Raw genomic sequence first — 71,204 nt, forward strand, 5'->3', positions numbered from 1 at the left:
ACATTTGAGACCGCATCAAACAAAAAGCTGCTTAGCCACCATTTGTTTTTTTCGAGAAAAACGACTTTAAAGATTGGCCAAGCAAAATCGCACTTAACAGTGATTTCCCAGGAGAGGCGATTTTCCAAAAGTCTAAATTTAGAGCAGGTGTATCGCCCATTACGTTTTCACCCCGAAGGATTAATGACCACCGCTGCGACCAGCGAGCACCATGAGCCCACCAGCGCCATTCCTGGCAGCAAGCACCATGCCAGCGGCACTGCAACTGGAGCCTGCGGCACTGCAGCTGGAGTCTGGGGGCCAGAAGCCCCAGAGGTGCAGGAGACAGACCATGCGCCTGTGGGCAGTCCATCAGCGAGCAACCATGCCAGCCCCAAGCCAAGACGACTCCTGGGACCTCTGTGCAACGCGCCAGACGACATTGTGGACGCTGATTCTGACGACAGCGAGTGGGAGCCGTCGTCTCATTGTGGAAGCGAACTGTTTTCCGTGGGAGTGACTGCGTGGACGGCGTCGGTGGGCCTTCTTCAAGTGATACATACAGCTCGGATGAAAGCATCATTTTGTTCGACGGACACCTTCACGAGCGAGTTACGTCTTTGATTCGTGAAGACGGATGCAACGAAGGTTGCCTTCGCGGAAAAGCAGCCGAACTTGAAAACTTTCTTCGCTCTATCGACCACATGAGCTCCAAGGAGAAGAAGCAGAGCATCATCACTGCACTGGCGCTATTGACGAAGATGGACACGGCAGCTCGTCGTCGAGGAACTGGTGAGCGGCAAACCTACTCGTACTACCTACCGCTGGTTGGCTGTGTTTGTCGTGATGCGTGGTGTCAAGTGTATGATGTATCTACTGCAAGTATCACGCGTTATAGACGCCAGATTCAGGCAGGTGCCTTCTCCATCCAGCCGCACAGGAGCAAGATGAACTTGAACGCTAACAAAATCCAGATTCGCTGGCTCGTACAATGGTTCCGCGATTTTGCGGCCATACTCAGAGATGTGGTTCCTGTTCGTGTGCACACTCAACAGACGGTCAGCGGAGTTGTGAAGAAGCGCTACTCGGCAGAGGAGTACAGGCTGCTTCCAGCGTTCTTCACTTGGGACCAACTGTACACCGAGATGGAAAACTACGTTGTTGAAAACGAGATGGACGTTCGAACGCCCCAGCCATTTACATTTCGGAAGCTACTGCAGAAGTGTTGCCCTACGATTCGCATACGCTCGCCTCGGAGCAACGTCTGCGACGTGTGCTCCATCCTCTACTCTCGCATGAAGTCTGGGGTCACTGCAGTGCTCACTGAGGAACTCGGTGTTCACACCACAGCAGCCAAAAAGATGAGGTACGACGTTTGGGACACAAGAATTATTTGGTTTTGGCGTGGGTAGTAAGATCATTTTGTTTTATTCTGAACATTTTTCTAACAGAAAAGAGTACAAATGCGACCTGGAAGCTACCTCGGACGACCACGCCGTGATCGTGAGGGATTTTAGCCAGAATCTCACGCTACCCAGCGTGACGGCGACTCCTTCCCAGTGGTATTTTCTGTCGCTGGTGAATGTGTTTCTCTGTTTCTCTTTGGCATCTACTACGCGAACAAGAACATCCAGTACAACTACGTGTACGAAGAGTCGGTTGCTAGCAAAGGAACAGACGAGGTAAACAGTCTGCTTTACCACTTCATCCAGAAGATCGTCGTTGGCAATGGACAGAAGAAACTCACTATATACGCCGACAACTGTGGGGGATAGAACAAGAACAACTTCGGGGCGAAAATGCTGCAGGGGCTCGCGAGCCCAAATTGGTGGACTGGAGACTATCGACCTGAAATTTTTGTTAAGGGTCACATAAGAATGCGGTAGACCGAGGATTTGGCCATATCCGAAACAAGTTTGCGCGCGAGGACGTGTGGACGATGGACCAGCAGCTGCTGGAGGTAGTGAACGCTGCTTCCAACTCCGCGTTAATCCATGTACCGAAGGAGGTCTCCGTGATGAAGCTGTTCCGGACGGTCGTCCAGGAGGCCTACCAGGACATGAACGGCATGCAGAGCTATCAGCTCTTCGGAATGGCAACCTCAAACCGAGGAGTCGTGTCGTGTCGTGCAAGCCCAGCCAGTGCGGTGATGCAAAATAAGGTTTACGGCGGTCCTACGACGGTATTCCTACATCTGATGCAAAGATACGTGGTCTCTTTGAGAGCCACTTGGAACTACTACTGCCGCCATGCCCAATTTCGAAAAGAAGCAGCAAATGCACAGCAAGGTGCTGACCTACGTCCCAGAAGAGTACTGATCAGACCCAAGCTACGATGCGCCTAATGATGAAGAAGAGCAGAAGGTAAATGAAGCAAAACAGGCGCGCCGTAAGGCCGCAGCGAAAAGGAAGAGATCAATCAACACCTCTGCTGAAGCAAAAAAATCGACCGATATGACTGACGAAGGAGGTAAAGATGCGATGACGCCGGGGTGGAAGAGCAGGATAAGGAAGCTGCGGCGCCGCAGTCAGGGAAACAGCGTCGAAGCGCGCGAGGAAGGAGAAGTAAGTGTAGCCAGTCCCGGAATGTCAGCAGTAAACAGAATGATCCTTCCGTGCATTTTCCAAAAATAGACACTTCGGACAAAACATTACCCTTGGTATTTTGAGATCGTGATACGAACGCTCACATTTGAACAGGAAGCAGGATGAATTAGAGTACCGGAGGTTGCCCATTCGATTCAGAATAGAAAACAGTACTGGAGCAAACCAAAAGTTTTTTTTTGATGAAGTTAGTTTTTGAGGGCATCCCTTTTTTAGACGACCACAGCTCGTTCAGTTTTCAACTTCTTTGAGCACTGAAGACACCACGAGAAAGGGGAGATGCACCGCTTTCCAATGGTGTGATTAAATCGCGATTCGTACGTAGGTTCGTAAGCATTTTTTTCGTTTGACGCGGTCTCATTTTGATCGGAGACGACGACAAGGCAAAGTTGGCGAATTTTGGGTTGAGTCGATCGAGCTGGTCAAGATCGGATTCCTCTCGTGTTGTCGAGTCAATGCGCTGGCAATCGCCGGAGGTTGCGAAAAGGGAGCCACCATCGTGCGCGTCGGACGTCTATTCACTGGGAATGTGCGTTTTGGAAGCCACAATTGGTAAAATGCCATGGAGCGATCAAGACGAAACTTGGGCGTGGTTTCGCAAAATGCGGTGGCCTCCCGAGACAGGCATACACGAAGATTATCATCCCAACTGCCCTCCTGGCGAGACCAGCGAGTTACTGTGGCGTATGTGTTGCCAAGACCCTCACAAGCGTGCCGTGTTATCGTCTCTTGTTTACGAGCTTGAGCAACGAGCTCTTAAGGAACGTTCAAGCTCCAATGAACCGGAGAGCGAACCTTTGATCGCCTTCGATGAATACGGAGGTGGGAAACTGAGAGAATCGTGGCTAAAATTGCAAACACACATGGAGAAGTGCGATGATACTCAGTATTGCCGGATTTTCGATGACCTCAAGAGGGCCCGCAAGCATTTGCAAGCTTCATCTCACAACTTCACACAATTATCACAGTTTCACGGGTTTGTGGCCGACTTTTATCGGATGATTAAGATGCCACCTGAACAAGCGCGAATCTTGCGGCTTTCGTCAACGCGTGCCACGACCAACAGCGTGTACGCATTTGAGTGGCGTATAAAGTCGTTGGTGACATCACTTGGACTCACTACAAGCGAAAAAGAAACTCAAGCGCAACGGCTGCAGCAGCGTAAGGAGCAAATCGAGTTCTTCGTCTCGGGAGCATCGGATATTTTTCTGCTGCTGAAGGATTTAAAGTCGCCGGAAGAGCGATCAGTACTTTTGAAGAGATTGAGAGCCGAGATAGAAAATCCCCCAGAGACATACACGTCCGAAGAATTGGAATTGGTAAAGACAGCGTACGAGGAGATTGCCAGCAAACTGGAACGCGACGATTTGTTGGAGCTCATATCTGAGTGGTTTGTAGCATGGTACGAGCTGGTAGTTGACGAGTGGGATTGTTTGGGCGAAGGTGGATTTGGGAGCGTGCACCGAGCCAAGTGGCTGGACTCGGACGTGGTGGTGAAGCGTGTGACCTTTTAACGGATCGGGCGAAAACTGGAATGCTTCGGGTTCCCTGCTTATCCGCGGCATTACTTTCGTCTTCTACTTACACGAAAACTCAGTCGGACAATACCAATAAAGTACAGTAGAAGCCCAGGCGATGTTCCGTCGTGAAGTCGATATTTGGTTTGGCTTTAGCCACCCTCACGTTGTCCGGCTGTTCGGCGCCTGCCATGTTGGGAAACCATTCTTTGTCTGTGAATTCGCCACCAACGGGACCTTGGTTAGCTACTTGCCGGAGTATCCCGATGAATTGTGGTCGAAGCTGCATGAGGCAGCGATGGGAGTTCAATATCTCCACGCTCGAGGTGTCATACATGGAGATTTAAAGGGGAACAATATTGTGATTGGGAGCGACTTGAAGCGACGGACTTTGGGCTCAGCTCGCTCGCCAGTATTGAAGACAATCCCTTGATTTCAGGAGCGTGGCAGTGGATAGCCCCAGAGTGTGTCCAAGATGACAGTCAACGGCCAACGTTTGCATCGGACGTGTATTCCTTGGGCATGCGCATTGTGGAGGCGCTGCGTGTTGTTGAGGCAGTCAAGTCTGGCAAAGACTCGCGCTCTTGTCTACCATGGCGACTTGCTGACAGAGCTGCCGTGAGATATCATGCTACCCGCGGCACGCTGCCGTCTCGGCCAAAAAGGTGCGAGGACAGAGTTTGGGAGTTGGTTACGCGGATGTGTGTTTTGGAGTCTAAAAATCGGATCAAGATCTCGACTGTTGTTGACGAGCTGATGAGGCTTGCAAGTCACCACTACACAAGCGAAGCAAGCCAAGTTGTCGACACGTTGCTATCGAATTCTTTGGTTTGGGAATCCGCCCCCCAAGTAATTGCAGCGGGGCTTCAGCTGCTGATTGGACTTCAAAACGACGCGAGGCAACCGGAAGCGGTTCTCTCGCTGTACATTTCGTTGCGGAACCGGATCAGGCAAGTCTACAAACGGATCAACGAAAAGCAGGACGAGTTATGTCGTGCTCCATTCTGCTTACTACTGATTGCTACTAATGAGGCCACGTTGGATCTACGAGATACAGATGACAGTCTTATCTCGGTTGCTGTGATGACAATGCGATGTTATGCACTGGATCGAGCATTGGCCAAGTTCTGCGAAGCACACTTTCTTGTTTGTGAGAGCGAATGATTGCAGTATAAATGTTCAAACACTGACCGGAAATATTTTCATAAAACCACTGCAGTCGGATAGTTCTTCTTGATCGGGAAACTACGGACAATACAAATAAATAGGCAGAATCTTTGTCCAGCATGCACGATCATAGCTAATCTCGGCAGTGAAACTCCTATACACTTGCTTCCTGACCCCTGTATGAGATGCGGTCTCGGTGTCCCTCAATCTCCCACGTATGGGAATCTATGCAAGTGGAACTTCACGGGATTTACTCCGTGGATCGAGTACTAGATCTCGCAAAATATGCCCGCAACACAAACTGGGTTCGCACTTTGTTTGTCCTGTTGGCAACCCCACTACCATGTTTACTAGTGACGCTGACGATTGACGTGATGCCGCTCTCTTCACCATATTCTGGTATTGCTACCAATAAACTTTTCTTCGTGCGGGAACACTATGCCTACCTCGTGATGACTTCCCTCGCCCTCCACCAGTTTCGTACAGGTGTGTCGGTACTCCCATATCCGACTGGGAGGCTCATCAGGGACACATTTCGTGGTGGCTGCGCTCACAGTTGGCATCATCTACGGACTTACCAATGCTATCGGCTTCCCACTGCCATTCACTGCCATTCACTATCTTAACGGTAATGGGGCCGTGGGCTACTTTAACTTTGATAGCGATGGCAATTCAGTGGGCAAAGACGATTTGGCAGACACCAAACGCGGGGTCAATGCTCTATGGTATGTTTAAGTTGTGGTTATGCGATATATTGCTGGTCTTCATCTACCCACCGTATTTCCATATCTTCACGACACAATCGGATAAGGCTCAGATGGTTTACACGGTGCTCTTGCCCGTGATCAAACTATTCATGCGAAATCTCTTTGTGCGAGCGGTTGGACGCGTGGGAGATGAGACTCCGGAGCTGGTTGTTTTCAACGCCGATGTGTTCGGCTCACTTTTCATCTCGTACTGCATGCAGAGCTCGCCATTCTTCTGGACAACTTTGGAGATTATGGTTGCCGACGTTGTGCTAATGGGGTTAACACTACGTGATATTGAAAGGGCCCGCGCAGGTTTAAGAGCGTTGGAGCGTCAAGTTGACGACAACCGAGTTTGGAAAAGTTGTCACGGCGCTGCTATACAAATCAATTTGAGCAGCTGTTTGCCAACGAGTCTGGATAGAGCGAGTATACTTCTGGAGATGGAAACGAGCCTCGAAGCCACAAAAGCTTCTGGGGTTTCTGTTGTGGGGCGAACTCAGAATGACAGCCCAAACTTGACATCACTGGAAGGAGAGGAAGATGCAGGACCGGCCGTGGTGACAACGAAGGAGGCTTGGTCTCCCCAAAAACGTTGGAACTCAACGTCTCTAGCTGCTCATTTTCTGTTGAAATTGAAGGAACGCATGAATAGGATCCGAATCCACCCCAAAATTGACATTCAACAAGTTTTGCAGGTGGTTCCTACAGGAAAGCGATCTCCACTATCTTCAATTGAGCTGTACACACGCAAAGTCCGGCGCTTGTTACTCATGGCAGAGTTTCTCCTTCTTATCAACTATGTTGAGGTCATCATCCCGCTAGTCTTCTGTACGTTCACGGAGTTGTAAGGTAGTTCTCTACGTTTCTAACTTTCTTGTATTTGATCATCAACAGCAATCTACCTGTTTGCTACATATCACTTGCCCAATCGCGAGTACTACGCGGTGTACAATGGCATGGACCAGCTTCGACTTGCCAACACTTTGAAGAACGTTCTGTTCTACTGTTTGCTTCAGCTCGTGTCATTGCTGGTGTTGATCGTCATACTTCAGCGCATGTTGGGGCACTCTCCTGCCAAACGCATCGCGTTCGTCTTGGAGAAACAGGTCGATTTTGAACAAATAAGCCTAGTCTTCTGGATGTTCTACAACGTTCAGACTTCGCTGAAGCATTTTGGTTAGTAGCCCATTTAGAACACCTAACGTGTGCGAGGAAGACTCAACTGTTTTTGCTGTAATTTCCAGGATACGACTACACCTTCCAGTTCGCGTGGCTATCCAGCCAAAGTGAGGCAACATAAGAGAGTTACCAACGCGATAATTCCCCCGCGAACAGAAACTCGGTGGTGATCTGGGCATGATCCTCACCAAAAAGGAAAAAAAAAGGCATGTATCCTAGAATCGCACTAGGGTTCGCCGCTATCTTCAATAAAAATCTACGCAAGCTGAATGTCAAAGCTGAATATATTAATCTAGGCTGTTGCAATGAATCGTCCTACTCCTCTTCTGCCGTTAGGGTGCCGCTGACGCCCAATGCCGTAGGCACTAAGGCTGTTGCGCTACATTCTACGCGATTCTTCGATATTTGAGTGTTCTCTGCGCTAGCCGTGTGTTGTTGCTTTTCGATTCGGTTGCTGCAGCCGAGGTCTTCAGCTCGGCGACACGTCGTCTCACCTCTTGGACGAAAGCCAGGTCCGTGAATTGAACGCCCTCGTCGCTCAGCACAAACCCGAGGCCAGTCCGTTGAACCGCTTGCTTCAGTGGTGCTTCAACGGCGACTGCCTTGTTTGCTGAATAGCTGTAGCAAAGCGGCGACAGTGCTTGAAAGTCAGCGAGTATGCCAGGCGGGGGCATGGACAGCATGGCTGAGGTATCAACGGTGCGACACATGCGGATGGTTCGGGCTATAGTACTTCGGCGCTGCCTAGAATTTACTCGAATGGCTAGAGTTGGCCAAACGCAACCGAGGCAGCACTGTCCCCTAGGCTGTAACGGATGGGGGGCATCATCAGGACGTGCGATGCAGTAGTTTCAGCTGAAATTACCGGCCTTCAGAACCGCTGAGGAATGCGATTGCAGCGAAAGCCGGTGGAAGCACGCTCTATTATGTTACTATTAACACCCAACAATGGCGTACCAGCGCGCCCAACCGTCCTAAGGCGCAGATTGCCGGTCACCTCATCTACTGCCCGACACTGGATCGGTCACCTTGAACTGTCACGGTCACTATTCAGGGCCTCGTGCTCCAGCACCTGGGCAACCGTCAGGCGCTTCTCGGGGTCCGTCTCAAGCATCCCGGCCAAAAGCTGCAACGCGCTGTCCGACACATGTGTCATGCCCCATGCCTGCATGAGAACCTTAATGCCGGCCTGTTTCAGTGTGCGGAACGCCTTCACCGACGTCGACGCAAGTGACACGAGCGGCGACCCAGTGAGCATGATGAAGAGCACGATGCCCAACGACCAGACGTCCGCCGCCTTGGGGTCGTACGTTTCACCGGCGACGATCTCGGGTGCCATGTAGTACTCCTTGCCCACACGACGACCACTGACTCGGCGAGCACGTGTGGCCAGCCCGAAGTCTCCGATCTTGCAGCGACCGCGGTGCAGCATGATGTTCTCGAGTGAGATGTCTCGGTGCGCGATCCCATGCTTGTGCAGGAATTCCAGACCCGTTGCCACCTGCGACAGCACGCTGAGTGCGTTCATGCACGACATGGTGCGTTGCTTCCGTCTGCTCAGGTAGTCGTACAGGTCTCCGTCGGCGCAGTGCTCCATGACGAGGTGCAGAGTCTGCTGCTCCACGAACGAGTCTTTGTACTGCACGACGTTCGGGTGGCCCCCGGCGGCGCGAAGGAGGTCGCCCACCTCCTTCTCGACCATAGGGTTGTCGGGGATGTGGCCGTCGGTAGGGAGGTCTCGGATGACGTTCGCCATTCGCTTGAGGCAAACCTGCTTCATGACGACGGACGGCGTGGTGAAAGCCGCGAGCGAAGACTTGTGCTTGTCTTGTGGGGTTTCGCAGACTACGACACGGCCGTAGAGTGTCGAGCTGAGCTCTCGAGCGACTCGGTAGCGATCCTGCGTGGTCATTGCTTTAGACCGCTTGGCAGGAGGAGCTTCTTCGATCAGCAGGCAAAACCTGGAATGAGGCTACGTGACGACCGCTGTCATGCAAGAAAATTGCACTACGAGTGAACTAGATGCAGCGGTTTTCTCGCGTGCGTTGATACGTTCAGCGCCGCGAAGATGCTTGTGAGCTCGCGTCGTTAGGTCTTACCCGAATAAATGTGGACCGTAGCACAAAACTATTGGACTCCGCCCAACGGCTTGTGCGCGATCGCATGGAGAGTCTTTTCCATGAAGTGACCAAAACTGGACCGTTCCAGTACTTGGCGTTGCTGCTGGAACAGCACATCTCAAACCGTTCGTGGATGGTCTCATTGCACTGCTACGTGTTCTTATCGATCGATGCTGCTACAGCTGGAGCAGCATCCTCATCTAGTCGGTAGCAATGGTGTACGGGGTCGGCAAAATCTTCTTCTTGTTAATCTTGTGCTGTCAAGTCTATCGAAATTTTCGGCTGCGACCGTCTGTCACCGACTGTCGCCGTTTTCCGCCGTTTGTCACCGTCTTGTTTCCTGCCGACTTGTCCTAACCCCTGGGTATTCTTGGCCAATAAAAATAGCCGTTAGGACAGACCCAGATTATCAGACAAATACCAGCGGCAAAGGAAGGCATGGGCCGAGGCATCCAAAGCGTGTATGCACGCTTAGCGAGCATCGATCTCTGTTTAATGGAGCTTAGTATTACATGATACTATCTTCTTCTAGGCTGCTCCATAGTGAAATGGCCGCGATAATTCGCACAAACTATTCAAATGCGAAGTTGCCCACCGCCCCCAATAGTCGACTTTCTCCAACACCTACGTAATGAGAAGGATACTGGCCCGCTGGGTGCTGCTATATTGCCCCGATAAATATTTTGCCCATGAATCACGGTTGATGACGGTGCCAGTCTTCGGTTCATTTGTGCTGTCGAATTCAGATGCTTATCGTCCCTTCGCTTCGACGTTGCTCGCCACCGCTGTGGCTTATCTCGTAGTCTGCGTAGATTCGGTTGAGGTTAAGGTTGTTGTCACGAATACTGCGGGATACGAGATCATGGCGGACTTCGCGGCCACAGGCGGCCCTAGGATGGTGAAGAACTTGGACACAGTCTGAGACGGCATCTCCTCGATGAACACTTCTTTTGCGTCTACGACTCCATGCAGCTCATGAACGTGCCGACCTTCAGAGCCGACAGACCAGTGAGCCCGGCAGCGCAGCGCATGGTGAAAGTGTTCTGGGCGTATAGCGTGCCGTCGAGCTGTAGGCACAGTGTCATCGACATACGCCGATGAGATCGAACATGTGTGTTTCATCTCGAAATCGGCCACCATGTCGTTGTACGAGTAGATGCTCGTGGAGAGCTACGTGGGTGGCAGGCACGTCGTCCGCAACAACAGTTCGTTGATGGCGTACGAGTGGTAGCTCACTATGTTAAGTCGATACTTGTCACCTTGTAAACGAAGCAGTCGCCGGTCTTGAAAGTATACAGACGCCAGCTTGGGCCAGACTTAAGATTTTTGTACTGTAGGTGGTGGTGGTGTCACTTCGGGTAGAATTGCGAACGCGGACGCCACCCGGGTTGAACTGAGAGCGAGCCCGTTGTTGGAGACGGTCGAGGTTTCTTCTGGTGCGAGTTCGTGCAGTTGTCAGGTACGGATGGGCTCAGCATGATGCAGCTTTGATTTGGTGGTGACTCGAGCATTTTGAAATTACGTGAGCATCAGAAGTTAATCTCTGTGTGGGTGCGGCCTGAAAGTAGTAAAAAGTCAAACTTTTGGTTGAACATGTTCAATGGTACATAAAGCGTAGTGCTTTTAGGCTTACCTGTGCACGCGTATACAATACGGATTTGCATGTAGTCATTAAAGCCGGGATGCCTTCACAGCACACGAACAATTGCGTTGAGCACTCAGACCATGTAAGCGTAGCGTAGGATAGCGATGTCAACAACCAACGAACCATCTTTGTAGACATCGGGCAGTTTTGAACGCGTTGACTTGGGGGGGGGCTTAAGACTGCAACCTCCCTCAGCGTAGCATTCATCATCACAACGTCGGCAAACTGAAAATAGCGGGCGAGTGGCGGCTGCGGTGACACCTAGGGTCTTGCGGCTCGAGAATATCGGTCAAGCCGGGGGACATTACCACTTCACGCCAGGCTTATCAGCTAAGCTAACAACCATTCCCCCCCCAGTCAACGCGTGTCAAGTGTGCTTTTGTTATTTTGTCGTATTTTATTTTACCTACGCACTCATCCTCATTTTATTGTGCTATTTTTGCTTTTCGTTTGTCAACCTTGTCGAACCGATGCTATAGGGGCAAACGAAAAACTATGGCGCGTGTGAAAGTAGGCCCGGACAACCGTGTTTACAATGCCCTGTCATCATCGACGCGGAGCAAAACACGAAGCGCCAGTCGTTCATGAGTATGTCATATCAACAAGGAAGATTGTGTTTGCTGGGACTTCACCATAGCTCCATGGCAATCAACTTGCGTTCGTGCCGTGCGTGTACACGTTGTTGTCTTGAAAAACGCAGTGATCTGTATTGCCATTGCCTGGCTTACTGGAACCTGCTACTCACTTGGAAACATTTTCTCCGGCAAGTCTTTACGTGTTCAGTCGCGAGACGAGCTGATTGTCACCAATTCGGTGTGGGCCGGAGTTGCGTTTTGTACGGTCGTGCTTCTATCGTTTCTGTCCTTGATGATTTCGCTACGGTTTATCAAACTGTCCGACCACGTTCCGACGGCGTGGTTCTGCTTGAAAAGGCTTGTACGTGCTTCAATCGCGACTTTTTTGTGGGTTATACTGTCCAATCTCGGATTTGGTTATCTTGTAGCGTACTTTGCAAACTCGCAACCTTCTACATTTAAGTACAAAATGGAGTGCTACCTAGATAATGTATCGCTTTTGGGCTTTTTCGCAAGTATTCCCGCGCCGTAAAGAAGATCTATTATGAAGAAACATGTCAGAGGCAGGCTCGACTCGCGGCAAAAGTGCACGGCTTGAAAACTACTCTGATGCCGTCCTCAGCAAGGACTTCAGCGGTGTCACCCGAGCCAGTATTAACCTCGAAAGCTGTTTGTTACCGCTCCCCAAGTTTCTGGAGAGCATACATCAGGAAGATTTCCTCAGCAGTACCAGCGCTTTTAGCTACAGGCTTCGTTCGTGGCTTAAGCCGACAGCGGATAGTTGACCGTGGCACTGGAGTAGTTACTGGCTTTGTAGTCGGTAGCATCGTTTTCAAACTTATCATCCAAGAGCTCACCAAGTCTTACATCATGAGAAATCACGTACTCAGTACGCGTACTCTGTGCATTATTGTGGGTATTCCAACAGTTTTGATCGATACACAGGCCAGAATTATTGTGTTGGGATTAGCAACAGGCAGATTGCTGCAATGGGCTCGTTGGCAATGGCATTAATTGAAGTTTCACTACGTGTTGGGAAAGCTAAGTTAGTAAGGTGGAGTATCTCCCGACGAGAGAAAAAGATCTGGCGTAAGACGGCAGCAAGCTTACGGCAAAGCTCTACGCCGAGAAATGGCTGGCCGGCGTTGTTGCAATGCATGTGGAGTTTGAGGTGTGGCACCGACAGGCGCAGATCTTCCACACTGCCGAGCTTACAGCAGATATGTATGCCGAATATATAGCTACTGGCTGTTCAGCATCTATTCTCTTTTTCTACTGTGGCAATCCGCGCTATGAACTGTTGAGGCGATCCAACACGGTGGAAAGGGGGATGGAAGTGGTGCATTGGCGCACAAGTCAATTATATTTGCTGGCATTTCAAGTGGGAGTGGAGGTTGTTGTCTCCTATGTGTCCATCGTGCTAGAGTTAACGACTGGCATCGAGTTCGATCATATTCAAAGCTTGATTCGTTTCTTGCAGCTTTATTCATGGTGACAGCCGTGATAAATACGGTCATTTCAATTGGCGTTTACCTAAATTAATCTAAGCTACAGTACTCACCACAGTACTTAGTATGAGTGAAAATGAGATCGCAACGACGGAGTTTTCCGTCCGAGCCGTATTCCAAGCCCTCAGATGTCGCTCTGGAATCTGACACCGTGAGATTGCATCCGGGTTGGCAGGAAATGATGTTGCTTGGATGGTCTTACACTTGCCCAGGAATATCAATGACCAACACTCGACGTTCTAGTGGAGACAAAGCATTCGTAAATGTCTGCACCAACGATGAAAAAAAGTAGATTATATTCGATAAGAAACTTGGCGAAAAATAGTATCGCAGATCTCGCTTGCAAACGACATGCATTTACCTCGTATTAGTATTTTCTCTGACAACGCTGCAAACAAGAAACTTGCGACAAAATATCACGACTAATTGTACAAATGAAAAGGCGATAGGTGTTCCGACTTAGCACACAACCTTTGCATCACATGGAAAGTGGTTGTATTGTTGACGTTGCAACAACGCTATCATACACGAAAAGGAATTCGCTGCTCTTTGAGTAGCCATCCGGATCATTCCTTCGTTAGGTGAATGTTATCGGTACTACGCGTGAGGGTGAGTGGGGGTGTAGCCACCCGGTAGGGGACCATTCATCATCGATCGTGGCAGAAATAATAGCGACTTCTGTCGACAAGGAACCGATCAGGTTAGCTTGACACAATATATGGCCGTGATTAGCATGGCACGTACTAGGGTGTCGTCTGGATAGTTCAGCGTAACCACGAGACGAACAACCAACCATAACGAGAGAAATCCTACTCTCCTCAACACCGATTCTTTGCAGTGCCTGGACATTATAAACCGAGAAAATGAGAATTCAGCATCAGACAGTAGATTAGAAGCAATGTTTGCCCACCTCGATTGCCTTGGACTCTGCCCCGCCGTTTCCAGAAGTAGAGAACAACAAGACCTCGACATGAGTTATGTTGTCGGGCACATCTAGGTAGTGCAGCTTCCAACTCGTCGAGCCATTGACCTGAACCGCGTTCACGTGTATTTGACCTATCAAAAATATCCTTGTGAGCTGAAACCCAACATCAACGATGTTGTAGCTGTTGTACCTGTCGGAGCGTCGGGGTCAACCTGTCCGAATGCTGTTAGGAATGACGCACTTTCGTCACCCAACGTTATCGCACAAAACTCGACGTGTTGTACGCCAGGGCCATCTCTCCCAGCAGAACCCCTCTCCGGTGAATCATAACTCGCGAGGGCCGCTTCAATCAAAATACTAGGCATCATAACCCAAAAAATACCGTTAGTTCGTGAAATACAACGAAAACCACGCTCCACCCACGTACAATGTTAGCCGGGCTGCCGTACGCCTAAAAGCAGTCGGGCTTGTCCTCGGATCTCTTAAAGTCGTCACCAGGAGTTTCACTTTCTTGGAATGGCCCTGTATAGTTAGTGGTGCATCTGTGAGTTTTCCAGCACCTGGAGCGCGCTTGACGTCGGGTTTCCGGGCTGCGTCAGCTTGAGGAGCAACAGTTGGTGCTCGAGGTCCTTGTATAGTGCGGGAGCCACCACTACGCGCGAGGATCTTCTCTCGCTTCTTGTACATCTGGCAGACTGCCGCGCGGGTGACGCCGAACTCCCGAGCCAAAGCTGCCTGCGGTTCTCCACGAGCGACGCGCTCGATGATGATGCGCCGGTCGTCGTGCTGAAGGTAGTTGGGGCGCTTACGAGGCTTCTTCTCCTCCACGAACGGGGAGGAATTGCGTGTCTCCATTGCGTCTTCAAGTCCGGTGGCTGGTCGTTTCGTGTCCGTCTCCGAGTCGAAAAAGTCCCCAGGGACGCTGCGCTTCCGATGGGCTGGAGAAGTCTCCTCGCTGCCCCTCCCTTCCATTTCGTATCGAAGCGCAGCGCGCGCTTGCATCGGCGACACCGCCCGGGTATACATGGCCGACTGGACGAGCACCGAGAGTTGGGGGGAGTAAATCCGCAAATGGGTCCCTCCATCCCATGCGACCGTTCGCTAGGATTTCAGATCTTCCACCCGGACAGAGAAATAAAATTAGCCTCGTCCTGTCCAACAGCAGCTTATTTTCTATTGAAGTTGCGCTAGCGCTGTAGGAGTGATTTAATTGGTAGAAAAGACACGCCTTCCTTTCCATTGGTGAATCTTCAGAAGTCGCTCTTAAAAGATTGGATGCCTTCTAAACGTTAAACTGCGGCATTACGGTACGAGTATAACCGCTGGATAGCACAGGCAGCCCAAGTGGCTGCCAACGGCCAAGGAACCACGAATGAGAGAGCAAAGCAACCTAGTACAAGTGGGTTAGTTGTCTGAGATAGGATCCCCGCTGTGCGACGCACTAACGCGCATGCTGTTGGACTGCAGGAGATTTAAGCCAAGAAATCTGTTGACCTGCCAGCGCCTCTGACTCGACGGAGTTAAGAGATGCATTCACCCATTGGGTTTAGTTGCTGCGTGCTTAACAAAGAGACTCCAGGAGCTCGTTGTGAAGTTGCAGAAGAAGTGTGTGTGTGTGGGTGGGGGGGGGGGGGTTGCGAACCTCGTGTCTCCCAAACTTTTCAAGCTGTGCGCCGAGCGTAGAAGCAGCGTCACCAAGATTATCAACTACCACGCTGCACCTGGCGGATACCTCGTGATCGATGCCGCTTGGGCCACTATCGAAGCCAGGAACAACCAAACCCTCCAGTGCGCAATGTATCGCGCTCCATTGAGACTCAATTACCAGTTTGCAATGGCTCCCCAGCCTCGCACTTGGGTGAATCATGCCGATCGCGACGACGTTGCCACACCATTGACGGAGCTACCGCACTGGTGGGAAAATGCCACGTGGTGGTTCGCTGGTGTTTATCTGTGCAGGCGACACGTACATGCAGCTGTAGCGCAGACTTTTACTTCGTCCGTGGATTAAAAAAATCCTCTATTCGCGCTCACCTTGAGAAACTATGGAGTTCTTGCGTGAATGCCCTTGAGGATTGACGCCCAGATGCTCGTGGTACTTGGATTTCATGGACACATGCGAGTTCACCTCCATGTGAAGCCCTTCCTCACTTCCTCATTTTTTTCGTTTAAACAAAGGTTTCTGGACTTCAACGTGGCTCCGTCGGTCAAGTTCGCGGGAAGGCCAGGGTGATGTCTATCATAGCAAACACACGCCGCGAGCGGGGGGGGATGGGGGGGGGTATAAAGGCCAGAATTCATCCCGGTCTAGAATGTGTCTTGCCTGATCCTGCCTGCCATCTTCCGATTGCCGAAGTAGACAAACATAACTCGGTTATTGACCTCGGAGAAGACGTCACCAGTGCAGAGCTAGTTTCGACTTGGAACTCCTAACGTCTTCTACAGTTCATGATTGGAACGAGTTCACGAGGCTCCTCCTCGACAGCGACAGCGATTAAATCAAATGAATTTTGTTGAGTTCGCAAGTTCGAGTTTCTGGCAACAACAACGAGCTTTACATCCCGTACATCGTTCTCGTTGTGAGCCGTACCGGCTAGGAGAGATGGAAAACACGTTTGTGCACTTGAAGGAGCCTTTCATTGTTCAGCGTTTTACAGCTTACGCTTACTCTTGTTGTTTAACACTACTCTTGTTGCATGGGCACCCTCGCTTCGTTGCAAGCCTTGGCGGCTTACGACTGCCGAATACCTTTCTTCCCCGCAGCGCGCGTGTCCATCGTCGTGAGCAGTCTGTATGGCTGCGTCCGACGGAAGATTTCTGGCTCCTCCGCCATGCCGTCACCCCGAAGCAGGCGATGCGTCGATGAGAGCTCCAAACCTGCATGCGACGGCGCTGCTGCTAACACCACCGCCACCACGACAACTGTGAACACTGCACCAACCTTCATCTTGGGTCGAGGAGTCTCTTAGCTGTTGCTTGCGCGCTTGTCAGCCGATTGGGAAATGACCAGGAAGGAAGCCGATGATAGCAAAGTAGTCAGTCACCTGCGATCATCATGGTCATCGCTTAGCCCAAATCTTCATTGGTTTCGTGCGATCTTGGCTGTGCCCGCATTTTCATCCCCTGCCAACCGCACGATGTGATTTGCAGCATATGAACATCGAACACCCAACAGTCATATCAAGAACCTTGAACACCTCAACGGCGGAGAAGCGCCCAATGCAAGATCCCAACACGAAACCTTAAAGATTTCGCGTCATCGACTCCACGTCATTCGAGTAGCGTTGAAGACGCTCTTGTTGAAGTAGGCATTTTGGCAACTGGACCATGTCTTTGACCGAGCCTCCTAGGAACCCGAGGGGGGGAGGGGGGCTCCCGGGCCCTTGGGGGGAGCCCGACAAGCCGGAAGTCATCGTGAACTGAGTGGGTCCGGGGAAACGAGGTCAAGCTGCGATCTGCTCGGCTTCTGTCAAGCTCCTGGACGATTGTTGTGTTATTTGTTGTCGTACCTCCAGCGATAGCGCTGCGGGGTTGGCTGTGAAATCGCTATACAGCTTGTCATCTTGCTGGTCTCAAGGAAAACCGTTAACAAGAACCAAGCTCGTTCGATCAACTGTTCGAGCTTGTCGATTGTTGATCCCTGGTTACAGCGCGTCGTGACAACGTTTGTTGTTGCAACTGTTTTCACTTCAACGCCACTCGTCATGAACGATGCATCATCCACCATCACCTCATTCATTGCGACTCTGTTAGCGTCGGATACGATAACGCGCTCAGTCCCCACGATGCAGTCTAATGCACACGACAAGTCGTAGTGCAGCATGACGCGACTTAGGGAGATACGCGATTTCGTACAGGTTACAATGGCAGGATGAGTGTTGCGGGCTGCGGTGGGGAGCAGGCGGCTTGGTACTAGTCACTGAATTCAGAATGGAGATCAAGCTGGGAACGCTGAAGTGCGTTGGAACTTCCCGCGTAAAAGAGGGCTGATCCAGGAAAAATTGAACTGGATCTACTTTCTCATCCCTGCCGGGCACGTTTGTTTCGCAGCAAATGCACCACACCCGCGTCACCCGCCAAAGCAGCGAAGCTGACGCTGTCTGGGTCGCAGCGACTTCGAAGCAGCTCAACGACGCTTAATCGACCCCGTAGCGCGGCCATTTCAAACGCGCAAGTGACACCAGTCGAGTCGCTTTCGTGCATCAATACTTCAACCACGTCCGCGTGCCCATTTATCGCTGCAGAGATCAATGCGCATCGGATGCTGTGAATATTCATCTTATCGAGCAACACCCGGACAAGTCCAACAAGACCTTGCCCTGCAGCATTGTCGAAGATTCGACTGTAGGCGCTACGATGGCATTTCCCGAGCAACAGCTTCGACATTGCCGAGTTTCCCACCGACTCGACACGGAGCAAAGCCCGCTCAATCGTGTCGGCATTGCAGTGCTCAAGCAGAAACCCTAGGCTTGCACCCGGTTCGTCACTGCTGCCTTCACCACCGCTTCCTGGATCGACACAAAGTTGCTTTTCGCCACAAGCAGGCTAAGCATGTCTAGGTCGTCGTTATCCACTGCAATCCTCAGCGCTCCTCCCGTGTTCAACGGATCACACTTCGCCACCAGCAGCTCGGCCATTTCCACGCAGCGACAGGACGCGGCTGTCTCAGCTATGGTGGTAGCGCTCCCAGCAAAGTCCTCGTCCTTCAGGTGGCGTTCTTCGCAATAACCAAGAAGGAACTCCAACACCTGGAGCTGGAAGCTGGAAGCCGCGGCAATCAGCGCGTCACTAATACGACTGGAATACGCACCAACCAGCAGCTTCACAACACTGATGCGGCCCTTCTCCACAGCGGCAAGGAACGCCATATCGACGGTAGCGTTCACCGCCCGCGCGTCTCCCTCCGCCTTCTCCTCTGCAGCAAGACCTTCCAGCAGCGACTCGACCACCTCGCACCGATCAAACTCCGCCGCTTTCTCCAGCGCGCGCGCAACGGCCACCCTCTCCAGCCGACACCTCTGCATCAGCAGCAGCACCACGTCTCTCCGTCCGTCCGCCGCCGCAGTCATCAGCGCGTCGCTGACAGTATACTCATCACTTCTGTCGACCAGCAGCTCCACCACGTCGCAGTGTCCGCCCTCCGCCGCCCTCACCAGCGCTGGGTTCACGTGCACGTACCTGTCCGCGTAGCCCCTCTCCAGCAAGAACTGCACCACCTGCGCCCTACCGTTCCCCGCCGCCGCCAGTAGCGACCTCCGCATACTGTAGGGCCGGTGCAGCAGGTGCTCCAGCACTTGGACGTGTCCGTTGGCGGCCGCGGCTTCCAGAGCCGGTTCCACCTTCTCCCTCCTCACTTTGGGCAGCAGGAAGCTCAGCACCTCAATGCGGTTGTGCTGGGCGGCGGCGATGAGCTCCTGGGCCGGATTCGCCACCTGCGGGTAGTGGTCGTAGAGCCACTCGAGCACGTGCAGGTGGCGGTGGGCGGCGGCCCCAAGGAAGGCGGCGGCAGAGCAGCCTTCGGTTCGGCTGCAGTGCAGCCGTTGCACGAGCTCCAGGCGCCCGGCGGCGGCGGCGCCGTCCATGGCCCCGACGGAGTAGGGCCGGGAGGACTCGTAGGCCGCCAGGACGCGCGGCAGGCGGCAGTACACGGCCCGGTCGATGGTGAGTGGCAGCAGGAAGGACGTCACCAGGTCGAGCGCGAGCGAGAGGGCTTGGAACGGCGTCGGCAGCGCCAGGCGCACGGCGCGGAGAGGAGGTGGCGCCTTCATGTTGAACGGTGGGCTGGTTAAAACGATAGTAGTACCATCGTAATAACGGAAAACGCCAATTAGTATTGCGGTGCCAAATAGAATACCCCCTGTAGAATCCGATCATCTCATTGACTATACAATTCCTATTGTACCTACGCCAATTAGTATAGCATCCTAGATCACAACATCGGAAATATTGTCAGTTTTCAATTCGCTGTCAACAACAAGCACCTGCACCAACCAATCAACGCCATCATGCCTGGATTTCGCCTCGCCAAGACCATGTCGGAGAAGAAGGGGGTCGTCACGTGGATCGAGGAGCACCAAGAGGTCCCAGCAAGGGCTGCCAGGACAAACTGTCGACTATCATTAACGAATGGAAATCGTCGGACCGCGTGAGTACACGAAAGGTGGAAACCCGAAGCAACCTCCAGTTACAGACGTTGCTCAGTGGGTGGAAGCAGTCTGGAAAGATGTGCCTGACGACGTTGTTACTCGGTCTGTGGCAGCGGCAGGATTCGCTCCCTGTTACCAAGATTGGCACATCAGTCGCCATGACGTCTATGGAGAACTATTTTGCCGCAAGTGGCTCTCTCGCGACGATGATTCCGATGACAACGATGTTGAAGAGGATCTTCTCGAAAATCTGGACGAGTTCACGATTTGGGACTCCGAGGATTCCGCCTAGGCAATAGTGTACCTCCTCCTAATAGTGTACCTTGCTAAGAATGAAGTGTGTTCAATTCGATTGTATACAGTGCACTAATTGACATTTTCCGTTACTTTGCAGAGAACATATGTTAACCGAATACTACTGCACAGGATGAGCCATTGCGAAGCTGTAGTAGACCAGTTCAACTGCTTTTATCAGCGCTGTGACTCCGTACTGTTCCTTGCCATTCACGTATGTGCCACACTGATCAATCAGATACTGCACGACCTGAATGTGGCCGTGTTCGTTAATGATAGTCGACAGTTTGTCCTGGCAGCCCTTGCTGGGACCTCTTGGTGCTCCTCGATCCACGTGACGACCCCCTTCTTCTCCGACATGGTCTTGGCGAGGCGAAATCCAGGCATGATGGCGTTGATTGGTTGGTGCAGGTGCTTGTTGTTGACAGCGAATTGAAAACTGACAATATTTCCGATGTTGTGATCTAGGATGCTATACTAATTGGCGTAGGTACAATAGGAATTGTATAGTCAATGAGATGATCGGATTCTACAGGGGGTATTCTATTTGGCACCGCAATACTAATTGGCGTTTTCCGTTATTACGATGGTACTACTATCGTTTTAACCAGCCCACCGTTCAACATGAAGGCGCCACCTCCTCTCCGCGCCGTGCGCCTGGCGCTGCCGACGCCGTTCCAAGCCCTCCCGCTCGCGCTCGACCTGGTGACGTCCTTCCTGCTGCCACTCACCATCGACCGGGCCGTGTACTGCCGCCTGCCGCGCGTCCTGGCGGCCTACGAGTCCTCCCGGCCCTACTCCGTCGGGGCCATGGACGGCGCCGCCGCCGCCGGGCGCCTGGAGCTCGTGCAACGGCTGCACTGCAGCCGAACCGAAGGCTGCTCTGCCGCCGCCTTCCTTGGGGCCGCCGCCCACCGCCACCTGCACGTGCTCGAGTGGCTCTACGACCACTACCCGCAGGTGGCGAATCCGGCCCAGGAGCTCATCGCCGCCGCCCAGCACAACCGCATTGAGGTGCTGAGCTTCCTGCTGCCCAAAGTGAGGAGGGAGAAGGTGGAACCGGCTCTGGAAGCCGCGGCCGCCAACGGACACGTCCAAGTGCTGGAGCACCTGCTGCACCGGCCCTACAGTATGCGGAGGTCGCTACTGGCGGCGGCGGGGAACGGTAGGGCGCAGGTGGTGCAGTTCTTGCTGGAGAGGGGCTACGCGGACAGGTACGTGCACGTGAACCCAGCGCTGGTGAGGGCGGCGGAGGGCGGACACTGCGACGTGGTGGAGCTGCTGGTCGACAGAAGTGATGAGTATACTGTCAGCGACGCGCTGATGACTGCGGCGGCGGACGGACGGAGAGACGTGGTGCTGCTGCTGATGCAGAGGTGTCGGCTGGAGAGGGTGGCCGTTGCGCGCGCGCTGGAGAAAGCGGCGGAGTTTGATCGGTGCGAGGTGGTCGAGTCGCTGCTGGAAGGTCTTGCTGCAGAGGAGAAGGCGGAGGGAGACGCGCGGGCGGTGAACGCTACCGTCGATATGGCGTTCCTTGCCGCTGTGGAGAAGGGCCGCATCAGTGTTGTGAAGCTGCTGGTTGGTGCGTATTCCAGTCGTATTAGTGACGCGCTGATTGCCGCGGCTTCCAGCTTCCAGCTCCAGGTGTTGGAGTTCCTTCTTGATTATTGCGAAGAACGCCACCTGAAGGACGAGGACTTTGCTGGGAGCGCTACCACCATAGCTGAGACAGCCGCGTCCTGTCGCTGCGTGGAAATGGCCGAGCTGCTGGTGGCGAAGTGTGATCCGTTGAACACGGGAGGAGCGCTGAGGATTGCAGTGGATAACGACGACCTAGACATGCTTAGCCTGCTTGTGGCGAAAAGCAACTTTGTGTCGATCCAGGAAGCGGTGGTGAAGGCAGCAGTGACGAACCGGGTGCAAGCCTAGGGTTTCTGCTTGAGCACTGCAATGCCGACACGATTGAGCGGGCTTTGCTCCGTGTCGAGTCGGTGGGAAACTCGGCAATGTCGAAGCTGTTGCTCGGGAAATGCCATCGTAGCGCCTACAGTCGAATCTTCGACAATGCTGCAGGGCAAGGTCTTGTTGGACTTGTCCGGGTGTTGCTCGATAAGATGAATATTCACAGCATCCGATGCGCATTGATCTCTGCAGCGATAAATGGGCACGCGGACGTGGTTGAAGTATTGATGCACGAAAGCGACTCGACTGGTGTCACTTGCGCGTTTGAAATGGCCGCGCTACGGGGTCGATTAAGCGTCGTTGAGCTGCTTCGAAGTCGCTGCGACCCAGACAGCGTCAGCTTCGCTGCTTTGGCGGGCGACGCGGGTGTGGTGCATTTGCTGCGAAACAAACGCCCACGTCGGGAATAACGGGATCAGATTAAATGTATCGTGCCCGGCTCAGCCTGACAGTTGCTTGGACTTTTAGAAGCCAACCTTGGCGAAACAAGGATCCCAATCAGCTAGCGAAGCGAAAGTGGTTTTGCCAGCACAGCTACTTATAGTATTTCCCGGCTCAGGAATAGAAATCCGGCAAATTATGCATGGAGCAAGATCGCTCTGGACGCAGCACAGAAAAACGAAAGCTCGGTCGCTCTGAACTTCCCCCCGTGCAACCCGTCGTACAAGAGTTCTGCCAGACATACAAGCGAAAATGACGTCTCCGGCAAGAATCTTGGACGGCGTTGTGAACGCCCCTCGTTTCCTCGCTCTAGCGCCTGTGATTTCTCCTGTGAAGGCCACACCCCACCCACTAGCACCTCGCCAGCGACGGCAAAAGCCAAACGCCAAGCCGATGTCCAGCAGTGAACGAGGAATCAAGTTCCGTCAGCGCCAGCGGGAGCGAGAGATAACGCTCTTGAAGGACACTCAAAGGCTTCGCGAAGAAATCCTACGACTTCACGCCAAACAAGATCTATATGAAGGGAAGTCCCTGGCAGCGGCTTGCAACACTGCTGATGCGCCAATGAAGTTCATTATCGAGTACTTCAAGCAGTTTCGTATAGGGCTGCACGTCCCCGACGCTCCCACCACGGTGTTGTCTTCAGTAACCCAGAGGGATTTCCTGAATGCCTGGATCGAGCCGTACACCAAGTTTGGAGATAAACCCGCCATCGAGATGATTCTAAGCGTCTGGGAACACTACTCCAGGTTCCACACGTCTGTTAAGCTCGAGTTGGCGTCAGCCGAAATGTTTACTGCCGATGACTGCTCAAGTGTAGTCGTACGTGGAGTTTTGCACCTGCGTTATGCGAGGCGTACTATTCAACACGTTTTCCCCAACGCTATCGTTGAGGAGGACCTTGTTCAGAAACTAATCGGCCGGCAGTTGCACGTGCACTACACGGCTCAAATGCACTTCAACGTGAACGGAAGGTTGGTGGGTTATGAGATCACGCCTGATTTTGTGGGAGCATTGATGGAGATCCTCGGCAGCATTCGGGACTGTGAAAGAATGTTGGGCCAAGCGTTGATTAAAGGACATTTATTGGGGGAGAAGCCAGAACCAGAAACTCAAGACGTAGAACGCGTCCAGATTATATCGATTTCGGAGTCTGAGGTAGCCTTTGATTCTACCGAGCCGGCAACCCACGTAAAGGATGAGTCGCGAGCGCCGTCTTCGCACCCGCAGGCGATGGATCTCAAGTATATTTTGTCGTGATGACACTTTTCGGACCCAGATCCGCCACGCTGCATCGTGGTGTTGACAACTGTCGTGAGTTGTCGATGGTAACACCAGAAGGACAGTTGTCAAGAGGTAGCAAGCAATACGAGGGGTTGTTAGCAAATGTAAATAGGGCTTATGATATGAAGGCTTGCCGTTACCCTACAGGTTGTGAGTGAGTCCCCGGACGAGAGGAGAATGCATGCACCGTAGTGCGGATGGGTCAACTCCAAAAGTACCCCGACCCATAGAAGCACCACAGCAAGGTCACCGAGGAAGGCCAGGCGTAGACCTGGTAAAACCTGTCGATTTTTAAAAATGCAATTAGATTTTTGGTGTATTATCTTGAAATATAACCTAGTTTTTATTGGGTTTTATTCTTTGGCTAGTCTTCGCTACTGAATTCTTGGTCGTCTACGTGCTTGTAATTTTTGGTTTGCCCAGCTTTTCGATCTACGGGGCTATCAGCTCAGTTCTAAGCTTCTTATGGATGAAGCTGAGAAAGTGCGGGTGTAGAACTTGCAACGACTCAACTAAGCACACCCAAGGCGAACACTTTTAGCGTCGGCCACCGTGATCCAGTCGTCACCCAGAAATTATATAGCGTCTTGATCTTCTCTTTGAGCTCCTTGTATCGTCGATCTGAATTCGCTTTCATTTATTGCAGTACACCCGGAAGTGAGACAATTCTCAAATATTTGCTTCGTGCGGTATTGGAGTTGGTGTCACGCAGGAAAATTAACGATAATATCCGTGTGTCGGGAACCACTCCACGTCCAACATAGCGAGGATCAAGCAGGTACGCGATACCATGAGCATGGGTACACACGAAGCGTGAGCGGCTTGTCGGTACTTGTCATGGGTTCACCCTCGTCCCCGATGTTTTGTCGCCGCCTGAGGGAGTGTTGAGAGTAGGAACATCCTAGTATTCTTTGCCTTATCTACTATGATACTTGGGACAATCCTAGGCCGTGTTAGGAAGGAAGCGGATAAGATCCACTTCCTTCTATAATATTATTATCATAAACGCCTTCTGAATCAGAACTTATGATGACCAGGAATTGACAGAACTTGTACTTTTTCAATACTACTGTAAGAAGTTTACAGATGCTACTTTATAAACTACTATAAAACTTAGTAGATCAACTCATGGATTCTGGAATACTACTGTTATTCGACTGTCGAAATTTCACCAAAATATTTCGACCTCCGAAACCCTAAGGTCCAGTTGCTAGACCTTTATAATATACATATATTATAAAGGGCTAATATATATTATAAAGGGCTAATATATATTATAAAAAGGTCTAACAACTGGGACTTAGGGTGTCGGAGGTCGAAATATTTGGTATATATCTTTGTTGTTAGACCTTTAAATATATATATAATAGCGACATCAGCTTTGGGTTACACATCGCGAGTGAACAGCGGAGATGACGTCAAGGGGGGCGAAGACGTCCTGCGGTGATCCTTTGAAATCAATAGCGCGACAGAACATTCAGAAGCCGATGCATTTCAAACCGAAGACAGGGCCATGAGAGCTCGATTTGGGCGTTGAGAACGTAAGATGGCTATTTGACAGTTTGGGAGGAAGATTAAGGGATGAACGAATGAGCCTCACATGCGTAAACCACAGCTTGGGCGGCCTACACAGGCCCATGGCGTCCATACTTGCAACCCAGTAGTACAACCGGCGAAGTGAACTGCTAAATACGATTGTATCAAATGGTATGGAAATGCACAAGCTACTTGTAGCAATAGTAAATATTACTACTTCTGTAGTAATGGTTTTATAGATCCTGCAGTTTGCACTTCTGAGCCGGGATTGATACATGAAGTACCGGTAGGACGATTTGTGGCCAAACCAATATAATAATACAATACAGGAGGACCACCTCCAAATGTAATAATATAATAATATATTCGAGTCAACAAGCTGATCTAATATAACAGTACTACTATATTAGCAAAGTATTGCTACTCTCGGTAGGTGCTATCATCAAAAGGAGGAGTACTCAAGCAGCGCCATCGCCGTCGTTAGCTTTCATATACCTTTGGTTGTGTTTCAACATAACTTGTATATCTGTGGTAGAGCGGGGAATTAAATTATGCCGCGATCTCAACCCATCGATCAAGGGCAAGGGATGTAATACCTCGAAAGAGTGTCAAGGTCACAAGAGAGATGCCACGGAAGCTGGAAACCAATACCTGGCATATTCGATCAGAATCGACGATATCGATCTCGAAAGGGATGACGCTGATCCTGAAGATAGACACCGAATCTCAGCCCCACTGATGACGCAAACACCGTAGAGAGAGCCAGCGAGGTCCAAGGAGCCAGTAATAACGCGCCAAGATTAGTGGTGTAGGAGAACAAGCAGGGTCAGTACTAGGACATGGTAACACATTGAACAGAGTTGATTTTTCCTTCTTCATCACAAGTGGTCTTCGCCTTCGCGCTACCGGGCACGGGATATACTTTGGCCCACCCGGCGTTCCGCCAAGTCAGCGACGCCACCAAGATCGAATCACCCCGGACGCCAGGATTGCTTGGCCCAGCGTCCGTCAACCCTCGTTTCAACCCACCGCTAGAGGAAGCGGCAAGCAAGGAAAGGCAAGACAAGGTCACACACCGACCACCAGGCAACCCCAGGCCAAGATCAACATCGGCCTACGAGTCTCGATTCAGGTAACCCAAGACCAACGACTCGAACCCATACCGGCGCAGCGCGTAGAAGTATCCCCGCTGCTGCCACAAGTTCCCGCTGTCCGCCAGACAGTCCAAGTCTCGACCGCAAGCGCGTCTTCCGAGATCACCCGAAGAGCGATCCAGCCCACCGACGCGTACACAAGGTGAGGATCAGCAACTTCACGGAAGATCGGAGTACCCCCTCCGTTAGTCGGCAGTTCGGGCGCCGTGTGCAAGAGGAACCCCGCGATCTGCAAATTTCGCGGAGCCACTTCGCCACAATGGTGCGCGTGCCCGGATCTTTGGGTGACTCGGGATTTCACCGTGAGTCCCCTCAAGAGGATGGGCAAGGCGAATTTGAACAAGGGAATGAGGTGTCGACGGAGATCGGATCACCGACGACACCGCTGAATCAAGATCGATCCGCGGAGCGGCAGAGTTTTGGGAGGAGCTCTACCGACGGAACAGAGGGAGGTCCCGCTACGGACCTGGAAGACAAACCTCAACCTCCTCCCCAGGTCCCCTCGGGGACCCCTGCGGGCCTAGACTCACATCTAGACCCGCCGAACGAAAGTCCACCGGCGAAAGCCGGAGTACGATCGTCCACCCAACCACCTAGTGCGAAATCGACAGCAAAGAAGAAGACCGCAAGACCGAAGTCCTCGCGGAAGAAGATCAAGGCACCAGACTCGGAACCAGAAGACCGTGGTGATCTCACGTCGATCGTGTCCGAGGATCAGTTGGCGGCCGCGTACTACAAGAAGGAACTGCATGGTTTCTTGATCCAGGACACCGTGATGCGTGTCCTTCGACCGAAGATTCTTGGCGAGATCCGAGGACCCGTGTCGCTACCAGTGCCGGGATCGAACAAGCTTACGGCAGCCAAAGCACTGATGCATCTCCTAAAAGAAGGTGGAATAGTTGCCGGTTCATTCGCAGCGGAAGATCTATTCGATTTGGAACTCAGCGAGATCGAACACACCATGCAGAGTCTGTTCACACTGCTGACACCTCTAGTGGGAGAAGCAAAGCGACCGCAGGAGCAATCGGCCCGGTCGAAGCAGATTACAACCGAAGTAGTGCTGACGCCTGCAAAATCGACCCCGGTTACACCCGGGGAACGGACCGCAACGTCATCGCCTTACGTGTCCGCCACCGAAGATATCGAGTCAGACAATTCGGAAGACTCGCCGCGCATGACACTAGGACCTCTGGTGCAGCCATGCTACGAGATCTGGCTGACCGTGCAGACCGAGCGACGCCTACTCCCAACAGAACACTCAGAAAGGCATCGACAAATTCAGATCGTCACTCGCCAGAGAAACTGGAGTCGTTCTTCCAGGCAGCAATGGAAAGGTTCCTGAAGGAACAGCGTGTGTCCCACGGGCAGCCGAAGTCAAGATCGACAGGGGATTAGGATGTCGAAGTGGAGTCGGTTGGGTCACCAAACCAACCCGCCTCGTACGGGGAATACGACCCCGACGACCTTGATCTCAGCCAACCAGCCCGAGCGGCAGTCGCTACTGCGACGACCACTACAAGCGGACAGACACTGTCCACACCACGTATTCGAGTGTCAGCGATGTCCGAACTGAAGGAGTTTTCTGGGAAAGACGGCGATGAAGATCGAGCCCGATCTTGGATAAGCAAGGTAAAATCGGCATTCGTTCGCGACCAAGCACCAGATGAAGAGAAATGCCTGGTAATCGGAAATCTTCTCACGGGGCCAGCACGAAACTGATACCGCCAGCTGAGCCGCACTACCCGTAGCTCGTGGAAGGATCTACATCGAAGCTTTCAGATCCAATATTGTGGTCGAGGAGTCTCGGTGGCACGACAATACTACCATGCCCGAAAACGATCCGATGAGTCGCCCCTGGAGTATCTGCACCGCCTTAACGTCGCTGGCTTCGTGCTCGTCTGCAAGTCAAGGATGGTTTGCCCGATGTCAGGCGCGAGCACGTCGAGCATTTTATCGAAACGCTCGACGACCGCGACCTGGCCGACCAGTTAGCCCTGCTGCGAATCCCTGACGCCGACATGCTGGAAGAAGTCTTGCGATATCGCCAGCGCGCGAAAGCCAGGCAGAGTAAGACCGTGTATGGATCGATCAAGCCCCGCCAGAAGACCGCAGCTGCAGCCGCTGGTACGCGGGCGGTACGAGCGATCCACGTACCCAGTGACAGCAGCGGTTCTGATGAAGAGTCAGGTGAATCGGCGGACGATAACTTGCACCGAGTATATCTGGCGGCGACAACGCAACAAGAAAGATCACACGATCAACGTCTACGTGACCGAGCCCAAGATCCATTAAAGCAAGATCGTCGGACGGAACGGAACATTAGATCGACGGACGAGGGGACGCCGCCTCCGCGGTGTTCGCATTGTGGGTCAAGGAAACATGACTATCTCGGATGTTGGAAACGACTGACCTGTGACAAGTGTGGGAAGAGAGGCCATCCATCAGATCGATGCCTATTCGTATGCAAGGCGTGTGGTGAGATTCACGAAGCCGGCGAATGCCCAATGGAAGAATTTTACAACTTGACCCGTCAATGGTATAATCCTACCAAACACGGGGGAATGCTGCCGGAGTCGGCGGAAAAGATGTTAAACTAGGACGCTCGCCGGGTTGGAATCCGGTACGAGCCGAGCGTTCTAAGTTCTGCATCTATGCATATGTCGAGAGGCAGTCGGAAGCGATGGTAAATGAGGTGATCGACAATACATGTGAACTTCATGGGAAATCTACTGCTGCGATGGCAAGCCTTCACAAGATCGATGAATACTCCAGATCAAGCGTGAAAATGGCGGTGGATATCGCGCACGGAGAATCACGAGGATATTGGAAATACCATGTCCCTGACAAGAAGTTCAAGCAGGCCAAAGCCATGGGGAAGATCAACAATGAGAAAGCGACTTTGTTGTTTGATAGTGGTGCCGAGGTGTCTATTCTAGATGCCGCCTTTGCTCGTAAGGTGGGGTGCTACGTGGACAATAGTCGAACATTGGAATGTGAGGGAGTGGGAAAATCGCCGTACATGGCTGAAGGACGTGCGTGTCTCAAGATCACGCTTGCTGGATCGTTAGTTTACTTTTTCGATGCGTGGGTGGGTCCCCCGACCGGCGGCCAAGACCTGATCTTAGGCATGGACTTCATGGTTCCGGCCAGTATCCGTCTCGATTTGGTGGATGGATCGGTTTGTCTGCCAGATGAAGTCCGAATTCAACTCGCTGGACGACGTCCTCTGTATGGGGACAAAGTGGAACAAGTAACCTTGGGTAGACACTGTGAGGTCGATGTTGGCGGATCAACAGAGGTGAAGCTACATACCGTGCCGTCGGATCGCCGAAAACTATGGGTCACTCGTGGAGATCGCTGGGTGCCTACTATCGCTGCTGGTCCCGGTAAGATCCGCTACCTGCAAATAGTTAATGTGAGTGACCACAAGCTAGTGCTCCAGCGGGATACAAGGATCGCAATGTGGCTAACTGGGGATCGCATACCCCGCATACCTGGATATATCTCGGTCGGGTCGCGACGTTACGCTGAGTGGCAGAACTTGGCCTACCAGGCGACTACCGACGCAAATGGCGCCACCCCAGATCTAGAAGTTGTGCACGGACCGGCCGTGGATCGTCCACTGTACAAGTTACCAACCGCGATTTTGAAGCGCCCACCGAGGCGATCTGGAGAGGTGGCGATCGTTACCCCAGACGATATAATTAATGACTCCACCGCAAGCGATTTCCATGGCACCGACACGCGGAAAGGTGATTCCGCCACGCCGACGAACAAGAAGTGCGCTCGAGCACTGATATCGCAAGTGTGCGGTGCTGCCCATCCGGTATGTGACACCGCGTGTCGCGCAAAAAATTCGGCCGACGGTTCAGAGGGGCGTAAACGTGCACCCACCGATGATTACGATCTGAACAAACATTCAGCACCCACCGAACATGGGGACGAACAAGTCTGCATCAAGGAAGGCGGCGATCTCTACGCGGAAGATGTCGAAGGGCACCTAGCGGTACTTCCGGAAGTCACACCCACAACAGAAGATGTCAAGATTGAAGATCTTCAGGTGGGAGACTCAAGAGACAGCACTCAGGAAGAGATCGACCAGCTACGGAGCATCATCTGGCGCCGGCGGCATTTGCTGAGAGGTAAAGGCAACGCCTTACCACCAACCGCAAAGGGCCGATCTGCGACATAGATGTGGGGAACGCCAAGCCTATCGCTCAACGGGTCAGGAAAGTCGCACCGCAGTTTCGCGAGAAGCTCTTTCAATTGATCAAGGGTCTTTTGTCAGCCAAGATCATCAAGCATTCTACTTCACCGTGGGCATCACCTATTGTGGTGATCATCAAGAAGAATGGGATCGACATCAGACTTTGCATCGATTATCGCGTGGTCAACAGCTTGACACGCCTGATGATCTATCCCATGCCATTGATCAATGACCTACTCGACGATCTCGACAAAGTACTATGGTATTGCTCACTGGATATGGCAAGCGGGTTCTGGGTCGTATCTATGACAGACCGAACCCGTGCGATATCAGCATTTATCACACCATTTGGACTGTTCGAATGGAGCCGAATGCCCTTTGGATTGAAGAATGCACCTCAAATCTATCAGCGACTACTTGGTAACGCGCTGTATGGCTTCTTGAAGATCACAAACGGCCAAGATCAACAGACCCAAGACTTGGGAGATCAGGACCAACCCAACCCGGTAGATCTTTTTCGCGAAGGTGAACCCGACGTGGGGAAGAAGACCTCAGTACTAGGTCGTCGATCTTATATCGACGATATCTTGGTCACGGCAGGGTCGTGGGATGCACTGTGTAACCGAGTGGACAAACTTCTGGATGCCTGTGAGGAGTGGAATCTGTCTATTAGTTTGGCGAAGAGCTTTTGGGGGTTGAGGAAAGTTGATTACCTGGGACATAAGGTCTCTGCGAAAGGGATGGAGGCTCAGCCTAAAGACTTGTCGTCCCTTGCTGGCTTGCCCTTCCCAACGACTCTGAGATCGATGCAATCACTCCTGGGTAGCCCCAACTACTATAGCAGGTTCATCGAAGATTTCGCGATCTACGCGTCAATCTTGTACGAACTCCGGGAGGCTGACTTTTTCGAAGCGAGTAAGGTGTCTCAGATCAATACCGCAGTCAACCCGACAGGGGACGATGACGAGGAGCAAGATAAGTGGGTCCGAGCAACCGAAGCATTCGCGGTACTGAAGAGCAAGATCATCAACGCACCCATCCTGCGACATTTCAATCCCGGTCGAGAACCGGTGGTGATAGTGTATGCTAGCAAGTGGGCGATCTCGGCTGCATTGGTGCAAGAACATGATGGCATTTATTACCCGGTGACCTTCACCAGCCGCACGCTCAAGGTAAACGAGATTAACTACGGTATTGTGGATAAGGAAGTGTTGGCACTGCTCAGGATGTTGGATATTTGCTACACGCAACTCGTGACAAGATCGATCAAGGTGTTGACACGTCACTCGACGTTGGCGTGGCTGGTGAATTCTGCAGGGTTGCAAGGCCGGTTAGGTAGATGGGCGGCATTGCTGTCGAGCTGGACGTTGGAGATTGTGAAATGTACAAAAGGCGAAGATGAGATTTTGGGTGTGATGGCTGCGAGCGTCACGCCCCGAGAGAAGGTCGATTCGATCCTGACCTCGATAGCACCCAGGAAGCAGCCTCGACAAATCGTCTCGATGACCCCACCCACAGTGTAACCGGACGAGGAACTGTTAGTGGTTAGTTTCGATGGATCGGCTCGGGTGAAACGCAAGGGCGGAGCCTTCAGCGCGATTGTGTGGAGTCTGCCCGGGTGGCAAGTAATTTCGGCCGCCTCGGAATATAAGACTGATCTTACGGTGAATGAGGCAGAATATCACGGTCTGCTCTTGTGTTTCGATCTGCTGGCCGATCTACATGTAGACCGGGGACGACTGATAATCTGCGGTGATTCCAATCTGGTCACCAGGCAGATGCGAGGAGAGATCGAATGCAAAGCCCCGGCCTTAAAGATATTGCGCCAAACAGCCATGGAGCGACTACGACATTGGCCTAATCACGAGTTCCTACATATGAAGCGAGATTGGAATCAGAGCGCAGATCGACTGGCAAGTGCAGCTTTGCAACGGGAAGCGGGTGTGGTGGTTACTTCAGAATCTGAACGCAGTAATTTGGTAACGCTCAACCGGCTCAACGAACTGTTGGTCCCGCGATCTCAGGCGTCAGTAGTCCAGATCGCGACTGTAACGCGATCACGACGACGACGAAGCCCAGAAGTATTGCAGGAGCCACTGGTGCAACGAATGCGAATGGAGCGGATATGCCGAGCACAGGACGAAGAAAAATGGATCGTCGATCTGAAGAAGTATCTCGCTGGGGACGTGCAGGAGCTCTCCGCAGCGGACGCCAAGTCATGCGCCAAGATCGCAGAAGACTATGAAGTAGACGAGGCTGGATTATTATTCTATTGCCCCCCATCTAAGCAGTCCTCCGAAGATCGCGATCTCGTGACCAAGCTGGTGATCCCCGAAAACCTGCAGGAAGATTTCCTTCACCATTATCATGTGAGTCTCGAGGGTGGACATCAAGGCATTGGAAGAACGTACCAGCGTATCAGAGCTCATTTTCATTGGCGAGGGCTCTACAAGAACGTACAACGTTACGTTGGTCAGTGTGTGGATTGTGAAACGGGAAAAGGCAGACCAACCATGGAAGGAGAGTCACCTGGCAATCTACAGGCCACTTATTCATTCCAGATTATTGCCATGGATCATATTCCGTCCTTGCCGAAGTCCTACAAAGGCAATACAGAGTTGTTGATCTGGATCGATCTTTTCACCGGTTATGTGATAGCCAAGGCAAGCGCGTCTCGAACCGCTCAAACCATCGCTGAGAATTACGAAGAATGTTTGTTCCGCCGATTTGGCGCTAGCGAAGCCATACGTCACGACAGAGAGCCTGGGTTCATGGCGGATTTTTTCCGATCATTTAACAAGGTCGTCGGTCAGAAGCGACGCGCTACGATGGCCTACCGGCCACAAGCGAATGGTACAGCTGAGCGTATGGTACAGACGTTAACTCGGCCTGTGAAGATGTACGTCTTCGATGTCAATCAACGAGACTGGGATGAATACGCGGAGCGATTGACGTTCGCGCTCAATACCGCTCAAGATCGAGTACGCGGCGATACACCCTTTTATTTGGTGCATGGGTGGGACCCACGGACTACGTTGGAAGCGATGATTCCCCTTGGATCAACACGCCGACGAGATTGCGAGCCGCGCCGTTGGCGATATCACGTCCAGCGACACTATCAACAGGCTCGAGAAGAAGTCAATGGGCGCCTACGTGACGCGATCCAAAGTCGCGCAGATCGACATAATGAGTCAGTTCGTCCCCATGAGATCGAAGCTGGTACGCAGGTGTGGCTGTATCTCGATAGAGTCAAGGAGGGTTACGCGCGCAAGTTGGCACACATGTGGCATGGGCCGTTCAGAGTGGCTGAAGTGATCAATACCTACGCTGTGCGTCTCGAGATTGCTGGTACCGAGTATCGGCTGTTTCCCATTGTGCATGTTGCCAAGCTAAAGCCGGTCCGCAGCTTCCCAGACCGCCCAAGTATTCGCCTCACGACTGAAGACCAAGATCGACTCGATTTCGACGAAGGATTACTCCCAGAAGATAGCCGGGATGCTGCTTTGGCTGACGACGAATATGAGGTAGAACGTATAGCCGATATGCGATCTGGGCGGCGGACCCGCTATGGACGCACGTTGAGATAATTTTTGGTGTAATGGAAAGGGTATGACGAACCTACCTGGGTTGATGAAGCTGATTTGAATTGCGGAGCGTTGCTACATGACTACCTGCGAGAGCAGGCCAACCGGCATCGATTTGAGGTTATGCAGTCATATGAAGATCACTAGGCTTGAAATCGCGGATGAGTCGGTCATTGCGCGAATGTAGTTGGGATGAAGGGCTTGTAGGAGGGCTGCAAGTCAGTTGGACCGGTGGTGTATGTGTATGTTTGTATATGGTCAATCTGGGTGTCACCTAAGAGCGACGTGACGACTACGGTCGCCTACGAAGGATGTTGATGCAAAGAATATGTGTATTACTATGGGGAAGAACGCAAGTCGATCGCATCGGACTAGTGAGAGATTGTTAATTAGAGATCGACGACAGCAGTGCCCTGAGCTTGTCGAGGGTCGAGGAACTTGTCACGAAGACGGGCGATTCTCATGGCTGGATGATTCTGCGGGCTCTGCCGGTATTGGAGTCGCCATGGTTCGGCGAGATCTACGATCTTGAGCGCGTCAGCGAGCGTTGACACCCCATCAGCATTTTGCGGGAACCAGTCCTTCGGGACGCGTGACTTCGGGAAGTGCAAAAAGAGGGGATCGAGCAAAATGTCGAGGTCACACTGGCGCTGTCGCAAAGCTGGTATGACATGTTTCAAGAGAAATCTGCGCCAGGCAGCATCCGCCCTGCTTCGCCTCTGACGCCGCTGCTCGCGATAAGCTGCCAAGATCGAATCAGTCTCGCACGTTGTGTCCGCGATCTGCAGGAAGTGTGTCGATTCCCAATATGATTGCAGATGCCGTTCTTCAAGCTCCAGATATGCTTGAGCGAAATCAGGAGGCAGCGGTCGACCAAAGAGATGGGGGATGAAAGTCAATGGAGCCTCGTTGTTGTCCAGGTCCGCCCACGGTGGGGAAGGAGTATCCATCAGCGCGGTCACAGTTGCTCCAGTTATCAGTGGTTCGTATGTACGTGGGGAAGGATGAGACTCAGGATCGATCTCTGGAAATAGCCACTCGGAAACGTTCACCAAAAGCGTATTCAAAACACGGAGGTCGATCTGAGCCACATGCAGGTGACTCACGAGATCAACATCCCAGGGCGTAACGTCTGAGGCGCGGAACAGTCGTTCCCGACGAAACCCCGGAATCCACAATCTTCGGGGCACCACAGTGGGTGGTAAGGTCGCATCGTCAACTCCACAGATCTCGCGAGTAGCCTCCGTCAGATCACGCTCGGCACCTACATCAAACTCTGTCGCTTGATCTTGCCTGGGAGCTGGTTGTCTCGCTGCGCCAGGTCCACCTACGGTCTCGCCAGGAGCAGAAGCAGGAGGTACATCATCGCCGGGATCAGCGCTGCCGGAATTGCCCGAGGAGCTGCCCGAAGGACTGTCAGGCGTTCCACCAGCGCCGCCCACATCGATAGGTTGGCTGGCAGACCCCGGACCAGAGGACGATGAGCTACGGCGACGGTCGGAGGAGCGGGAGCGAGACAAGGCGGCCAAAACTTCATCATCAACCTCTTCGTCAGGCTCTTCCTCCTCTCTGACACTCCCCGGGCCGACGGTGTCCGTGTCCTGCTGCTTGTCGCGGGCGGTGCTTCTCTCACCCTCGATCTCCGGTATTACATCATCGGAGAATTCGTCCGTTACCTCGATCTCTTCATCCTGGCTCGATCCCGAACGGTGCCGATCTTCGGGCCATCGACTCGCAGGTCCCGCGACTTCGGTGACGGCGCCATCACTTGCAGCGTCGAGGTTAGCTCCTGTAGGAGATCTGACGCTGGTAGAAGTCTTCCGCGTAGGCGATCGAGATCATGAAGTGGACACATTTCGAAGTGCCGCGGGGGACGCACCTGTGCGTGGAATTTTTCGGGCCCTCCCAATGTGCGTGTGCAAATCATGATGTGTGAATGAGGAAGGGTCCGGGAGACCAGCATCCATGCCCATGACAGCCGCCACAGCTTAGAAGCGGTTATAGGCATCGAGGTAGTGGGTCTGGATCGAATGGTAGTCGGCGACAACGGCATTGCGATCTTGGGTGGCAGCGTCACGATCCTGGACCGCGGCATCGCGATCCTGGCGATGTAGGTCGGCCTCCTGCTGCGCGACATCTCGAAGTCGCCCGTTTTCAATGCTGGTACTACGCCACTTCGCCATCTGCTGCTCCAGTCGAGCAATAGAAGCCCTCATTGAGGTGACATGCGCCTCTGAAGACGAATACAACAGGAAGATCAGGGTGAGCATGAATGCCGAGATAGATCAATGTACCGCTGGGCGAAAACGAACCTTGCGCCTGCGGATCAGCCCGTCGCCTGAGCACCCGCTCGGACTCCATCTTGCGCATGTCCTCCGCCCGATCACGCTGGCGTAAATCATCCGTCAGTCCATCTTGAAGGCTGTCCCTCTCCTCCCGAAGGCGAGATACTCGGCGGCTGAGAGACTCGGTTTGTGATCGAAGCCTGGTGGCAGCCTCGACTAAGGCGATCTCGGACTCCTCGAGCGCCTGACAACGTTGCCGCGCCGTGATGAGGACGGTAGCAAGGTCTTGCAGCTCTCGATCTTGGGCCTGCAGTCGGCGCGCCAGAGCTGGAGGTGGGACCGGACCTATGTCGGGGTGATTCGTCACTGCCGTGATCTGGGCTTCAAGATCACGAACATGGTCGCGCAGGTGCTGGATGGTATCATCAGATTCGGATTGCCGCTGCTCCAGCTCACCCCGGCGCTTGTCCACGCGTTCAATCTGCTCACCAAGGGCGCCTACATCCGCCGTGCGCGAAACCAATAACGAGTTCGCCAACTCGAGCTCTTGAATCAGCGCGTCATGGCGATCTTGGCAAAACCGAATGAATGAATGGGCGCTGGCTTCTGCTGAATCAAGGCGGCGGTGCAGCTCCGCTGAGTGACGAAGCGAGGTCGTGTGGGCACGCTGGAGATGGGCGTGTTCATCCTGAAGTTCGCGGGATAGCGCGTCTCGTGCCACGGCGTCTTCCACGCGCCGGATCGAAGCTTGGATAGCTTGGACGGAGATCCGGATTTCAGCGAGGTCAAGAGGGGGTCGGTCTACATGCACGGTCGGTGCGCAAGCAGCCTGGGCGCATACAGGACATGGTGGCGGGCCTTCCGGTGACGGGTGCTCGTCGGAAGTGCCGCCAGCCGCCTCGGAGCCCACAGCAGCTGCCACCACAAGCAAGCCCAAGCCTGTCGACGACGATCTGGAGCTGGAAGGAGGCACGCGATCTGCGGAAGACGACGGAGGTTGATCCCCGGAGCCTTGATCTGGAATACCTCGATCTGGAGTGCGCTGGCCGCCGGGCATGGTATCACTGCGATCCATCGCCAGCAAGGACACGTAGCGCGCGACTGGGAGAGGATACTGCGACAGAGAGACGATGCAGCGAGCGAATACCGTTGCGCGGTGTTCTCTCGTGCAGGGGACGATTGTGGTAGAGCGAGGAATTAAATTATGCCGCGATCTCAACCCATCGATCAAGGGCAAGGGATGTAATACCTCGAAAGAGTGTCAAGGTCACAAGAGAGATGCCACGGAAGCTGGAAACCAATACCTGGCATATTCGATCAGAATCGACGATATCGATCTCGAAAGGGATGACGCTGATCCTGAAGATAGACACCGAATCTCAGCCCCACTGATGACGCAAACACCGTAGAGAGAGCCAGCGAGGTCCAAGGAGCCAGTAATAACGCGCCAAGATTAGTGGTGTAGGAGAACAAGCAGGGTCAGTACTAGGACATGGTAACACATTGAACAGAGTTGATTTTTCCTTCTTCATCACAAGTGGTCTTCGCCTTCGCGCTACCGGGCACGGGATATACTTTGGCCCACCCGGCGTTCCGCCAAGTCAGCGACGCCACCAAGATCGAATCACCCCGGACGCCAGGATTGCTTGGCCCAGCGTCCGTCAACCCTCGTTTCAACCCACCGCTAGAGGAAGCGGCAAGCAAGGAAAGGCAAGACAAGGTCACACACCGACCACCAGGCAACCCCAGGCCAAGATCAACATCGGCCTACGAGTCTCGATTCAGGTAACCCAAGACCAACGACTCGAACCCATACCGGCGCAGCGCGTAGAAGTATCCCCGCTGCTGCCACAAGTTCCCGCTGTCCGCCAGACAGTCCAAGTCTCGACCGCAAGCGCGTCTTCCGAGATCACCCGAAGAGCGATCCAGCCCACCGACGCGTACACAAGGTGAGGATCAGCAACTTCACGGAAGATCGGAGTACCCCCTCCGTTAGTCGGCAGTTCGGGCGCCGTGTGCAAGAGGAACCCCGCGATCTGCAAATTTCGCGGAGTCACTTCGCCACATATCGGCATGGCGATTGTCCGTTCAAGTGCGCCGGGTGCTCATCACGATCCCACAAGTCGAGAAAGTGCGTTATTGAAACTCGTTGGAGGGGGCCATCCTCAACCAAATGCGAGCTAGCACGGCGATGGATGAGAAGCGGGCTCAACCTTCTTCACGGAACCAGCGCAGGATGTCGCCGTGCTCACAAACAGCTTCAACCCTCCAACAAAAGATGCTGTTACGGCGGACCAACAAACATCGGGGTGAACTTGTAGTGGGCCTACTTTGGCTCACTACTTCAGCTTACACGTCGCGCTACGTGTATGAGGAAGCGTAGGAGTTTATTAATAATTTGAATTAATTATACTTGAGTCCACAAGTATAATATAAATCAAATAAAACACCAAGTAGGTAATTTAAGGTAACAAGAGAACGGTATTGTTTGTAAATTGATCTTCCTCCTAAATCTGCTAAAACTGTTTATCATCTATGAAAGTGTTGGCAGCGGCTGGCTGTCAGAGCCCCGCTAATATGCATGTCTCTGATTGGTAGAAAGATGCTGCTTTTCTACCAATAGGATCTTTGGGTATGTGTGGACCACTAATTGTGGTGGTCCACTTCAATGTATCCATCGGTGTGTCTTACACCAATGTGAGGAAGTATCTAAAACTTTTAACAGATATCCTATCTGTTAAACCAGAAGCGGCAATTGTCATGCACAAGTGACTGTTGTCACTTGTGTGTGTAACCCCGTTACACCATCCCCCCGTTAAGCTTAGACGTGTCGGTCTCGACACGTCAATTAATATTGACTGCTTGTCAATTGTTTGTGCTGGGGTTTCCGTGCTCATCCGCAATGAGCACGATCAAGCTGAAGACCATCATTGCAACAGAGTGTAAACTCTCTGTTGCTGTGTACAATGCGCGGTAGCGCGAGGTGCGCCGCTACCACGGGGACAGACAACACAGTGTCTGTGTACGATTCTTCGATGTCGACCGCGTCTATGCGTCGACATCTCTAAGCGAATTTCTGTTGCTTACCGTGATCGGGTAAGCAAGCGCCAAAGCACTTCGAGTCCTTCTCGAAGTGACAAGTATTAGCAACTCCACGCTGTTGCGGTGCGGGCTGGTGTCCGTGCGCCGTGCGCACTGTTCGTCCAGGTGGCAGTGCGCATTAGCAACCGCGACCACAACAGGTATACTATATGTATACCTGAGAGCTTCAATGATCTCCGTGCTAATTATCTAGCACGCGAGTCGTCAGGGGTTGTAGATTACTACAGCGCTCGCACTACCTTCTTGCTGGTAGTGCGTGTTGGGTTTCGTACTCCTTCACCATGTCCGGAACGTCTTCCATCAGGACGTTCCGTGGTTCCCACGTGTCGTGTTGGGGTGGGAAACCTCTCCTGCGAATGCGAAAAGAATCCGGACGTCGGATTGTTTTCCTATGATCAACAATTTGCTGGACGATCCAGCGAATCTCTCCGCGTACGTCTCGCAGCGGTGGCAGAGGTGGTGGAAACACGCCCCGATGGTCAACGCCGTGTTGACCTTCATCTCGTGTTGCTCCACGACCAAGTGACGGTCGTGGAGTACATTCAGAGCGCGGCGGCTGCCGCTCTGTTCCTTCGTGTCCCGGCTCTGGCGGTCTCCCAGACCGCCTTGAACGTGCCGGTCGGGCTGTAGGCCCGACTGTATTAACTGCTCAAGCGCGACTACGCGCTGGAGAGGAGGGTTTCCCCTGTCGAGTCCGTCTCTTCGGGTCAGACAAGCCACTTGGCTCGTGCTGGAGGTATGGCTTTAACCGCCCGACATAAAATGTCGGGTGGAGCCGCATGCTAGACGGTATGTCTAGCGTGTATGCGTTACCGTGGCGTGCCATCACCGTGAATGGCCCGATGAAGCGCGGAGCAAGCTTGCTTGCTCCGAAATCCGAAACTGCATGTTTAGGGTGGTTTTGAGTAGATAACAAAACCAATGAATCCACTTTGAATTCATTTGTGTTGCCCCTGCCAATATTATCGGCGTTCAGCTTCTGTTTGTCCACAGAAGCTGCAATCGTGTCCTGGACAAACCGAATTACGGCTTGTCTTTTATTGATGAAGTCAATCGCATCCGAGCTGAACTCGTTCAGCTCGCTCTCCGCAAGAGGCCCGGCCTCTGCGCCCTGCGCAGACCCGTGGTCCTTGTTCCTTGTGGAGTCTGTGCTCTGCACAGACTCGTTTTCCTTGTTCTGGGGGTCAGCGCAGTGCACTGACCGTTGGTTCTTCCTGCCAAGGTCTGCGCCCCGCGCAGACCTGGTTGTCTTGGTCCTTGTTGTCGCGGCTGACACTGTGCAAGTGTCAGCGACTTTTTGCGACTGCTGTGTTGCAGTCGTAGATCCTCCCCCACTTAAAGTGGGAGCCACCACTCCGAGTAAACTCGGCAGACGGGGATGCCGCATGGCATTCACGTAAAACGGTGTATGCCCGGTCGAGGCATGCACTGAGTTATTGATGGCGAATTCCGCCATCGACAAACACTCGATCCAGTATTGGAACGAGTGAGCGTAGCTCTTCAACATATCGACGAGCACGCGGTTCACGCGCTCGGTTTGACCGTCCGTCTGCGGATGATCCGCAGTCGACATGGAAAGCTGGTTCCCAAGAGGTGTAAACACTTCTTGCCACAGGTGCGCTGTGAAGCGCGGGTCTCTGTCCGACACAATGTCGGACGGCATGCCATGGTGTTTGAACACCATGTCGACGAACAGACGGGCCGTCTACTTCGCAGTCACTTCTGCCGGCACCGCAGCAAGATGTACCATCTTGCTGAAGCGGTCGACGAAGACCACAACGCCGGTGTTCCCTCCGCTGTCCGGGGGAAGACCAAAGATGAAGTCCAATGACATGGACTTCCAACACTCCGACGGAGTCGGTAGTGATTGTAACGGAGCCTGCGCGAATGGCGCAGGCTTTACGCGTTGGCATACCTCGCATGCACGGATGTACTTGCGCACCCACTTGTACTGGTGGTGCCAGTAGAAGTCGCGCGTGAGAAGGACGTAAGTCTTCTCACGTCCGAGATGTCCCGCAGTCGGGGCATCATGATACTCGTACATGATCCTGAGTCGCAGGTCATGGTCATTCGGCACGACAACGCGATCCGCGTTGTCGTCGACTGCATTGTAAAGCAGTAGTCCTTCGTGCACACGAAAGCGGTGTGCACGCGCTCGAAGGTGCTTGGGCAGCTTCTGACGGGACTTGTCAGAAGGCGCTGTGCCATAGGCCAGCAAGAGTTTCGCGTCCGCGTCGTGCGCGTACGCGGCCTTCACATCATCCAACAGAGATGATGTGGGTTTGCTCGATCGCATGGCGTCAATGGCATTGACGTCAACAGCTTCTGCATAGTCCGGCCGACGTGATAACGCGTCGGCCACCACGTTCAATCTTCCGGGTTTGTATTCGACCCGGAAGTTATACTCCGCAAAGAATGAGAGCCATCTCGCCATTCTTTGTGAAATGTGTGGCGACGTCACTGCGGTGCGCAGTGAAGCATGGTCGGTGTAGACCACAAATGGTCTACTTCCAAGCAAATACACTCGGAACTTTGCGAGTGCGTATTTCATGGCAAGGAGTTCCTTGTCATGCACCGGATAGTTGCGCTCAGCTGGTTTCAGCTGACGCGATTGGTAGTAGACGACACGATCACGGCCCTCGTGATCGTGCTGCATCAACGCGCATCCGATCGCGAAATCGGATGCGTCACACACTACGTGAAATGGGCGATCTTGGTCAGCCACTGCCAAGATCGGCGCCTCAGTCAAGCCCGCTTGACTGCATCGAATGCCTTTTGGCAATCGGTTGCCCAATTCCACACGGCTTCTTTCTTAAGAAGCTGTGACAGTGGGCGGATCTTGCCCGCGTAATCCTCCACGTACTTGCACAAGTACGTGGCCAAGCCAAGGAACTGTCTCAGTTCCTTGACACTTGAAGGCGTTGGCCATTCATTGATCACTCTGACCTTTTCCGGGTCAGGGCGAACGCCATTCTTCCCTACGAGACACCCGAGGACGGGTATCTCGCTCGCCCCGAAGATACACTTCTTCAGGTTCGCGTAGAGCTTATGCTTTCGCATAAGCTCAAGTAGCTTCCGGAGATGCACCCTGTGCATCTCTACGTCGGTATTTCCGTCCACAGCCCGGCTGTGGATGAATACATCATCGAAGTAGCTCGGTGCGAAGTCGCGCACCGAGCGCAACAAGTGCGTCACGCACCTGTTGAAAGTCGCAGGGGCATTCTTAAGCCCCTGTGGCATTACTAGCCATTCCCAGAGCATGCCGCTTGGCGTGCTCACTGCCGTGAGAGGGATATCGCTCTCACGCATTAGGATTTGATAAAATCCATCTCGCAAGTCGAGAGCACTGTAAACGGTGATCCCGGCCATCGAATCGATGATAACATCTTTTCGCGGTATCGGCGTCTGCGCCGGTACCGTCGCATCGTTCAGCTTGTTGTAGGCATGAACGATGCGCCATCCGCCCTGTGGCTTCTTGACACAGAACGTCGGAGCACTGTGCGGGGACTTTGATTCCCGCACTTGTCCTGCTTTACGACGACTTTCAAAGAAGTCGTCGATCGCTTTCACTTGCTCTCGCGGCAGTGGCCACTGCCGCGTGACACAGTACTTTGTGCCCGGCACGAGATCAATCTCGTGCTGAATGCCCTTATCCTGCGGAAGCTCCACAGGAATCTCTTCCGGGAGTACGTCTTTGTACTCCCTCAACAATTCGTAATAGGGACACGACTTCAGCGAGTCCCAACCTTGTTCCTCGAAGCGCTCTCGCTTCGTCTTCGCACTGAGAGTGTCTTCACTCTCAGTGGTACTTCCCATGAAGAGCTGTCTCAGCTCTTCGCTCTCGCTCTCGGTTCTTTCGCTGTTCGAAAGAACGCAGACCTGTTCGATGCGTCCATCGTGCAAATCGCGCGTGAAGCGCTTCCAGTTCATGACTGGAAGCGAAGTCAACTCCGATGCCGTCGTCGGAGGACTAGCGAGTTCCATTTCGGGATACTGGAATCCAGTATCGGTGCGCGTCAAGACGCTTAGCGTCTTGACATTCGGTGTCACCGCCGCAGTCTACCCAGCAGACTGTTCTTGTTGCGTCTCGGTCCCGGACCGAGACTTGCGCAGCGTTTTTCGCTTGCGCCGTCTTCTTGTTGTGCGGATCCCGGCTCCGCACAGTCGTTCCCCTTGTCTAGGCCCGGCCGTGGACAGTCGTTCGCCGGCGGACCCTGTCCGCGGGCGCGCGGTATCAAGCCCGGCTTGATCGCATGGCGCTTCGTCGTGCAGCCCGGCTGCACGGTAACGTGTCCCTTCGCCGGCAGACCCTGTCTGCGGGCGCGCGATATCAAGCCCGGCTTGATCGCATGGCGCTTCGTCGTGCAACCCGGCAGCACGACAGCATGCAAATTGCGTCAGTGCGGTACGTTTGCAACCGTCCGCACTGTTTGCAGCGTCAACTCCCGGAGTTGACACGCCTTCGTCACCTCGACGCCATTCATTGGCGGAGCCCCTCATGACCGAGGGTGCGTCGGCTCCCGGAGCCGACGCGTCGATGTCGACCTGACCGCTTCGGGTCAGGGACTGTCCCTTACACGCTTGAACGTGGGTGTTGGTTCCCGGAACCAACACATCTTTTTCTTCCGACGTCGGCAGCATTGCCGACGTGGGTCTCACTTGTGCGCGCCCTCGCGCACTTCTTGGGCACTCCGGAACAGCAGCATAAAGCGGTGTCTCGATTGGTGAGCCGCGCGCACCTGCTGGTGCGTGCGCCGCGGTAACATGGCCATCGCTCTCTGTTCGGCTGTCGCGTCCGAAGCGCACGAGCGTGCGCTTCTTCCAGTCTATCACCGGATCATGCCGTGCAAGCCACGGCATGCCCATTACCACGTCGAACTTATCGTCCAGGTCCAGGACGATAAAGGGTTCGACAAACACTTGTTGTTTGTACGAGAAGCGCACGTCCACGACGCGCTTCTCGGTTTTTACGATGGCACCTGTTGCCAGTCGTACCTCCAGAAGACTTCGAGGTGTATCTACCTCCTCGAAGTCAAGTCTCGACAGGCTTCGTAGTCGAACAAAGTTGTTCGACGCGCCTGAATCTACCAAAGGTCGAAGAGAGTCACTCGCTCTCTTCGAGTAAACCTTCAAGATGACTAGGTTTGGCCTGTCATCTTGTTTTTTTGCAGTGAGAGCTGGTCTCACTGGGGGCTGCGGTCCTCAGTGTCGCGTGCCCGATGTCGGCACGCGCGACTGCATTACCAGTAGGGCGCCCCGCGCCTACTGGATGTTCACGTTTTTTGTTTGTTCGCGGCAATGCCCGGCATCGCCGCGACGGCCACTATTGTAGTGCACGGGAGCCGTGCACTCTCTGGCAAAGTGGCCGATCCTTCCGCAACGGAAGCATCGCACATTATTTCCGTGCTGCTGGCAACCAGCAGTGGTTGCATTCGAGAGGTCCATTGGTTGCGGACCTCCCGTGCTCACTACCGGGCGCGGTTGCGACCTCGGCACGCTCGCATGCAGTTTAGCCTGCCGCAGGCTAAACTCTTCTTGCATTGTGAGAGTAATCGCAGCTTCGAGAGTACTCGGGTACTCTCGGAAGAGATAGGTCTTCACGGGCCCATCTCTCAGTCCCTTCATGAACGTGACGACCTTGGTCGCGTCAATCGGGTTAGTCACGATATTTGATACCTAATATCGTGCGCGCTGCGCGTAAGCATGGACGTCATGCTTACCCTGCTGTAGGTCGAGGAACTCCGCCCTCGACCGGAACTCGTTTTGCGGGGGCTCAAACGCTAGTCTGAGCTCCTCTTTGAATACTCCGTACGTGCTGAAGCACGTAGGATCTGAGAGTCGGCGTCCGTACGCCCAACTCCTCGCTCGTCCGCCAAGATATGACATGGCGAACGCAACCTTTGACAACGGGTCGACGATACGTCGAGCCGCAATGGCTGTGTCGAGTTCGACAAGCCATCGGAGGAGAGGCTCGCCCTCTCTTCCTACATAATTGCTCACGCTCAATTTTAATGATTGAGCACGCGGTGTCGTCCCCGACGACGCCGTTGTTGAGGAAGCAGCATCGCGCTGCTCCTTCATGATGAATCCCAGAGCAACACCATGTTGCTCTGTCGGCGATAGCGTACGCAACATTGTTGTAGTGGGCCTACTTTGGCTCACTACTTTAGCTTACACGTTGCGCTACGTGTATGAGGAAGCGTAGGAGTTTATTAATAATTTGAATTAATTATACTTGAGTCCACCAGTATAAATCAAATAAAACACCAAGTAGGTAGTTTAAGGTAACATTAGAACGGTATTGTTTGTAAATTGATCTTCCTCCTAAATCTGCTAAAACTGTTTATCATCTATGAAAGGGGTTGACAGCGGCTGGCTGTCAGAGCCCCGCCAATATGCACGTCTCTAATTGGTAGAAAGATGCTGCTTTCTACCAATAGGATCTTTGGGTAGGTGTGGACCACTCACTGTGGTGGTCCACTTCAATGTATCCATTGGTGTGACTGACACCAAGGTGAGGAAGTATCTAAAACCTTTAACAGATATTTATCTGTTAAATTCACAAGTGGCTTGCAGCCACTTGTGCGTGTAACCCCGTTACACCATCCCCCCCTTAAGGTTAGACGCGCGGGGTCTCCGCACGTCAATCTTCGGAATTGACCATTCGTCAATTCTCCGCGTTTGGAGAAGAAATACGCGCTCATTCAACGATGAGCGCGCCTCAAGAGAAGAAGACTCCGAAGTCGGTGGAGAGTCATTTCTCCCTCGACGACTACATCGAACACCGGAAGGCGAAGTATGGCGACGTCGTCGACCTCGACGACGACAATGAAGATATGGAGGGCGATGAGGACTCGCCCTCAACGCGCAAGGACTCAGTGTCGAGCGAATCGCTCGACCCTCATGCTAAGAACATTCGCCCGCGTGAAGGGGACGAATCGGACGCTTCGAGTTCGAAGCGTTCGCGTACTGAGAGTGATACCCCACTCGCTTCGCTTGGGCTCTCAGTACTCCGCGCGCTGCAGGCGCAGCGCGCGATCCATGGATGCCGTCCGCGTCCGAGATTTGCGGACCGGTATGGGAACTCGGTACCTCCGAATGAGGTGCCGCTGTACGTATGCAGCGCCATCAAAGATGACGCTGTGGCTACCGAGCTGCACTTTGATGCGGAAACGCATCAAAGGCGCGATTACTACATCGGACTCTTCCACGAGCTCCGATGGTTTCAAAGCAAGAAGACCTCTTCTCGCAGCAAAGTGCCCGAATGGCAGGCACTTTGTCAAAGTTGGAACGCTTTTGTTGAGAACTTCAACAAGAAGCCGAGTGCTTACCGTGATCGGATTAAGCAAGCGCGTGATCGCTTCGAGACGTACTCGAAGCGTGGAAAGCTGGAGCAACTTCATGTTGCTGCTGAGGAGGCAAATGTGCCGTGCGCTGTGCCCGAGGGCTTTCAGTGCGCGAAGTGCTTTCCAGGCGCGGTCCGCTTGAGCGACCGCGACCTGAACGGGTACACGTCGTTCCGTGTGCCCGAGAGTCTCAAAGAGCTCCGTGCTAAATTCTTAGCACGTGAGGGTTCGGACGCTAGCGATGATCGCAGCGCTCGCACTGCTTCCGCTGCACCAGCGCGTACTGCTCCTCGTACACCCTCACCATTTCCGGAACGTCCTCCAGCAAGACGTTCCGCAGCTCCCATGTATCTTGATGGGGAGGAAATCCTCTCCAACGAATACGAAAACGAGCCCCTTGAGGGTTCGTTTTCGGGATACTATGGTCAACAATCCGCTCAACAATCCAGCGGGTTGAGCCGCGGGCGTCACGGATCGGCGGTGGCGGGGGTGGGAACACGCCCCGGGTATGATCAGCCCCGGGCTGATCAGTATGCGCCTCTCCACGACCGGGTGACCGCCGTGGAGCGTCTGCAGGGCGCTGAGTTCGCCGCCCTGAAGCAGGAGCTGGCGAACCAGAAGGCCCAAGTCGCGGCTGTCTCGCAGACCGCCTCGAATATCCAGGTCGAGCCGGGGACCCAGATGAAGGGGTTGTTCCAGCGCGTCCGCGCGCTGGAGGAGAGGCTGCTCGTCGCTGAGGCCAAGTCCTCCGCTTCTGCCTCGGCTCCTGCCGAGGCTTCGGCTCAGCCGAGCTAGATGGCTCGTGCTGCAGGTATGGCTTCAGCCGTCCGACGTAAAAGGTCGGATGGAGGCGCATGCTAGACGGTATGTCTAGCGTGTATGCGTTGCCGTGCCGTGCCAACACAGTGAACGGCCCGATGAAGCGCGGAGCAAGCTTACTCGCTCCGAAATCCGAAACTGCATGTTTTGGCAGGTTTTGCGTAGCTAACAAAACCAGTGAACTAACTTTGAATTCATTTGTGTTGCCTCTGCCCATATTGTCTGCGTTCAGCTTCTGTTGATCAACAGAAGCTGCTATTGTGTCTTGGACAAACCGAATTACGGCTTGTCTTTTGGTAAGGAAGTTGATTGCATCCGAGCTGAAGTCATTCAGCTCGCTATCCGCTAGAGGCCCGGCCTCTGCGTGGTTCTTCGCGGTGTCTGCGCCCTGCGCAGACCCGTGGTCTTTGTCCTTGTTGTTGGAGGAGTCTGCACCCCGCGTAGACTCATGTGGTTTGTCCATTGTTGCAGCTGACACTGTGCAAGTGTCAGCAGTTTTCTGCGACTGCTGTGTTGCAGTTGTAGATCCTCCCCCACTTAAAGTGGGAGCCATCACTCCGAGTAAACTCGGTAGGCGTGGATGCCGCATGGCATTCACATAAAACGGTGTATGCCCGGTCGAGGCATGCACCGAGTTGTTGATGGCAAACGCTGCCATCGATAAGCACTCGCTCCAGTATTGGAACGAGTGAGCGTAGCTCTTCAACATATCGACGAGCACGCGATTCACGCGCTCGGTTTGACCGTCCGTCTGCGGATGATCCGCAGTCGACATGGAAAGCTGGCTCCCAAGAAGTGTAAACACTTCTTGCCACAGGTGCGCTGTGAAGCGCGGGTCTCTGTCCGACACAATGTCGGACGGCATGCCATGGTGTTTGAACACCATGTCGACGAACAGACGGGCCGTCTACTTCGCAGTCACTTCTGCCGGCACCGCAGCAAGATGTACCATCTTGCTGAAGCGGTCGACGAAGACCACAACACCGGTATTCCCTCCGCTGTCCGGGGGAAGACCAAAGATGAAGTCCAATGACATGGACTTCCAACACTCCGACGGAGTCGGTAGTGATTGTAACGGATCCTGCGCGAATGGCGCAGGCTTTACGCGTTGGCATACCTCGCAAGCACGGATGTACTTGCGCACCCACTTGTACTGGTGGTGCCAGTAGAAGTCGCGCGTGAGAAGGACGTAAGTCTTCTCACGTCCGAGATGTCCCGCAGTCGGGGCATCATGATACTCGTACATGATCCTGAGTCGCAGGTCATGGTCATTTGGCACGACAACGCGATCCGCGTTGTCGTCGACTGCGTTGTAAAGTAGCAGTCCTTCGTGCACACGAAAGCGGTGTGCACGCGCTCGAAGGTGCTTGGGCAGCTTCTGACGGGACTTGTCAGAAGGCGCTGTGCCATAGGCCAGCAAGAGTTTCGCGTCCGCGTCGTGCGCGTACGCGGCCTTCACATCATCCAACAGAGATGATGTGGGTTTGCTCGATCGCATGGCGTCAATGGCATTGACGTCAACAGCTTCTGCATAGTCCGGCCGACGTGATAACGCGTCGGCCACCACGTTCAATCTTCCGGGTTTGTATTCGACCCGGAAGTTATACCCCGCAAAGAATGAGAGCCATCTCGCCATTCTTTGTGATATGTGTGGCGACTTCACTGCGGTGCGCAGTGAAGCATGGTCGGTGTAGACCACAAATGGTCTGCTTCCAAGCAAATACACTCGGAACTTTGCGAGTGCGTATTTCATGGCAAGGAGTTCGTTGTCATGCACCGGATAGTTGCGCTCAGCTGGTTTCAGCTGACGCGATTGGTAGTAGACGACACGATCACGGCCCTCGTGATCGTGCTGCATCAACGCGCATCCGATCGCGAAATCGGATGCGTCACACACTACGTGAAATGGGCGATCTTGGTCAGCCACTACCAAGATCGGCGCCTCAGTCAAGCCCCGCTTGACTGCATCGAATGCCTTTTGGCAATCGGTTGCCCAATTCCACACGGCTTCTTTCTTAAGAAGCTGTGACAGTGGGTGGATCTTGCCCGCGTAATCCTCCACGTACTTGCACAAGTACGTGGCCAAGCCAAGGAACTGTCTCAGTTCCTTGACACTTGAAGGCGTTGGCCATTCATTGATCACTCTGACCTTTTCCGGGTCAGGGCGAACGCCATTCTTCCCTACGAGACACCCGAGGACGGGTATCTCGCTCGCCCCGAAGATACACTTCTTCAGGTTCGCGTAGAGCTTATGCTTTCGCATAAGCTCAAGTAGCTTCCGGAGATGCACCCTGTGCATCTCTACGTCGGTATTTCCGTCCACAGCCCGGCTGTGGATGAATACATCATCGAAGTAGCTCGGTGCGAAGTCGCGCACCGAGCGCAACAAGTGCGTCACGCACCTGTTGAAAGTCGCAGGGGCATTCTTAAGCCCCTGTGGCATTACTAGCCATTCCCAGAGCATGCCGCTTGGCGTGCTCACTGCCGTGAGAGGGATATCGCTCTCACGCATTAGGATTTGATAAAATCCATCTCGCAAGTCGAGAGCACTGTAAACGGTGATCCCGGCCATCGAATCGATGATAACATCTTTTAGCGGTATCGGCGTCTGCGCCGGTACCGTCGCATCGTTCAGCTTGTTGTAGGCATGAACGATGCGCCATCCGCCCTGTGGCTTCTTGACACAGAACGTCGGAGCACTGTGCGGGGACTTTGATTCCCGCACTTGTCTCATTTTTACGACGACTTTCAAAGAAGTCGTCGATCGCTTTCACTTGCTCTCGCGGCAGTGGCCACTGCCGCGTGACACAGTACTTTGTGCCCGGCACGAGATCAATCTCGTGCTGAATGCCCTTATCCTGCGGAAGCTCCGCAGGAATCTCTTCCGGGAGTACATCTTTGTACTCCCTCAACAATTTGTAATAGGGACTCGACTTCAGCGAGTCCCAACCTTGTTCCTCGAAGCGCTCTCGCTTCGTCTTCGCACTGAGAGTGTCTTCACTCTCAGTGGTACTTCCCATGAAGAGCTGTCTCAGCTCTTCGCTCTCGCTCTCGGTTCTTTCGCTGTTCGAAAGAACGCAGACCTGTTCGATGCGTCCATCGTGCAAATCGCGCGTGAAGCGCTTCCAGTTCATGACTGGAAGCGAAGTCAACTCCGATGCCGTCGTCGGAGGACTAGCGAGTTCCATTTCGGGATGCTGGAATCCAGTATCGGTGCGCGTCAAGACGCTTAGCGTCTTGACATTCGGCGTCACCGCCGCAGTCTGCCCAGCAGACTGCTCTTGTTGCGTCTCGGTCCCGGACCGAGACTTGCGCAGCGTTTTCCGCTTGCGCCGTCTTCTTGTTGTGCGGAGCCCGGCTCCGCACCGTTGTTCTTCTGGTCCAGGCCTGGCCGTGGACAGTTGTTCGCCGGCAGACCCTGTCTGCGGGCGCGCGATATCAAGCCCGGCTTGATCGCATGGCGCTTCGTCGCGCAACCCGGCAGCACGACAGCATGCAAATTGCGTCAGTGCGGTACGTTTGCAACCGTCCGCACTGTTTGCAGCGTCAACTCCCGGAGTTGACACGCCTTCGTCACCTCGACGCCATTCATTGGCGGAGCCCCTCATGACCGAGGGTGCGTCGGCTCCCGGAGCCGACGCGTCGTTGTCGACCTGACCGCTTCGGGTCAGGGACTGTCCCTTACACGCTTGAACGTGGGTGTTGGTTCCCGGAACCAACACATCTTTTTCTTCCGACGTCGGCAGCATTGCCGACGTGGGTCTCACTTGTGCGCGCCCTCGCGCACTTCTTGGGCACTCCGGAACAGCAGCATAAAGCGGTGTCTCGATTGGTGAGCCGCGCGCACCTGCTGGTGCGTGCGCCGCGGTAACATGGCCATCGCTCTCTGTTCGGCTGTCGCGTCCGAAGCGCACGAGCGTGCGCTTCTTCCAGTCTATCACCGGATCATGCCGTGCAAGCCACGGCATGCCCATTACCACGTCGAACTTATCGTCCAGGTCCAGGACGATAAAGGGTTCGACAAACACTTGTTGTTTGTACGAGAAGCGCACGTCCACGACGCGCTTCTCGGTTTTTACGATGGCACCTGTTGCCAGTCGTACCTCCAGAAGACTTCGAGGTGTATCTACCTCCTCGAAGTCAAGTCTCGACAGGCTTCGTAGTCGAACAAAGTTGTTCGACGCGCCTGAATCTACCAAAGGTCGAAGAGAGTCACTCGCTCTCTTCGAGTAAACCTTCAAGATGACTAGGTTTGGCCTGTCATCTTGTTTTTTTGCAGTGAGAGCTGGTCTCACTGGGGGCTGCGGTCCTCAGTGTCGCGTGCCCGATGTCGGCACGCGCGACTGCATTAGCAGTAGGGCGCCCTGTGCCTACTGGATGTTCGCGTTTTTTGTTGGTCCGCGGCGATGCCTAGCATCGCCACGACGGCCACCTCCAGGGGGCATGGGAGCTGTGCACTCCCGTACAAAGTGACCGATCCTTCCGCAACGGAAGCATCGCACGTTACCTCCCTGCTGCTGGCAACCAGCAGTGGTTGCATTCGAGAGGTCCATTGGTTGCGGACCTCCCGTCCTCACTACCGGGCGCGGTTGCGGCCTCGGCACGCTCGCATGCAGTTTAGCCTGCCGCAGGCTAAACTCTTCTTGCATTGCGAGAGTAATCGCAGCTTCGAGACTACCCGAGTACTCTCGGAAGAGATAGGTCTTCACGGGCCCACCTCTAAGTCCCTTCATGAACGTGACGACCTTGGTCGCGTCAATCGGGTTAGTCACGATATTTGATACCTAATATCGTGCGCGCTGCGCGTAAGCATGGACGTCATGCTTACCCTGCTGAAGGTCGAGGAACTCCGCCCTCGACCGGAACTCGTTTTGCGGGGGCTCAAACGCTAGTCTGAGCTCCTCTTTGAATACTCCGTACGTGCTGAAGCACGTAGGATCGGAGAGTCGGCGTCCATACGCCCAGCTCCTTGCGCGTCCGCCAAGGCAGGGCATGGCGAACGCGACCTTCGACAGCGGGTCGACGATGCGTCGAGCCGCTATGGCTGTGTCGAGCTCGACAAGCCATCAGAGGAGAGGCTCGCCCTCTCTTCCCACGTAATTGCTTACGCTCAACTTTAATGGTTGAGCACGCGGTGTCGTCCCTGACGACGCCGTCACTGAGGAAGCAGCATCACGCTGCTCCTTCATGATGAAGCCCAGAGCAACACCATGTTGCTCTGTCGGCGATAGCGTACGCAGCATCGTGGCAATCGCCGCTTCTCCAATGACGGTTGACAGTCGTTGGAGGGCTTCCCACTCTGGGTCAGACAGGTGGGGGCAGTCAGCGCGTGCAACATGCGTTGCAGGCGTGTTGGAGCTCTCCATGGGCACCTCCGTGCTCATGTGGTTCTCGGCTCCGCGTTCGTACACCGCGTACGAACGTCAAGCAGTCGGTCGTTGGACGGACTACAAAGTGCTCCTAGGTGTTGTGGGCCTACTTTGGCTCACTATTTTAGCTTACACGTTGCGCTACGTGTATGAGGAAGCGTAGGAGTTTATTAATAATTTGAATTAATTATACTTGAGTCCACCAGTATAAATCAAATAAAACACCAAGTAGGTAGTTTAAGGTAACATTAGAACGGTATTGTTTGTAAATTGATCTTCCTCCTAAATCTGCTAAAACTGTTTATCATCTATGAAAGGGTTGACAGCGGCTGGCTGTCAGAGCCCCGCCAATATGCACGTCTCTAATTGGTAGAAAGATGCTGCTTTCTACCAATAGGATCTTTGGGTAGGTGTGGACCACTCACTGTGGTGGTCCACTTCAATGTATCCATCGGTGTATCTTACACCAATGTGAGGAAGTATCCAAAACCTTTAACAGATATTTATCTGTTAAACCATAAGTGACAGTTGTCACTTGTGACCGTTATCGCGCACAAGTGACTGTTGTCACTTGTGTGTGCAACCCCGTTACATGTTGACCCTGCCAATATTATCGGCGTTTAGCTTCTGTTTGTCCACAGAAGCTGCAATCGTGTCCTGGACAAACCGAATTACGGCTTGTCTTTTATTGATGAAGTCAATCGCATCCGAGCTGAACTCGTTCAGCTCGCACTCTGCAAGAGGCCCGGCCTCTGCGTGGTTCTCCGCGGTGTCTGCGCCCTGCGCAGACCCGTGGTCCTTGTTCCTTGTGGAGTCTGTGCTCTGCACAGACTCGTTTTCCTTGTTCTGGGGGTCAGCGCAGTGCACTGACCGTTGGTTCTTCCTGCCAAGGTCTGCGCCCCGCGCAGACCTGGTTGTCTTGGTCCTTGTTGTCGCGGCTGACACTGTGCAAGTGTCAGCGACTTTTTGCGACTGCTGTGTTGCAGTCGTAGATCCTCCCCCACTTAAAATGGGAGCCACCACTCCGAGTAAACTCGGCAGACGGGGATGCCGCATGGCATTCACATAAAACGGTGTATGCCCGGTCGAGGCATGCACCGAGTTGTTGATGGCGAATTCCGCCATCGACAAACACTCGATCCAGTATTGGAACGAGTGAGCGTAGCTCTTCAACATATCGACGAGCACGCGGTTCACGCGCTCGGTTTGACCGTCCGTCTGCGGATGATCCGCAGTCGACATGGAAAGCTGGCTCCCAAGAAGTGTAAACACTTCTTGCCACAGGTGCGCTGTGAAGCGCGGGTCTCTGTCCGACACAATGTCGGACGGCATGCCATGGTGTTTGAACACCATGTCGACGAACAGACGGGCCGTCTACTTCGCAGTCACTTCTGCCGGCACCGCAGCAAGATGTACCATCTTGCTGAAGCGGTCGACGAAGACCACAACACCGGTATTCCCTCCGCTGTCCGGGGGAAGACCAAAGATGAAGTCCAATGACATGGACTTCCAACACTCCGACGGAGTCGGTAGTGATTGTAACGGATCCTGCGCGAATGGCGCAGGCTTTACGCGTTGGCATACCTCGCAAGCACGGATGTACTTGCGCACCCACTTGTACTGGTGGTACCAGTAGAAGTCGCGCGTGAGAAGGACGTATGTCTTCTCACGTCCGAGATGTCCCGCAGTCGGGGCATCATGATATTCGTACATGATCCTGAGTCGCAGGTCATGGTCATTCGGCACGACAACGCGATCCGCGTTGTCGTCGACTGCGTTGTAAAGTAGCAGTCCTTCGTGCACACGAAAGCGGTGTGCACGCGCTCGAAGGTGCTTGGGCAGCTTCTGACGGGACTTGTCAGAAGGCGCTGTGCCATAGGCCAGCAAGAGTTTCGCGTCCGCGTCGTGCGCGTACGCGGCCTTCACATCATCCAACAGAGATGATGTGGGTTTGCTCGATCGCATGGCGTCAATGGCATTGACGTCAACAGCTTCTGCATAGTCCGGCCGACGTGATAACGCGTCGGCCACCACGTTCAATCTTCCGGGTTTGTATTCGACCCGGAAGTTATACCCCGCAAAGAATGAGAGCCATCTCGCCATTCTTTGTGATATGTGTGGCGACTTCACTGCGGTGCGCAGTGAAGCATGGTCGGTGTAGACCACAAATGGTCTGCTTCCAAGCAAATACACTCGGAACTTTGCGAGTGCGTATTTCATGGCAAGGAGTTCCTTGTCATGCACCGGATAGTTGCGCTCAGCTGGTTTCAGCTGACGCGATTGGTAGTAGACGACACGATCACGGCCCTCGTGATCGTGCTGCATCAACGCGCATCCGATCGCGAAATCGGATGCGTCACACACTACGTGAAATGGGCGATCTTGGTCAGCCACTGCCAAGATCGGCGCCTCAGTCAAGCCCCGCTTGACTGCATCGAATGCCTTTTGGCAATCGGTTGCCCAATTCCACACAGCTTCTTTCTTAAGAAGCTGTGACAGTGGGCGGATCTTGCCCGCGTAATCCTCCACGTACTTGCACAAGTACGTGGCCAAGCCAAGGAACTGTCTCAGTTCCTTGACACTTGAAGGCGTTGGCCATTCATTGATCACTCTGACCTTTTTCGGGTCAGGGCGAACGCCATTCTTCCCTACGAGACACCCGAGGACGGGTATCTCGCTCGCCCCGAAGATACACTTCTTCAGGTTCGCGTAGAGCTTATGCTTTCGCATAAGCTCAAGTAGCTTCCGGAGATGCACCCTGTGCATCTCTACGTCGGTCTTTCCGTCCACAGCCCGGCTGTGGATGAATACATCATCGAAGTAGCTCGGTGCGAAGTCGCGCACCGAGCGCAACAAGTGCGTCACGCACCTGTTGAAAGTCGCAGGGGCATTCTTAAGCCCCTGTGGCATTACTAGCCATTCCCAGAGCATGCCGCTTGGCGTGCTCACTGCCGTGAGAGGGATATCGCTCTCACGCATTAGGATTTGATAAAATCCATCTCGCAAGTCGAGAGCACTGTAAACGGTGATCCCGGCCATCAAATCGATGATAACATCTTTTCGCGGTATCGGCGTCTGCGCCGGTACCGTCGCATCGTTCAGCTTGTTGTAGGCATGAACGATGCGCCATCCGCCCTGTGGCTTCTTGACACAGAACGTCGGAGCACTGTGCGGGGACTTTGATTCCCGCACTTGTCTGTTTTACGACGACTTTCAAAGAAGTCGTCGATCGCTTTCACTTGCTCTCGCGGCAGTGGCCACTGCCGCGTGACACAGTACTTTGTGCCCGGCACGAGATCAATCTCGTGCTGAATGCCCTTATCCTGCGGAAGCTCCGCAGGAATCTCTTCCGGGAGTACATCTTTGTACTCCCTCAACAATTTGTAATAGGGACTCGACTTCAGCGAGTCCCAACCTTGTTCCTCGAAGCGCTCTCGCTTCGTCTTCGCACTGAGAGTGTCTTCACTCTCAGTGGTACTTCCCATGAAGAGCTGTCTCAGCTCTTCGCTCTCGCTCTCGGTTCTTTCGCTGTTCGAAAGAACGCAGACCTGTTCGATGCGTCCATCGTGCAAATCGCGCGTGAAGCGCTTCCAGTTCATGACTGGAAGCGAAGTCAACTCCGATGCCGTCGTCGGAGGACTAGCGAGTTCCATTTCGGGATACTGGAATCCAGTATCGGTGCGCGTCAAGACGCTTAGCGTCTCGACGTCCGGCGTCACCGCCTCAGTCTGCCCAGCAGACTGTTCTCGTGGCGTCTCGGTCCCGGACCGAGAGTTGCACAGCGTTCTCCGCATGCGCCGTCTTCTGGTTGTTCTTCTGGTCCAGGCCCGGCCGTGGACAGTTGTTCGCCGGCGGACCCTGTCCGCGGGCGCGCGGTAACAAGACCGGCTGCACGAAGCGCACGTTCACGACGCGCTTCTCGGTCTTCACGATGGCACCTGTTGCCAATCGAACTTCCAGAAGACTTCGAGGTACCTTTACCTCCTCGAAGTCAAGTCTCGACAGGCTTCGTAGTCGAACAAAGTTGTTCGACGCGCCTGAATCTACCAAAGGTCGAAGAGAGTCACTCGCTCCCTTCGAGTAAACCTGCAAGATGACTAGGTTCGGCCTGTCATCTTGTTTCTTGCACCGAGATCCGGCTCCCTGGGGGCTGCAGTCCTCAGTGTCGCGTGCCCGATATCGGTACGCGTGACTGCATTACCAGTAGGGCGCCCTGTGCCTACTGGATGTTCGCGTTTTTTGTTGGTCCGCGGCGATGCCTAGCATCGCCACGACGGCCACCTCCAGGGGGCATGGGAGCTGTGCACTCCCGTACAAAGTGACCGATCCTTCCGCAACGGAAGCATCGCACGTTACCTCCCTGCTGCTGGCAACCAGCAGTGGTTGCATTCGAGAGGTCCATTGGTTCTGGACCTCCCGTCCTCACTACCGGGCGCGGTTGCGGCCTCGGCACGCTCGCATGCAGTTTAGCCTGCCGCAGGCTAAACTCTTCTTGCATTGCGAGAGTAATCGCAGCTTCGAGACTACCCGAGTACTCTCGGAAGAGATAGGTCTTCACGGGCCCACCTCTAAGTCCCTTCATGAACGTGACGACCTTGGTCGCGTCAATCGGGTTAGTCACGATATTTGATACCTAATATCGTGCGCGCTGCGCGTAAGCATGGACGTCATGCTTACCCTGCTGAAGGTCGAGGAACTCCGCCCTCGACCGGAACTCGTTTTGCGGGGGCTCAAACGCTTATCTGAGCTCCTCTTTGAACACTTCGTACGTGCTGAAGCACGTAGGATCGGAGAGTCGGCGTCCATACGCCCAACTCCTTGCGCGTCCGCCAAGGCAGGACATGGCGAACGCGACCTTCGACAGCGGGTCGACGATGCGTCGAGCCGCTATGGCTGTGTCGAGCTCGACAAGCCATCAGAGGAGAGGCTCGCCCTCTCTTCCCACGTAATTGCTTACGCTCAACTTTAATGGTTGAGCACGCGGTGTCGTCCCTGACGACGCCGTCACTGAGGAAGCAGCATCACGCTGCTCCTTCATGATGAAGCCCAGAGCAACACCATGTTGCTCTGTCGGCGATAGCGTACGCAGCATCGTAGCTATCGCCGCTTCTCCAATGACGGTTGACAGTCGTTGGAGGGCTTCCCACTCTGGGTCAGACAGGTGGGGGCAGTCAGCGCGTGCAACATGCGTTGCAGGCGTGTTGGAGCTCTCCATGGGCACCTCCGTGCTCATGTGGTTCTCGGCTCCGCGTTCGTACACCGCGTACGAACGTCAAGCAGTCGGTCGTTGGACGGACTACAAAGTGCTCCTAGGTGTTGTGGGCCTACTTTGACTCACTATTTTAGCTTACACGTTGCGCTACGTGTATGAGGAAGCGTAGGAGTTTATTAATAATTTGAATTAATTATACTTGAGTCCACCAGTATAAATCAAATAAAACACCAAGTAGGTAGTTTAAGGTAACATTAGAACGGTATTGTTTGTAAATTGATCTTCCTCCTAAATCTGCTAAAACTGTTTATCATCTATGAAAGGGTTGACAGCGGCTGGCTGTCAGAGCCCCGCCAATATGCACGTCTCTAATTGGTAGAAAGATGCTGCTTTCTACCAATAGGATCTTTTGGGTATGTGTGGACCACTCATTGTGGTGGCCCACTTCAATGTATCCATTGGTGTGACTTACACCAATGTGAGGAAGTATCTAAAACCTTTAACAGATATTTATCTGTTAAACCATAAGCGGCAATTGCCATGCACAAGTGACAGTTGTCACTTGTGTGTGTAACCCTGTTACAGAACTCGTCGTTGATTTTCGTCTTGTCCGTCCAATGAAGCACTGCAGGGGTGACCCAGTCTTCCTGGTCTTGATTGCGGACCGGCGGAGAGGGGGGAGGGAAAAGTTGCAGAATGAAGGATGAACTTGGTCATTCGCGCTGCTTCACGTCAGCTACAGAACCAAACGTTTGTTACCATGGGCTAGAACGATAGCTTACGGTTCACGAAGCCGTCTCGTGCGACGAACCGCGTGCGCGTTTGACTTGCTATTCGCAAGCGTCGACCTGCGCTCCCTGTGAATATTTTGTCATTGCTATGGCACCGATCTGGGAAATCTTCAGCGCAACTTATAACGTTGTTCTAAATTACGGAAAGTGATCGGTTAAGTACGACCGGTACTCAAGTCACGGCCAACTACGCGCCGAAGTCCCCGGCGCACCAGGTCGATAACGCCGCCGTTTCGGCGTTCGTCCAGCGACGCGCGTCAATCGCCAGTTTTGGGCGCGATGAACTTCAAGATGCAGTGGATAAACAACAAGAGAACGCGGACAGGAGCGGACGCAAGAATATGGCTACCTTCCGGATAGGAGAGCAAGTCCTCCTGTCGACCGACGGCATTCGCTCTTCCGCAGTTACCAATCTTGGCGCGAGCAAACCCGCGCCTCGTTTTACTGGACCCTTCAGAGTCGTGAAGGTTAACGGTGAAGCCTAAACGTTGGATATTCCTACGTCATTACGATTACACCCGACGTTCTACATCGGGCGGCTCAAGAAGTACCACCCCGTTGCTATCCCGTCGACGCTGGATCCTCCGACGCCGGCGCCGGAGCGTAAAGCGAACGCCCTTCTCGGCGCGCCGTCCGCGCCACCGACTGCCGCGGCTGTGCCCCCGTCCGCGGCGCTCCAAAGACGCGCATCTCCAACTCCCGAGTCCGCGCCAGTAACTCCCGGTTCAACTGGCGCGCCGCTTCAAGCTCCCTCCGGGTCTGCGCGATCTGCGCAGTCACCTCCTCAGCCTCCACCTGAGCGTCCAGAGCACAATTCGCTGCAGCCTCCACGTCCCCCTGGAACACCCAGGCGTACGCCCTATCGCCGCGAACCCCCTCCGCCGATTGTTGACTCGGCTGGCCAAAAGAGCTGGATCGAGGATCACCTCGTGGCGCACGAGGACCCCCTCGTGCGACGCCTCTTACCCGCGCTCGTACGAGTAGAACATCCACCCGCGGGATTCCCCCCGCGCGGCGCTATCGAGTCCGCTGGCTTGGTTATCCGCCGGACGAGGATACGTGGGAACCACGTTAATCTCTCCTCCGGGATGTCCCGGACGTGGTCCTCGAGTACGAGAGCGAGATCGCGAACGAGAGCGCCGGTGTCGCAGACCACGCGGCGACCAAGATCGCGACCGAGAACTCCATCGATGCCGACCCTGCGGCGACCGAGATCGCGAACGACCACGAGCCGACGGAGATGCACCCCGCCGAGAACGAGCGCGTCGGCCTCCGCCGCGAATAGTAGCACCGAGACCTCATTGAGCGCGCGCCGATACTTGGCGATCCACGACTGATCCGCTTCACCGAGCGGCTGCTCGGCGACCTCGCGCGTCCAGTCCGCCTCGGAGTAATGCTCCGAGCTGCCGCAGACGACACAACCCTCGCAGACTTGCACGTAACAGCTCTCGATCCATCACGCGCAACGATGATGGAGGGCGTATCCGCGCTGACCACCGCCGTCGAAGCTTGGGTCGTCACTGTCGTCCTCACGGCGCTCGTCCGCGTGTCTGCAGTCGTCCCCGTTATCGTCGCCGTCTCCGCAGGCGTCATCCCCGATCTTTTCGCTCTCTCACTCGCACTTCGCCGCGTCCTGCCCCTCGCCGCGCGAGTCTGGTTGTGCTCCTGAGATGCGCAGGAGCTGTGGTCCGCACGCATCGTGATCACCCAGTTAACGCCGCGCCAACTGACGTCTCAATTTCCAAGAATTTCCCCGCTTGCACTCACGTCTCGTGAGTGCTGCCTTGAGAGGAATGTGATGTAATGGGCCCTCCATTTACATAAGTAGCTAGACATCTTTCCGATATTGCATAAGTAGGCATGGTCGGCACACGACTAGCGTGTACTGACTCGTCATCCTCTGATTGGCTGAAAGGTGGAGAAGCCAGTCCCCATTTTCAGCCAATCAGCTGTCGACCTTTGTTTGAGTGGTTCACATTAGTCCTAAGGGCTCGCGCCCCGGTCTAATAATAAATCAGAGTTGAATTTACATCGGACTTAATACTTAGCTGTCAGTCTTACTGAGAACAAGAAGCTTCCTCAGTGACGAGCACACACCAGGCCCGTTACAATAGATGATAAACAGTTTTAGCAGATTTAGGAGGAAGATCAATTTACAAACAACAGTTCTCATTTTACCTAATCTAAGTCACTTGGAGTCTTTATTTGATTTATATTATACTTGTCTATTTAAGTAAAATTAACTCAAGTTATTACTAAGTACTTACGGTTCCTCATACACGTAGCGCAACGTGTAAGCTAAAGTAGTGAGTCAAGTTAGACCCACTACACCTAGTAGTACTTTGTAGTCCGTCCAACGACCAACTGTTTGACGTTCGTACGCGGTGTACGAACGCGGAGCCGAGAACCACATGAGCACGGAGGTGCCCATGGACAGCTCCAACACGCCTGCAACGCATGTTGCACGCGCGGACTGCCCCCACCTGTCTGACCCAGAGTGGGAAGCCCTCCAACGACTGTCAACAGTCATTGGAGAAGCGGCGATAGCTACGATGCTGCGTACGCTATCGCCGACAGAGCAACATGGTGTTGCTCTGGGCTTCATCATGAAGGAGCAGCGTGATGCTGCTTCCTCAGTGACGGCGTCGTCAGGGACGACACCGCGTGCTCAACCATTAAAGTTGAGCGTAAGCAATTACGTGGGAAGAGAGGGCGAGCCTCTCCTCCGATGGCTTGTCGAGCTCGACACAGCCATAGCGGCTCGACGCATCGTCGACCCGCTGTCGAAGGTCGCGTTCGCCATGTCCTGCCTTGGCGGACGCGCAAGGAGCTGGGCGTATGGACGCCGACTCTCCGATCCTACGTGCTTCAGCACGTACGGAGTATTCAAAGAGGAGCTCAGACTAGCGTTTGAGCCCCCGCAAAACGAGTTCCGGTCGAGGGCGGAGTTCCTCGACCTTCAGCAGGGTAAGCATGACGTCCATGCTTACGCGCAGCGCGCACGATATTAGGTATCAAATATCGTGACTAACCCGATTGACGCGACCAAGGTCGTCACGTTCATGAAGGGACTTAGAGGTGGGCCCGTGAAGACCTATCTCTTCCGAGAGTACCCGAGTACTCTCGAAGCTGCGATTACTCTCGCAATGCAAGAAGCGTTTAGCCTGCGGCAGGCTAAACTCCACGCGAACGTGCCGAGGCCGCAACCGCGCCCGGTAGTGAGGACGGGAGGTCCGCAACCAATGGACCTCTCGAATGCAACCACTGCTGGTTACCAGCAGCAGGGAGGTAACGTGCGATGCTTCCGTTGCGGAAGGATCGGTCCTTTGTACGGGAGTGCACACCTCCCATGCCCCCTGGAGGTGGCCGTCGTGGCGATGCTAGGCATCGCCGCGGACCAACAAAAAACGCCAGCATCCAGTATGCGCGGGGCGCCCTACTGGTAATGCAGTCACGCGTGCCGATATCGGGCACGCGACACTGAGGACTGCAGCCCCCAGGGAGCCGGATCTCGCTGCAAGAAACAAGATGACAGGCCGAACCTAGTCATCCTGAAGGTTTACTCGAAGAGAGCGAGTGACTGTCGTCGAGCTTTGGCAGATTCAGGCGCGTCGAACAACTTTGTTCGACTACGGAGCCTGCCGATACTTGACTTCGAGGAGGTAAAGGTACCTCGAAGTCTTCTGGAAGTTCGATTGGCAACTGGTGCCATCGTGAACACCGAGAAGCGCGTCGTGAACGTGCGCTTCTCGTACAAACAACGAGTGTTTGTCGAACCCTTTATCGTCCTGGACCTGGACGATAAGTTCGACGTGGTAATGGGCATGCCGTGGCTTGCACGGCATGATCCGGTGATAGACTGGAAGAAGCGCACGCTCGTGCGCTTCGGACGCGACAGCGGAACAGAGAGCGATGGCCCTGTTACCGCGGCGCACGCACCAGCAGGTGCGCGCGGCTTACCAGCCGAGCCAACGCTTAATGCTGCTGTCCCGGAGTGCCCAAGAAGTGCGCGAGGGCGCGCACAAGTGAGACCCACGTCGGCAATGCTGAAAAGAAAAAGATGTGTTGGTTCCGGGAACCAACACCCACGTTCAAGCGTGTAAGGGACAGTCCCTGACCCGAAGCGGTCAGGTCGACAACGACGCGTCGGCTCCGGGAGCCGACGCACCCTCGGTCATGAGGGGCTCCGCCAATGAATGGCGTCGAGGTGACGAAGGCGTGTCAACTCCGGGAGTCGACGCTGCAAACAGTGCGGACGGTTGCAAACGTACCGCACTGACGCAATTTATATGTTGTCGTGCAGCCGGGTGAATACAAACCCGGAAGATTGAATGTAGCAGCCGATGCGCTATCACGTCGGTCGGACTACGCAGAAGCTGCTGACGTCAATGCCATTGACATCAAGCGATCGAGCAAACCCACATCGTCTCTGTTGGACGATGTGAAGGCCGCGTACGCACACGACACGCACACGAAACGCTTGCTGGCCTATAGCACAGTGTCGTGTAGGAATTCACGATTTTACGTGTCCTCGTCCCTCAGCCTCGACAAATGGGACGAGTCCTACCAACAACACACGCTTCCCTCGAAAGGTCGGCGAAGATTGTTGGGATTAAACCTGAAGACCAGGTCCGATCCCTTACACCGGTCTGGAAATATGCCTTGTGTTGAAGTATCGGTCAGGTAGGTAGAGCCCACACACAGGCACCACCAGCCACGAGCAACGGCTGGGGTGCGTAAATATAAACGCTTTCGCGCTAAACCCACTGTGGTCCCTCAGAAAGGAAGGGTACCGGGCCGGTCAAGGCCTTTAACAGGGGCGCCGAGGTGAAACCTCGGCCAAAGAGTCAAACACACTGGGGGGCCACGCCACGCACCCAGGTCAACGTACAAACGTACAGGGAGGACTCTCTACCTCCCAACACTCGGCCACTATCCACTCTTGGCCTTACCAGGGCGAACCCTCGGTCAATGTACCCTAAGCTCACCGGCAGACATACCCCACGTCGGCCGAGCGTATCCAGACCCTACAGCTAAGCTAGCTAGACTTACCGTAGACGGACGTGACCCTGCTAGCTTGGGGGGAATATTCTGCTCTGATTTAATAGTTAGAGGCGGTGAGGCCTCGACTATAACTAATCCCTAATGTCTATACAAATATCTAATATAGACCGAGCCTTCGGTCTAATCCTACAACCGGACGAGCCTTTGTCTTAAGTCCGGATTCCTAATAGGAGTCGAAAGGTGTATCCACTATGACTATCTGGAGAGCTCGGCGAGAATTTATTAGGGCCCGCCGAGCCTCGCAGTCACTAACTAGCTTTCTGTCACTCTGACGCGGTGAATGTGAGTAGCCAATAGGAGACCTCGGTCGTCTTCTCTCAAACTCTCGACGCCGTTAGACCTCGGTCCGGTGGCTCCACTCCGCAGTCAAAATCCAATCTCACAACGGCCCCCACCTCGACGCGAACCTGTCAGGTGGTGAGCGTCGTGGTGCACGTCATTGTTGCCAGGATGTCTGCTCCCCCGAGCCCTCGGCAAGGGCCGCGGGTCTTCATGTCGGAAGCTCTCGGACGCGCTCTCAGGGTAAGCTATGTAGTGTCTTCGAAGCTTCGCTGGTTTCCTCATGCTAATCCTCCATGTCTTCTTTGCATGCCACAGTATGACCCAAATGCCTTCATCGTGCCCTTCCCTCCTGAGTTCACGGCTAGGTTGGTTGAGGCCTCGGCGGGGCCAACCTCCGCCTCTGACTCGCACAGCGGGGCACCCCGAGGTCTCCCGTCATTTCCTGTGCGCGACCTTCCGCCGAGAGGTGACGCTGCGACCAACTCCAGTGCCTCGGCTCGTTCACCACCAACTCCCGACTCTGATTCGCACAGCGGGGTGGTAACGAGCTCTGAGGCCGCGGGTTCGGTTCGCGTCAACGGTTCGCCTCCTTGCTCTCCGCGGAGCCCTCGGTTGGACGAGCCTGGCGGCACTTCATCCAACCAGACCTAGTATTGCCGACTCGAGGAGGGTGAAGTCACGGAAGCGCACTCTCGGCGCCCTCCGAACCCTCGTCGCGATGTTCTTGAAGACGCTGTCCGGGACGCCGCCGAGGATATGGTCCGTGAGCTGCAGGATCACACCGAGCAGCGTTTCGCAGACCTTGGTCACCTCATGGTCGTCATCCTCCGCTCCGCCTCGACTCTGACCTCGACCAGCGCCTGGAGGACGCCCAAACCCTCGGCGCGGTGATCCGTGCATTGGCTCCAGATGCGCCGTCGCCTGCCCCCGGCTGGGACGCAGGGATGGCTGACCTACGGGCGGAGGTTCGTTACTACCAAGATCAGCTCACGTACAGTGATGCGCTCTTACGCCGAGAAGTTGACGAGCGTCGCAAGTTCGAGGTCCTCTGCAACCAAGCCTCGTTCGAGCGCAACCAGCTCGCTGAAAAGTTTCGAGCCGGTCGGGAGGAACGAGACTTCCTTTCTCGTAAGATGGACATCGCGGTGAATGCACTCCGGCAGAGCGCTGAGATGTCTGACAACTTGAAGGCTCGGTGCTCCACTTATGAGAGCTCGATCAGGGAACTTCGGGCGGTCATCACGGAAGACCGAGAAGGGTTCAAGTCGGGGCTAATTTCGTACACGAAGGCGGTGGAGAGGTTTAATACATTCCTCCGCCAGCAAGATGCTCAACGAGCCAGTTTGTGCGGCCTCGACCTCCCCGATGACTCGTCGCTTCCGCCTGTGGTTTCCTCGTTGCTCGGAGAGCTCGACGAGCTGGGCTTGCGATTGTCTGAGGTCGCGATGGGCTCCAAGCGTCCTCACCCGATCTCCTCGGCCCAGACGGCCAGCTCAAGCATCGCCCGCTCCCAAAATGTCTCGTGACCATCACAGACGGCTCGCATCAGCATTCCGCCTGACTCCTCGGTCGAGCTGTCGGACGACGGGAGGATTACTGCCCCGCCAGCCAAGCGTCTGAAACGTTCAGCCAAGGTCTCGGCGAAGCCGTCGTCTCATACCAAGCTCCCGCCGACGCTTGCGGCAACGAAGTCCCAAGTTCAAGCCAGGCGTACCTCTCGCCTTGGTAAGCCGTCGGTGGATCTGAGGGCCAAAGCAGCAACGAAGGCAGCCAAGTCTCGGCCAGATTCTGGTACTATTCCGCAACCCACGGCCCAGGACTCGTCGTCGCCACCGCACGGGTCGTCTCCTCCACGTGGAGGCGGGACTGGCAGCGCGAAGACTCGGACGACCGACAGGCCTTCAACGGCGAGTAGTGGTTCTCGTTCTCAGTCACCGCCGGAAGTCTTGGAGGTCGACACCGACACCTCGGTCCACGCGCCCCCATCGCCGCATCCGTCCGACTCTTCGACGAACTCACTGCCCGGCTCGCCAGCTAGGCCTGAGGACGCTGAGGTTCCAACTTCGCCTCCGGCCCCACCGGAGTCTCCGGACGACGAGTTGGAAGCTGGCCGAGATCTCGAAGAGAAGGCGCCGGCCCCTGTCGACCGGGATTCTCCATTCAAGGAGTCGGTGGTGATCAAGCCTCGTCCGGTTCGTCCTGCTTCTACCGTGGCCTCACTCCAGTCGAAATCATCGGTCGAGCAGGAAAATGCTCCCGATGACTTCGTCTTGGGCCTCAATGGAATCTCGGATGCGGAACCCGAGGTCACGGATCTTACTGGACGTGATGCTGGAGATGGGTTTCGGTTTGGGAAGCCGTCCGAGAATTTCTGGAGGGAGAATCTGTCAAAGAGGTTTCCCCAGCAGCAGAAGCCAGGCAAGGTGAAGAAGCCTGCTGCTCCTCCCTCGAAAGCTCCTTCCAAGAAACGTCGGCAGCGCAAGCCATCGCCGCTACCGAGTCTCCGGCGTGAACGTGGCGAGCCTACGAAAAGTCGGCAAACTACTTCTAAGGATGCCACGACTGGGCCAGCTCGGAAGACCGACACCTCGGCTTCGTCCAAGAAAACTTCTGGTCGCCCCACAAAAACCTCGGCGGACGACGCGTTGGATCTTCTCGAGCCTCCTTTCACGGCCCCGGGTGCGCGGGCCTGCTGGCAGCAAATTTTGGAAGTTCGGGTGCCTCGGCCTGCTGACAGTGAAGTCGCGGTGGAGTACTCGGCGGAGGGCATTACTGCCTTCGCGGATTGGGAAAGCTCAGTCCATCCGTACCAGAAATTCTTGGCGAGCCTCCCTGTCGATCCTTGTTTGTTCAGCGCAGCCGAATTCATGCCGGACGAGCGCATTTCGAGACGGGCAGATGGTCTCCCGTTGGTGGTCAAGTTCTGGCGACAGTTCAACGGCCGAGCAGTCGGCCCCACCGAGAAGAACGACTTGGGTTTCGCCTTGTACGAGCTTTCACATTGGATTTCCCCGGCTGCTGTCGAGCGATGGCTTCAGCAACTTGCCGAAGAGCTCGGTGAGGGTTCTCCCGCTTACCTCGAGGCGCTCGAGGCTTGGACAGACTATCATTCCAACCGGAATGGGCGTGCCGATCGTCTCCGCCTCCTCATCCCCTACCGTCTGTGGCCTCGGGGTTACCCGGACTCGCACGGGCGCATCCATTGCACCCCGGAAGTCATGTTCGAGCCCTCGGTTCCTATTTACTCCGTGGACAATTTGCTGTGGACCCCTATGACTGCGGACTGGTCCACCGAGGTGACGGAGCTGGACGGCCACAAGCCCTGGCGGAACTGTTGGGTGGATGTGCCTGCGGCGCATCGTTACAACACCATCTTCGCTCCCTGCAACCCAGCGGTCCCGGTCTTCGTTCCCCGTGGGATGACCCTACAACAAGTTGCGTCGGCTGCCACTGTCGATCCCTCGCTGGACCCCAAGTTGGTCACCGCGCCGTGGTTCTCAAGTTCACCCGCTTCCACACTTCGCTGGTTACTAGGGCCCCTGCTGAAGCTGGTGATTCGGCAGCCGAGGGCTCGGAGGCTGAGGAGGGGAAGTCTGTGCGTTCCCGCGGCGGAGAGTCGACAGAGCAGTCGGCCCAAGGCTCGGTTGAAGAGGCTGCGGACGCTCACGATGGTCGCGTGGATGATCCTCAAGCTGCCCCTCCTCGCTTGGGAGCTCGTGCAGTTTCTCCGGCCGAGTACTCAAGCGACGAAGACTTCGACGACGAGCGCGCGGCCGGTGGCTCTGCTCCGGAGGTTGGAGGGTCGGAGGCTCAACCCAGAACCGGGGAGCCCCAAGAGGCGCGCCTCACGGTACTCGCTCGGGTCTAACTCGGACCCTTGAGACCTCGGTCTCTCGTTTCCGCTTTCATGTTCGCAGTTGTAGTTAGCTCAGAGTCTCTCAGTGATTGTAGTGTCAGGGTAGCTAGCTCTCAGGCTTTCGCAAACGTCTCCGTCTTTTCATCATCTTTGCGTATCTCCTCATCTCTCTCCAATCGTAATCTCCACTCGTAAGCTCGTTCCAAATTACATGCAAACATACAATCATTTTGGTGCAGTAGTCATTTTCGTCTGCTTGGGTGGGCTGCATCGCACAACCGGCAGTTCATCATTCGCGACAGGTTGCGGCTAGTCCTCGTCAGCGACTTGGACCATTTGCAACCGTCGGTCGCGGCGTTTCTCGCGCAAGTAGTCGTACAGTAGGCCGCCGCAAGACAAGTTGGCGGCTGGTTCCCACGAGGGCTCGTCGTAAGCGGCCCACTTCACCAGAACCTCTCTGACCGAGCGCTCGGTGCTGTTCGAGAGTGGAACTCGATCGTCTAAGATCGCCTCCACCTCGTACTCGCCAGCGAGCTGGTCTGGCTCCCAGCCGTCCTCGGGCAGCAGCTCCTCGTCAAAGTCAAGTCTCGATCCCTCGGTGACCTCTGGGGTCAGCCGAGTTCTCGGCCGATCGCCAAATTCGCTCACAGCTTTTAATCGCGACACATGTACCACCGGGTAGAACCAGTATCCACTTCGATCAGGCAGCTCCAACTCATATGCATACTCGTCGACCTTTTTCTTGCCACGGAAAGGTCCATGCCAGCGATGTGCAAGTTTCTTTGTCAACCCAGGTTTCACACGCTCCATGTATAACCCCATTCGATCCCCAGGTTTGAACAGAGAGTTCACCACCGACTCTTCGTCGGTTCCATCAGTTCTGTCGACTCCTCGTTCACCGTCGGAAACGTCGTCCTGTACTGGCCCAGGCATGGGTGCCCTCTCCAGTCCACTCAGCGTGGCGTTATGCTTCTCAGCACGCCGAGCCTTCTCGGTCGCCTGACACTCTTTAGCCATAGCCAGGGCGATCGCTTGTTGTCGGTTGACTTCACGTCGCCACGCTAAGGTGTTGGACTGCCGGCCGAGCCCTCGCTTAAGAGACGAAGACATCGCTCGAAGGCTCGATCGAGCGTCCTAACCATGCACGAGATAGAATGGGGTGTCCTTCCTTGTAGCATCATGCGAATTGTTGATAGCGAAGTTGAGCTTTTCCACAATCTCATCCCAATCTTGCTGGAGCGGGTCTTCCGCATACACTGGCACAGACTGCATTACGGTCTTAACCGAGCGTACCTGCTGGTCATTTGCTTGTGGACGGTAGCTTAGTGTAGCCCGAGACCTCAATTGCATCATCTCGGTGAATGCTTGGAAGACCTCGCTCATGAAACGAGGATCTCGGTCGTGACGTATCAACGACGGCGCACCGAACCTTCGGTAGACGCATTCCTCGAACGCTTGTGCCACATAGAGGGCTGAAGTGTCGGCCATGGCTTTGCCCATGACAAAACCCGTGAATGCGCACCGAAATAGCAACATTGCGGTGTTCCCTCGCCGAGACCTCGGCAGAGGTATAACGAAGTCCATCGATACAATTTGCATCGGGCGCTCGGCCAGGATGTTCCCTGGTGAGTACCCACGGAGTTGTGGGACGCTTTTACTTGAGCTACAGTCCGGGCACGAGCGCACATGCCGCTCCACATCAGCGAACAGGCCGATCCAGTAATAGTCCGCCTTAACTCGGTGGTAGGTACGGACGATACCTTGATGTCCGCCCTCCAGTGAGTCATGGCAGCTCTGTAGGACCTCCTGGACCATCGTTGTCGGCACCACCATCCTAAATGTAGTCTCGTCGGTCCGTTCCTTTCCCCACCGACGGTTCACTCCAAGGAAACAAAGCAATCCATCTTCACTCAGTGCAAACTTGTCGGCCATTTTCCAGGCTTCGCGAGCGGCTTTGTAACTCAGATATGCCTCTTCTCCTTTCAGCACCGTCTTTAGGTTCGTCCAGCGTAATTCTTCATCTTGGGCGGCGCTTATGCATCGGCGGCGCTCTTCCTGCACCACCGTGGGATCAATGTCGTCAGCACTCGGTTCGTGCACCGCTGTTGCATCAAGCCTCGGTTGGGCCTGTTCGTCGTTTAAACCCTCGGTGTTGGTCCCAGTTGTGCCTGACGCGTGTTCTACGCGGCCTGGACCGATCACCGAGACTTCCTTCGCAAAGCGGACGTGTTTTCGCCGCTCTTTTGCTTGGCGTCTGGTCACCGCGGCTACATATCCTGATTCCCGTACAAAATCGAAAAAAGTTCGACTACGGTTCTGGTCATGCGGTGTCAGTACTTGAACTGAGTTGACAGAACGTATAGTCTCTTCCGCCGAGATTTCCGAAGCGTCCGCCGAGCCTTCGTAGATAACTTCTCGGATTCGATTCAACTTTATCAATTCTTGTTTCCTTTCATCACTGTCCACTACCACTGAGGCTTTCTTTTCCAATGTTTCGCTCGCG

General features: G+C 54.2%; 5 protein-coding genes across 5 annotated transcripts; 3 read left to right on the top strand and 2 right to left on the bottom strand.

The window, feature by feature from the left end:
* Nucleotides 1-683: 683 nt before the first annotated feature.
* On the top strand, nucleotides 684-4,096 carry IUM83_02515 (uncharacterized protein; the record flags this gene model as incomplete). The annotated part of the gene is made up of 3 exons (XM_067926440.1): nucleotides 684-1,345; nucleotides 1,431-1,557; nucleotides 3,551-4,096. The coding sequence occupies 3 exons, from the start codon at nucleotides 684-686 to the stop codon at nucleotides 4,094-4,096; spliced, it is 1,335 nt and encodes a 444-aa protein (XP_067796535.1).
* A 4,122-nt stretch (nucleotides 4,097-8,218) lies between these two features.
* Nucleotides 8,219-14,993, bottom strand: IUM83_02516 (serine/threonine protein kinase; the record flags this gene model as incomplete). Its single annotated transcript, XM_067926441.1, has 6 exons — nucleotides 8,219-9,155; nucleotides 13,672-13,720; nucleotides 13,787-13,883; nucleotides 13,953-14,098; nucleotides 14,158-14,324; nucleotides 14,395-14,993. The coding sequence occupies 6 exons, from the start codon at nucleotides 14,991-14,993 to the stop codon at nucleotides 8,219-8,221; spliced, it is 1,995 nt and encodes a 664-aa protein (XP_067796675.1).
* Nucleotides 14,994-18,430: 3,437 nt separating this feature from the next.
* On the bottom strand, nucleotides 18,431-19,735 carry IUM83_02517 (uncharacterized protein; the record flags this gene model as incomplete). The annotated part of the gene is made up of 1 exon (XM_067926442.1): nucleotides 18,431-19,735. The coding sequence occupies one exon, from the start codon at nucleotides 19,733-19,735 to the stop codon at nucleotides 18,431-18,433; it is 1,305 nt and encodes a 434-aa protein (XP_067796676.1).
* A 1,296-nt stretch (nucleotides 19,736-21,031) lies between these two features.
* IUM83_02518 (uncharacterized protein) lies at nucleotides 21,032-22,336 on the top strand (the record flags this gene model as incomplete). The annotated part of the gene is made up of 1 exon (XM_067926443.1): nucleotides 21,032-22,336. One exon carries the CDS (start codon nucleotides 21,032-21,034, stop codon nucleotides 22,334-22,336), a length of 1,305 nt encoding a protein of 434 aa, XP_067796530.1.
* Nucleotides 22,337-23,062: 726 nt separating this feature from the next.
* On the top strand, nucleotides 23,063-24,070 carry IUM83_02519 (formaldehyde dehydrogenase AdhA; the record flags this gene model as incomplete). Its single annotated transcript, XM_067926444.1, has 1 exon — nucleotides 23,063-24,070. One exon carries the CDS (start codon nucleotides 23,063-23,065, stop codon nucleotides 24,068-24,070), a length of 1,008 nt encoding a protein of 335 aa, XP_067796673.1.
* Between the last annotated feature and the right edge of the window lie 47,134 nt (nucleotides 24,071-71,204).

This window comes from Phytophthora cinnamomi, assembly GCF_018691715.1.
Source record: "Phytophthora cinnamomi strain GKB4 chromosome Unknown Contig16, whole genome shotgun sequence".
NCBI lineage: Eukaryota > Oomycota > Peronosporomycetes > Peronosporales > Peronosporaceae > Phytophthora > Phytophthora cinnamomi.